The sequence below is a fragment of the Miscanthus floridulus genome, chromosome 17, assembly GCF_019320115.1.
Source record: "Miscanthus floridulus cultivar M001 chromosome 17, ASM1932011v1, whole genome shotgun sequence".
Lineage (NCBI taxonomy): Eukaryota > Viridiplantae > Streptophyta > Magnoliopsida > Poales > Poaceae > Miscanthus > Miscanthus floridulus.
Window position 1 is genome coordinate 23580817 of NC_089596.1, and position 71899 is coordinate 23652715.

General features: G+C 48.0%; 2 protein-coding genes and 1 pseudogene across 2 annotated transcripts; 1 reads left to right on the plus strand and 2 right to left on the minus strand.

The window, feature by feature from the left end:
• Positions 1–11610: 11610 nt before the first annotated feature.
• Positions 11611–29773, minus strand: LOC136515414 (serine carboxypeptidase-like 26; annotated as a pseudogene).
• Positions 29774–33150: 3377 nt separating this feature from the next.
• On the plus strand, positions 33151–38180 carry LOC136515415 (uncharacterized). Its single transcript, XM_066509007.1, has 5 exons — positions 33151–34536; positions 35157–35345; positions 35893–36809; positions 36899–37032; positions 37930–38180. Exons 1-5 carry the CDS (start codon positions 33151–33153, stop codon positions 38178–38180), a joined length of 2877 nt encoding a protein of 958 aa, XP_066365104.1.
• A 4010-nt stretch (positions 38181–42190) lies between these two features.
• On the minus strand, positions 42191–46340 carry LOC136516464 (serine carboxypeptidase-like 26). Its single transcript, XM_066509863.1, has 10 exons — positions 45982–46340; positions 45498–45605; positions 45319–45414; positions 45053–45145; positions 44060–44148; positions 43380–43652; positions 43140–43291; positions 42942–43037; positions 42667–42772; positions 42191–42558 (listed from the first exon to the last, which is right to left on the minus strand). The coding sequence occupies exons 1-10, from the start codon at positions 46250–46252 to the stop codon at positions 42412–42414; spliced, it is 1431 nt and encodes a 476-aa protein (XP_066365960.1). The 5' UTR covers positions 46253–46340; the 3' UTR covers positions 42191–42411.
• Between the last annotated feature and the right edge of the window lie 25559 nt (positions 46341–71899).

Below are 71899 nucleotides of genomic sequence, written 5' to 3' on the forward strand. Positions count from 1 at the left end.
TTGTTCCCTTGTTCTTCATCCCTGAAAGTCGATTGAGACTCGTTCTTAGCATCCTCGACGCATCTCCGTCTTCTGTCCGTCGTTCTCATCGCCGGCCGCCGCCACCTCCGGGGCTCCGGTCTCCGTTGAGGTACCAGGGGTGTGCATCCGGTCCATCTCATCATCGTTTCTGGCGCTCTGGCTCTAGAGGTAAGGGTAATCCCCTACCCTAATCCCCTACCCTAACCCTAATCCCCTACCCTAACCATCTTTTATGTTGTTGATTGATGTAGCCGTCGAGGAACCGGAGACGGCAAAGATGGCCCCAGGCGTAGGCGACGCCGATAAAGGGGAGTTTGATCACTCCCAGAACTACGAGCTGCGGATGTGCGGGTTAGCCGGGGATGATGAGGAGGACGATGTCCGCGAGGACTGCGCTGAGCTATTTGGGCAGTCTGCTGCTGATCCCCTTCCCTGTGACAAAGATGCGGTCCCAGTCCATGGGGAAGGGGCCGATCCCGATGCCGACGGTGGCGACAGTGAGGTACTTTCAGTACTTTCATTGAGGCTAATTACCCTAGACCTGCAGGTAGTCCTTTCCTATTGACTGATGATCACTGGGATATGGCAACTAAGATGTTGCAATTTCTTGAACTGTTTTATGACTCTACTGTTGCTTTATCTGGTGTGTACTATCCTACTTCTCCACTTATGATTCATCATATTGTTAAGATTGCTGTTCACCTGTATAAATATCAATATGATGAACATTTGAGATATGTTGTGCAGTCTATGATTGACAAATATAATAAGTACTGGAAGAACATACCTGATCTTCATTCCATTGCATTCATACTGGATCCAAGAGCTAAGATTAAGGGCTTTACCAAAGTGCTTAGAAAGTTGAATTCTCTTTTTAATGTTGATTACACTAACAAGTTGCTGGACACCATAGCTCTTCTTTTTAGAATGTACAACAGGTATGATGCAATGTATGGCTCTGTTAGGCTCAAAAGGGATGTTCCTGCATCCCTTTCTGGTAAAAAAAGAACAGCTTGGGCTGACATTTATGATGATGATCAGCTTGACATTGGAGCTGGTTGTTCTTCCCTCCCTCCTAATCTTGATCAGTCCAGGGGTGTTTCTGCCACTTCTTTGCTACAGGCAGCTTCTGCTTCTAACTCTAGTGAGCTTGCATCCTACCTGGACTCTGACACAGTTAGCCAGTTAGATGATGATTTTGACCTCATGCAATGGTGGCATGAGCACAAGCTTACTTATCCTGTGCTTTCTATTCTTGCAAAAGATATTTTTATTGTGCCTATGTCAACCATTTCTTCAGAATCTACCTTTAGCACTACTGGCAGGATCATCGAGGAGCGTCGCCGGAGGCTGAACCCTGAGACTGTGGAGGCACTAACCTGCATCAAGGACTGGGAGAATGCTGAATCAAGACTGCAGCACATGGTGGAGGATAAGGAGCTGGAAGAGGCCTTTGAAGCACTTTATCTTGATGTTGATTAAGTTCCCCATTTATGTAATGGTTCTGTAATAGCTATTAAGACTTGGACATGCTGGAGGCTGGATGTAATGAACTTATGAACAATCTTAGGAGCTGGTTGTACTCTTTTCCTGTTTAGGGTTTATCACGAGGGTGAGTCTTACCTAAACAGATTTTTAATGAGGCAGCCATTGCACAGCTCCTACTTTAATTAGTTTTAGTTTCAAAACTTGCCTGTGTTCTTTGCTGTTCTTTGCTCTTTGCTATTTTTTGCTGGCATTGTCTGATGTTTTTGATGAGTTAGAAGTTATCTCTGTGAACTTATGATTTGAATGAATGTTTTTGTAATTTCAGTGTCAGAGCCGGCACGGGGCACGCTGGGCTGCCGTGCCGGTACGGCACGCCAGGCACGGTCCAACAAGTTTAGTGCCGTTCCTGGGCCTGAACTCCGGCACGGTGGCACGGCACGGCACGGCACGGCACGCCTCATCAACCGAGCCTGCCGTGCCGTGCCCAAGCGGGCTAGGGCCGTGTAGTGCCGTGCCGGCACGTTTGGAAATCTTTACTTCTGGAGTTCCAGCTACTCTGTTGTTGTAGAGACCTACTCCTCAGATCCGGTAATTAAGCTAGCAGCCGCAGGCAAGGAACAAATATATACTAGTGTGCTGTGCGTGCCTAGCATGACATGCATCATGGAGAGACGGGCCACTGACTATTACTACAGTAACCGGCCGGGCGCTGGAGTAGGTGCACGACACGCCATCGATAGGAAAAGAAAATCCAAGCGCACTTTAGAACACACAACACAGAAAATGAGAACACCATAAACGACACGTTGGCATGGCTACATTGCATTGCCATTCGATTCAAGGCCTATCTGATTGAGTTACATGAGTTTTTTTTTTCTCATAATTAGACCTACTAGGAAACAGAAATTTCCCGAGAATCGTGTAGGAATTTCATAGAAATTAGTTTGGTTTTATAGAAAAACGTATGAAACAAAAAAGAAATGGAAAAAAGTTCCTTTGTTCTCAGACATACCAAAGAACTGTCAAAATCCATAATCGATATTTCAAGATTCCCCGATCGAAATCAACACGAGACGTCTTTCAAAATAGCAAAAAAGGATTAACCATAAATGACCAACTTGACTCATGACAAATATTTAACAATAATAATAAACTACCTTTATCCTTAAACTTAATTTTTTTTACTTTTAGTTGACATTATCCTACTTTTCCTCCATATGATCATAACTAACATGATTCTATCCCAGCTCTGTTCTGCAACCTGAAAGTCATGCTCAAGAGCCACCAATTTTTTAATATGGCAGGTTTGTTAGTTTTAATTCTGTTAAAATTTAGAATAGCGAGGATAGGCGCATGGTCGCTTCTCATCGTAGGGAGATGGTGGATCATCATAGTAGGGAACATCGTCCACCATTTTGCATTGCCTAAACAATGATATAATCATTCATAAGTGGGGTTAGAGTTGAAGCACACATTAGTTCAAGTGTATGCAGGGCCATTGTAGACCAAATCAATCAAACCATATTTGTTTTATGAGACAACAGAACTCAGCAATACGCTTAGCATCGGCTAGCCTATGCCCTAGATTTTCCTTATCATTCATATTCATATATTGTTCATGTCCCCATACATAGCATAACTAGAATGTGGTTTTGTACAATAAAAGACTGCATTTCCATCTAGATTTTAGCAGTTAATTGATGACAGGTCACCGAACATACATATTCTATTAGTTGTTTTTATTAGGGAACGTATCTGGTGCAAACTGTAGGGGTATTAACCTCTATACCCTTACGGCTAAGCTTGGTCCGGCCCGGACCAGGGGGTCTGGCCCACTAGAAGACGACGCGCGGCCCGGCCAATCTGTTCGGAGTACCGCGCAAGGAATCAAGGCAGGTTTGGAGATCAAGCAAGATCCTGGTCGGTTAGAATAGGAATCCTTATCCGGCCGTCTATGGCAATTATAACTGGTTAGGATTAGTTTCCAGATCTGTAACCCTGCCCCCCGGACTATATAAGGCGGGAAGGGGACCCCTCTAAAAATCATCTCTCATTGACATACAACAATACAATCAGACGCAGGACGTAGGTATTACGCCTTCACGGCGGCCGGACCTGGATAAAACCTCATATTTGTCTTGTGTCACCATCTTGTTTGTAGCTTGCGCATCTGTCTGCCGATAATCTACTACCTTGGGCATACCCCTAGGTAGACTGCCGACCATATTTCGTTGACAGTGGCGCGCCAGGTAGGGGGTGTGCGTACTGCTCTCCAGACGAACAAGATGGTCATCATCCCGGGTTCCATGGCGGTGTCGAACGGCCTCACGTTCACCATCGGCCAGACCACCTGGACCACTGGCTCCGACGACTACATCGCCATGACCACGGAGGAGGCACGGATTCAATCTGCGTCGACCACTGCTTCATCTGCATTGGCTACGGCTCCGACCATGGTGGATCTGCCTCCGGCCACGCCAGCATCATCTTCAGCTACGCCGACAACCCATCGTCCGCTTCCTCGCTACAAAGGGAGGCAGATCGACAACACCGACCTGCTCGACTCCATCGATCGGGTCGGCACCAAACTTGCTGAAACCCTAGCTCTGGTAAGTTCGATTCAAAGTCAACCTAATGAGCAGGTAACCACTACCCACAACAGATCTACCCGACCAGCTCGGGCCAGTCGTCCTGCACAACTCGGTACGGATCTCGTGGTCACATCTACTCCTGAAGGGCGCTCCGTTCATCGCCGGCCAGCCCCCGCGATAGGTCTCCGGCTCTCCGAGTACGAAGCCTCGATAGAGAACTACCAGGCCCAGCCCTATGGCCTGCGCAACTTCGTCAACATGGTCCGGATTGAGGATTATCAAGAAGGATCGGTCCACACAGTTCAAGAGGGTGGCTCAAGCTCCTCGTCCGGCATCGCATCTAATGGCTCCGTCCACACCGAGCTCCAGCATCATGACAATGAAGGCGTTGAATATGATCTGGATATCCTAGACTACGCCCCGAGGTTCCCACGATTCCCATCCTTTCCACCAAGGCGAGGAGACTTGATCAATGTTGTCAGTAATGACGAACCACCGGCAGTTGGCGAAACAGAACAAGAAAGGCTAGCACGCGAAGCACGCAATATTGACTGGTTTAATCGCCGACAAATCAAAGCCGAGGCAGAAGAGGAGGCACGACGCATATGGGTCTAGCCGCGCGACCTTAACAATGCCTTTGACAGGGTGGGGGACAAGCAGGTCTTCAGGACCCCAAGCGCCAACGTAGCTATTGCTATGGTGACAATGCAACGACTACCTAATACCCCGGAAACCCAGGCAGTTCGTGATGATATACAAGCTTACCTGACGGCTGCTATGGCCCAGACCGCAGAGATTGTAAATCAAGCCCGGGCTCCATCCGTCTCAGTCGAATCAAGCCATAGCCGCCAGTACTCAAGTCGCTCGCAGCCACCCAACCAACGTGGCTCGCGCAACAACGACCCATCAGACAACCGTCAAGGCAGAAACGGTGGCCATGATGGTGGTCGGGACGACAACCGCCACGACTACCGGAACGATAACCGCCGAGACAACCACGATAATCGCCGTGATAACCGTGGTCGCAGGGTTAACCAGGGTGGCAACCGAGATCGCCGTGATGGCAATAACGATCTCCGCCATTACCTCGGAGAACGCGATCTACGCGATCGCATTAACCAAAGAGCCAATGATCGTGCATCCCACGAAAGCTATCGCCGTATGGAATATGATACTACCCACGGCCCTCCGGGTTTGAAGCAGTTTACTCCACACCTCCACCAAGTCATATGGCCCAAGAACTTCAAGCTCGAAAAACTTCAGAAGTACGACGGCAAGGAGAACCCCGAATTATGGGTCATGCTCTACGAAATCGTGTGCAGATCAGCCATGGCTGACGAGCACGTCATGTCTAATTACTTCCCAGTCGCCATCGGCCATGCAGGCCACCAATGGCTAGTAAGCTTGCTGGCAAACTACTTTGATTCTTGGCAAGAGCTCAAGCAAGCATTCATCGACAACTTCATGGCTACTTGCGAGCAACCCGGCAACAAATATGATCTGCAGCGGATTCGAGACCGCAAAGATGAGCCACTACGCGAGTACGTCCGACGCTTTTCGGAGATGCGCATCAAGGTCCCGTCAATCTCCGACAATGAGGCAATCGAGGCTTTTATCATGGGTCTCCGCTTCCACGATGCCCTAAGGGACAAGCTCCTCCGCAAGAGACCTGAATCAGTCATAGCGCTCCTGGCCACTGCTAAAAAATATGCAGATGCCGATGATGCTAAAAAGATAATCATCGAAGAAGCAGCAAGGGTTCCACGCTCCGACCACCCCCCCACACCGCGACGACTACCGCGGCAACCGTGGTCGGAACGATAATTTTGATCACCGCAACCAACGCAACGATTCCCGCAATCACTACGACCAGCGTAATCGCCGTGACGATTACAGGGGCAAGCGTGCTCGGGAAGACAACGGCGAGGTCAACACCGTTAAAAAGGTGGCGGACGTCGCAACTACGAAGAAGACTACGCCAAAGCATTGAAAGGACCCTGCCAGCTCCATCTCAAGTCAAACCATACCATGGAGAATTGTCGTGTCCTCAAATCTATCGACACGCGCCAACAGGCTCTGGATACATCCGACAAGCCTAACGACGCAGGGGAGCAACATAACGAGGACAACGACGATGAAGACGCAGATCCCCGTCACAAGTATGTCAAGCCAACCGATCGCGTCCACACCATCATTGGAGGCAAAGTGTCCATCGAGACCAAACGAGAACGCAAGCTGCTCGCCCGTGCTTGCTTGAACGTGGCCAATGCCGACAACCTCATCGTCGATCCGTGGCTCCCTCCTTGGTCTCACCGTGAGATCTCCTTCAGCAGAAAGGACCAATAGGCTGCAATACCTGAGCTAGGACGTTTTCCTCTGGTTCTCGATCCTTGTATCAACAAGGTTCAGTTCGACAGAGTGCTGATTGACGGCGGCAGTTCCATCGATATACTGTTCAAGAACAGTTTGCTAGCCCTGAAGATAACCCAGGCTGATCTCAAGCCATACGAGGCACAGTTCTGGGGTGTTCTCCCCGGACAGAGCTCCACACCTCTCGGGCAGATCACGCTAACTGTGCAATTTGGTACCCCGGACCACTTACGCACCGACTACGTCAACTTCGTGATCGCTGACTTCGACAGCACCTATCACGCTATCCTTGGTCGACCAACGCTCACCAAATTCATGGTCATACCTCACTACAGGTATTTGGTGCTCAAGATGCCTACCGAGAAAGGGGTTCTAACTCTCAGGGGCAATGTATACGTAGCTTATACCTGCAAGGACGACAGCTTCAAAATAGCAGAGGCTCACGCCCTCTCTATTCGCATGGCCGAGACCATGCTCGACGCCAAGAAGACCCCAGCCGACCACCTGGAGATCCCAGAGCTCGAGGCCCCACGCAAGAACGTCAAGTCAAAGAGCACAAAGCGATCCAGCTGGTCGATGGTGATCTCAGCAAAACGGCCCTTATCGGGGCCAACCTGGATCCTAAATAGGAAGACGCGCTCGTCAGGTTCTTGAGGAGCAACGTGAGTGTGTTCGCATAGAAACCCGCTAACATGCCCGGTGTACCTCGGAACTTGATCGAGCACTCCTTAAATGTCGACGGCAAGGCCAAACCTATCAAGCAGAAGCTATGACGGTTCGCTCGTGACAAAAAGGAGGCTATTAGGGTAGAAGTTACATGGCTTTTGGCAGCCGGATTTATCAAAGAAGTGTATCATCCGGAGTGGTTAGCCAACCCGGTTCTTGTACGCAAAAAGAATAATGAATGGAGAATGTGCGTTGATTACACTGATCTCAACAAACACTGCCCTAAAGACCCCTTCGGCTTACCTCGCATAGACGAGGTCGTAGATTCAACTGCCAGTTGCGAGTTGCTTTCCTTTCTCGATTGCTACTCTGGTTATCACTAGATCGCTCTCAAAAAGGACGACCAGATCAAGACATCCTTCATCACGCCCTTCGGCGCTTACTGCTACACGACCATGTCGTTCGGGCTCAAAAACGCCGGGGCTACCTACCAACCACCCCGCGCAACCTTGGAAACTACGAATCAGAGCCACAAGATGCTAATCCAATGGACAGGGTTAGAGGTGGGATTATTTTGCGCTTAAGCCCCCCCACCAACCGGCCACTTTTTCAATACCCCTACCCCCTCGCGTCCGTTTCTGGTTGGAAAAGTGGCCGGCTGGTGGGGGGCTTAAGCGCAAAATAATCCCATATCTAATCATGTCCATTGGATTAGCATCTTGTGGCCCTGATTCGTAGTTTCCAAGGTTGCACGGGGTGGTTGGTTTGCACCAGATACGTTCCCTTTTATTAGATTCTTCCATTACCTGCCTTTGATTAGAGCCATGTATCTCCAACTCAGATATGCAATGCCTTTATTTCTTAAAAAGTCCCATCACCACACATGGGTATCCTTCTAGTTGATGTTCCCTCTATCCCAAAATAAGTAATGTTTTAGGTTTGTCCTAAGTCAAACAATTTTAAGTTTGATAAGTTTTTATAGAAAAAACTTCAATATTTATGACACTGAATAGGTAGAATATGAAATATATTTCATAATAAATCTAATAATAGTTATTTGGTATCATAAACATTAGTACTTTTTTATATAAATTTGATCAAACTTAAAATAGTTTGACTCGGGACAAACCTAAACATCACTTATTTTGAGACTGAGGGAGTATATATTTGTGTCCACCTTAGCCAACTTATTAGAAAATTTGCTCGACCTCTTAATTTGGGGGCACTTTTTCGTCCTTGGCCAACTTTTTATCCAGCGGTAAGCTCTCAGAACTAAAGCATAATACCACAGACTTATAGATGGGCAACGGGCCGGCCTGGCCCGGCACGGCACGGGCCTGTGCCAAGCACGGCCTGAAGGGGGTCGGGCTGGCATGGCACGCTGTATCGCCCGGGCCATGCCAAGCCGGTCGTCGTGCCTGACCGATGGCCCAGGCACGGCCTACTGGGCTGATTTTCGGGCTGGGCTGGCCCGATAAGCACAGCCTGTCAAGGAGGCTAGGCCAGCCCGAGGCTCGCTTCAGCTAGGGAAGAGAGGAGGACGGTGGTGCTCGAGTCCATGGAGGAAGCCAGGCCGCCGGCCGCGGAGGCAGTGGAGAGGTGCGGGGTCGAGGGGGCCGCTGGTCGTCGGCAGCGGTGGAGGCGCTACTCGAGCTACTGCCGCTGGAGTTGGTGCGCCCACGTCCGGAGGCAGAGGATACGTTGGAGCCGCTTGAGCCGGTGGCGCGCCGGCGTCCTGCGTTCGTAGCCAGGCGTGGAGGCGGCGGGCTGGCAGCGTCGGGAGAGAGACGGGGCATGAGCGCATCACTACGACGCTGCCTCGCGCGGCTCACAAGTAGAGAGTGCGGCGCAGGGAGGGGTGGATTGGGGAAAGAAAGTTAGGGTTAGGGGAAGGAGGCTGGTGGGCTCTTAGCAGGCCAGGGTGCTCACCGGGCCGCCACCAGGCCCTTACCAAATTGCGGGCCATGCCGAGCCAGCCCTATGTACCGGGCCATGCCAGCCTGGGCCTGCTTGTCACCGGGCCGGGCCATGCTCGTGTTGGGTCAAAAATGTGGGCTTCGTACCGGGCCATCATGCCACAGGCTGCATGCCCATATGTGCACAGACTTCCCCATAGTACAAGAACAAATAACTGAAATTTTACAGGAACTAGGTCCATCCTAACTGGAACCCGTTCACTATCTCCATTTTCACTAAAGGTACCCTGAACAAGAAAACCGAAATGGCATTATAACTGCTAAATCCATTTTCTACACTATGAAAAAAGGGAGCTCACTCAGACAAGAGACAACTTTCTACCCTGTTCTCGGTCTCGGATTTGGCAGCTCGGTCGCCGCTGCTTGGCTCACTGCCGGTGCTGACGGGCCATCACCAAAAGCTTCGTGGACGCTGGGCTGTCAAGCCAGGCCTTGTTGTGGGGAATTTTTTTTAATTTTAATATTTTTTGAAAATTAATTTTAAATTTAACACCAGCTGTTTTTTATTTTTAAATCTAACACTTTTGGTCGTGCCTATTGCCAGCGCGGGTGCGGCGGGAGGATGACGTGACGAAGACCGAGGACGCTGACCGGTGACGTAGCAGGGTCTGCCGCGCCACCGATCAGGCTGTGTCACTGTCGCGCCGAGATCAGTGGCGCGGCAGGGCCCGGTAAAATCTCGCCCGTGCCCGTGCGCCTGCCCACGGTCACAAACTGAAGGAGAGAAAGAGCAGAGAGAGAACGCGCGCTTGGCGGCGCAGGGCGCCGGCGGCGAGGTGACGAGGCTGCCGCGTAGGACGAGGGCGGCGGCGCCAGGAGCTTCGGCTCCGGCGGTGCTTGCCTCCGACGCGGGCAGCTCCCTAGGCTCCTAGGGGCAAGACAGAGGGAGGGGAGAGGAAGGGGAGGAGCAGAACAGAGCGGAGGGAGAAGCAGAGCGACGGCGGAGCTTCGGAGTTGGTGGTGCTAGGCTCCGGCGTGAGATTGGCAATCTCCAGCGGTTGCAGACTCTGTATTTGAGTCATACAGGGATCACAGAGCTACCCCGTGAGATCGGGAATCTCCAGCATTTGCAAGCTCTTTATTTGAATGATGTTAAAACAATGACGAAGCTGCCTCGGGATATCGGTAGGCTGCAGCATTTCCCGGTAACGACCTTGCTGAACTCAACAAATATGCTCAGTTATCTTCCAAGGAAGAACAAGCAACCAGCTGGAGTCAATTTAGAGGTTTCAGCAAGGAGCTGACAGCTCCCTGACACAGGACATTTTTCAGAACTTCAGTACAGATTGAAATCTGAATCCCACTTGAAAAAAAGAACATGCCATAAGTTGTTAAGAAAGCACAAGCTCAGCTATTTATTGATGCAAACAAAACAATTGACTATAGCTATAGTCATGAAACCCTGAGAAAAACTGTTAACAGTTAGCTATAGGTATCCCTGAGAACTCACTCCAAGTCACGTCCAGAGTCTTCAGTTTCTTCAGTGTCCCAATGATCTCCCAGGTCTTCTCTGTGATCCTATAAAAGGTCGTCGAGGTCGCCGATGGGGAGGCACCAAGGAAGACGAGGTCAAGCACGCGATGGAGATGCCGACGAAGCCAGAGTCGCTGCCGAGCTCGCCACGCCGGAGCCTAGCACCACCAGCTCCGAAACTCCGCCGTCGCTCTGCTTCTCCCTCTGCTCTGTTCTGCTCCTCCCCTTCCTCTGTCTTGCCCCTAGGAGCCTACGGAGCTGCCCGCGTCGGAGGCAAGCACCGCCGGAGCCGAAGCTCCTGGCGCCGCCGCTCTCGTCCTACGCGGCAGCCTCGTCACCTCGCCGCCGGCGCCCTGCGCCGCCAAGCGCTCTCTCTCTCTGCTCCGCGCGCGCGCGCTCTCTCTCTCTCTCTTTCTCTCCTTCAGTTTGTGACTGCGAGCAGGCGCGCGGGCGCGGGCGAGATTTTACTAGGCCCTGCCACGCCACCGATCTTGACGCGACAGTGACGCGCCATAATCGGTGGCGTGACATACCCTGCCACGTCATCGGTCAGCGTCCTCGGTCTTGGCCACGTCATCCTCCCGCCGCGCCACCATGCATGGCACGGCACAGGCATTTCGCCGCGCCATGGCAATAGGCGCGGCCAAAGTGTTATATTTGAAAATAAAAAACGGCTAGGGTTAGATTTAAAATTAATTTCTAAAAAGTGTTAAAATTAAAAAAAAAATCGTTGTGGGCGTGGAGACTGGAGAGAGGTTAGCCGTTTCTTGTGTGGATAACTCAGTCTCTTCCTTGCATTGATCTCTTTCCATAGCCACTCACCACTTGATTTCAAACATCAACCACATATACATATACGTGCTTATTAAATTAAAAAAAGTTGTGGTTCAATTCCAGAATACGATCACGCTCCACCCAGTTCATCTCGAATAATGTTGGGGAAACATGTGTATGCATGGTGCAATGCAGTAAGTTTTGAACCAGGCACTGATTTCAGTTGTGCACAATACATAAATAGGTTCGATCTTATGACTAGTTTCAATTTTCAAACAACCACAAATTATGACAACCCAAATTCAAACAACCATTGGATTTGCACTATCCCACCGTGGCATTGATCAACGGTGTGTTGGAAGTTGCTCGCCACGGAGGAATGTGTTGATCAGCAGCAATGCTTCAGCAGGGGGCACCATGTGGCCTGCACCCCTGACCGTCACCATGCTCATCCCATAGTACTCCACAAACCTGCCAGAAACCTGCATTCCATATTTTGCCCCTCATTTCAGCATCATTTGTTCCTGATATGTTCAGTGCAAAAGATGTCCAGATACTGCCGGTTCAGAATCAGACCTGTTTGTCAAGGTACCAGGGTTGCCACTGGGTCTTGATTGGCAGCCCGAGCGCTTCCACGCAGTATCTGGAGCCGATCACTGGGACCTTACCATCTGCATCACCACTGCGTCGACGAACAAGCGCATGCGTTACAGAGAGAGTGATTAGTGGGCGTTAAGAATTCAATTGAGCATACACTTAGCTTCTTGTGAGATTTCACAGAAGGTTCACTTGAAAAGAACCAGACCTGTAGAGCCAAACTCTCAGTCCTGCTTTGATGAGCTTAGAGTATATGGGTAGCACCGAGGATACCGTAAAATTGTAGAAGTTTAGGACGGGATCGCTACACAAGAGATGGATGAGTTCAGTTCCTTCAGTTTAGTTCTACAAGAATTCAGTGACTTGTACTTTACTATACATTCAGGTGAACAACAATGAGGCCATCCACTTGCAGATATGCCATTTTCCCACATTCGCATGAAACGCTTTCTGCACTTCCTGCTTGTTGAAGTAGTCCTCGGCATGGGATGAGTAGCACGGATCATAGCCAGAGAAAATGTGTTTCCTTCTCTTGAACCGCTCATGGTATGCTGAAGATGAGCATCATTTTGAGAGTGATCATTGGCCTAGTTAAACTATCCACATTGATTACCTGATCATTGACGAAGATTCCATGATTTGTAGAAGATGCTGAACTCTGATTTAGAAGGCATTTGGGTGCATAGATGTTGTATGCGTCGATCTCTTGGTACTGACTATCGATGAAGCCCATGGCCGCGTTGCAATCATCAGACAAATTGGAAATCTTGAAGTCACAATGCTTTTTGATGCGGCTGTATACTTCATCTGACACAACTGCATGGCTCCAGGCATACTCAGCTCGCCCTTTCAAATCATAAGAATCGTTGGTGACAGGATTGCCAACCTGCAATAAGTCCATTATGATTGTGCCTGAAAGAATTGATTTCTTATGTGCAAAACATGAATCTAACTCTTGTTTCCATTCTTTCATGGTTCATGTGTCCACTGTAAATTTTGGGGGAAAAAAAAGTAAAATCCAGATTGGAAATCTTGAAAGATCAGACCACCAGAATACATCCTATTTGCATGCTGTGTATTTATAGCCATGAAATAATTTATTTAAAAGGGAAATTCTCGCATCGTAAAATCTGTTCAAATCCTTACAATGAACCCCTTGAGGTTTATATATGCTTTGCCCTTCTTGTCCTTGTTCCTCTCATAAACAAGTTCAGCAAGTTGTGGCACATAATGACCTGCAGCATAGGGAATTTCATATTTCTTTTTTTTTATTGAATATGTAGGACAGCTGCCTATCATTGCAATAAGAAGAAGAAAGTTATGAAATAAACCACACCAAGCACCCTTGAAAGATTACTGGCCCCGTTCGCTTCACTGAAAAAACAAGCCGAAACATTGTTCCAGTTGATTTGTCGTGAGAGAAAAACACTGTTCCGGCTGAAAAAATAAGCTGAAAAGTACGGATTATAAGACAAACGAACAGGGCCATTCGTGGCATAAATACATGAGAAACAACCTACGGAAATAGCACCGAGCTCATATTTCTTCTTTAATGTATGAAGAGAAGGTTTTGCGGGCATTATTTCTCCTTACATATAGCTTTCAACTAACATACTAGTTCTTCGCCATTTTTTTAATGACATATGTTCACAGATCCAATGGAACATTAAAAAACAAAAACTAAACAACATGCACATACGCAGAAATGAAATTTTGTAGTTGGTTTCAAGAAAAAAGGCAAACTAACTCAGTAAGGGGGCCATTTGTGTTCACACGTTCAGAAATCCAAGCAAGAAAAATACATTTTAACTCAGATTTCCTTCTCTTCTCTGAAGAATTTATTGTACATCTCGAAAACAAAAGCGGAAAAATGATGCCTAGGTTCTTTCAAACTGCTGCTTTCTGATCCAACACTTTATCCTCTTTGCATTGTTAGTGTGATTTCCCTCTACTGTTGTTCCCCATCTAGCACGGGCCTTGTCCGGCACACGGCATGCGATGCCCCTGAGTGCGTCTGCCTTACATGCATGAGTCAAGCGTTTGCAATCATAAGAACTTCATTGAGCCTTGCATGTCTAGAACATGAAGCTTGACAGGGCCTACTGTTCCATCTTTCAACCTCTGAAGGCAAGGTTCATGCCCACCCCACGGTACGAATATTTTAGAATATGATTAATGCCAGCTTAATATCTTCAATAGTAGTGCATAATGTCTGCCTTATAGTTCTTTCTTAGTCCTTGGTTCTTGATTGTAACCCTTTACTCAGGATGAGCAACATTCTAAGGTTGTTTGTGGGGGTGGGGGTGGGCTTCATGGTTATAAACCAATTTTTCGGCCATCCATTTCAAAGAATGGAGAAATTTGAGCTAATTAGAATTTCTTTTTTAGTTCTACAAGTTCCATATGGGTTTTATGTTCTATTATGTTTTGCAAGTATATATACAACTTGGTGCATAAATAGTGTGAATGGTGGAGGGGCAATTCTGGCCTAATAAGGGGAGGATTCATTGGGACATCTCGATATGCATATAATGAATAAACAAGTAAGAATTTTAAATTGGTGCAAGAGTTATCAAAAATAAATATTTGAAGACCTTGTTGAGATGAGTAAAATGGACATTTGGTTCATTCAGTTCGAAGTTCAGATACAAAAGTTATGTTGTTCGAAAGATCGCAACGTTGGCTGACCGGCCAAAAACCCTTGCCAAACTCCACAGAGCTCATCACAAAGGCCAAGATACTTGCCTAAGGATCCCTATAAAATTCAAATACAAGCCTACAACAAGATCAAGGGCTGCAAGACCTCTGTGTTAGAATAAATTACTGTTTTTCTTGTGTGAATACAGCGAGGGAAAGCGGCGCTGAAAGGCCCCCTGCTGTGATACTGTAGCCGCTGCAGGTGTAGGCGTCACATGGCTCACCTACAGCACTGTAGCCATGCAGTGGCCGGCGCAGAGTCAGCCCTGTATGTTATCTAGTTACTGTTACAGCATATGGGTTGTACTAGGACTAGATGGATAGAGTTGTATAAATAGACTACTACGGTAACTCAGTAAAGAGAGTTCAGATTTGCCATCTCACAGACAGGGCTTCGGCCAACGCTGGTGTCTTGTATTGTGCGTGCATGCTCTGTTCTCCCTTCTTCCTCTAGCTCCAGCCATAGCATGTGGGGACGGACAACGCCTGTTCGTGGTCGGCATGGCTAGTGGGTGCTCGGCAACACTAGCGGGTGCTCGGCAAGACTGGTGAGTGGTTCACTCACCTAAGCCGGTGATCCTGTGGGCCAACAAGTGATATCGGAGCCGTACAAGCGTTGTCGCCAGACTAACCGCTGGCGATGATGGGCAGTTAAGAGTTGGACGACAACAGTGGCACTGCTGTGGCTGCCCAGCCACGACCGGAGGTCGTTGTTCGCACGGTGCGGGAGGTCAGCGGCACCAGTTGGCCAAAGCTGACTTGCACCAACTATGGAGAGTGGTCGGTGACCATGAAGGTCAAGCTCAGAGCCCGACGGCTCTGGAATGTTGTTGACAAGGGCACCGACAATGAGGAAGATGACATGTCAGCGTTGGAGGCTATCCTCGCTGCTGTACCGGCGGAGTACAGGGAGCCGTTGAGGACAAAGAGCTCTGCTAAGGAGGCGTGGGAGGCTATTGCGGCGATGCGCGTCGGTTCCGACCGCGCAAAGTAGGCGATGGCCCAGCTTCTGAAGCAGGAGTACGCCCTCCTCAAGTTCAAAGATGGTGAAATAGTGGAGGGCTTCTCCCTCTGCCTGCAGACGCTCATCAGTAAGCTGAAGAGCCATGGCGTCACCATCAACGAAGAGGAGGCGGTCTCCAAGTACCTCCAGTGCCGGCAAAGTACATCCAGATCGCTCTCTCCATAGAGACGATGCTGGACTTATCCACCCTCACCATTGAGGATGTGATAGGCCATCTACGGGTGGTAGACGAGCGTCTGGAGCAGGCGACAGCAACGAAGGACAGCGGCAAACTGCTGCTGATGGAAGAGGAGTGTGTTGCTCGGAGAAACTCCAGGAAGGCAGCCTCCTCCAGCCACGGTGGCGATGGCAAGGACCGCGGCAAGGTTTCTTTGGAGAAGAAGAAGCAGGTCTACCCCAACGCCTATTGGTGCTGCCGGAAGATGGGCCATTGGGCACGGGAGTGCCCAAATCGTAAGCAGGAGAAGAAAACGAGCCGTCATCTCGTGCTTGAAGCTGTTGATGTCCTCCGTGCACGCGCCGATGATGATCAAGTCGTCCACATACACACCGACGATGAGCTCCTCCTTCCCCCGTCGCCGCATGTAGAGCGCGTGCTCGGTTGCGCACCATTGAAACCCAAGCTCGCCCAGCGTGGCGTCAAGCTTGGCGTTCCAGGCTCATGGGGCCTGCCGTAGCCCGTAGAGCGCCTTGTGCAGTCGGAGCACCCTGTGCTCCTCTCCCTTGACGGCGAAACCTAGAGGTTGCCTAACGAAGACCGTCTCTGCCATCTCGCCGTTGAGGAAGGCCGATTTTACGTCCAAGTGATGGACGCGCCAGTCCTTTGCTGCTGCCAAGGCAAGTAGCAAACGGACTGACTCCATGTGTGCTACTGGCGCAAAGACCTCCTCGAAGTCTATGCCCTCGCGCTGAACAGAGTCTCGGGCGACGAGGCACGCCTTGTGCTTGACAATGGCGCCGAGCTCGTCCCTCTTGATCTTGTACACCCACTTCAGGCTGATCGGACGGCATCCTGGAGATGGATCGACGAGCTGCCATGTCTTGTTTTCCTCGATCGCCTTCATCTCCTCCAGCATCGTCTGTCGCCAGTTTCCATCCCACTCGACTAGCGCGAACATGGGTGGTTCCTCTGCACTGACAAGCAGCAGCTCTGCATCATTGAGCAGCCGACCAGCCAGTCCTGAGGGTCCTATGCCACCAACGATGTCGTCCAGCCTACGGAACCGCACCTCCTCACCTTCATGGTAGGCGTTCACGAACTCAGTGATGTCACTTGGAGGTGAGGCGAACTCAATCAGCGTTGATGGAGTTCCCTGTTCCACCCGAGTGCTCTGCACAGCACCTGGAGTGCTTAGCACCCCGGTTGCAGTGCTCGGCACTACTTCTGGACAGTTTGTCATAACTCCTACAGCGTTCGGCCACACTATAGGAGTACCCAGCGTCAGTCTTGGAGTGGTTGGCACCACTGCAAGACGTATTGGCTCCACCATGGGAATGCTCGGCACCCATCCTGGAGTGGTCGCCACCACTGCAGTACTTCCCGGCCCACTCCTAGCGTGCTCGGCATCCCTCCAGGAGTGCTCAGCACTCCTCCCTGAGTGCTCAGCATCCCTCCTGAAGTGCTCGGCACTACCCCAGGAGTGCTCGGCTCTGCCGCTGGAGTGCTCGGCTCTCCTCCCGGAGTGCTCGGCACCTCTTCCCTAGCGTCTCCACCACCGTGGATGACCAAGTGCTCGACGACGAAGGTGCTGGTGAAGCTGCCAGCTTCCCCCGTGCTCGGACTACTCTATTCCCAAGCCACCTCCTCATCGAACACGACGTCGCATGAGACAAGCACCTTGTCTCCATGTGGGTCATAGAGCCGATACGCCTTGGTACCCTCTGCGTAGCCTAGGAACACCATGGGTGTGCTCCTGTCCTCCAGCTTGGTGAGGTTTGGCTTCATCTTCCTGACGTGGCCGACGTAGCCGAATGTCCAGAGGAAGGACACGCTCGGCTTCCACCCATACCAAGCTTCAAACGGCGTCTTGCCCGTTAGGGCCTTGGTCGGAGCACGGTTGAGGATGAACACCGTTGTGATCACTGCCTCACCCCATAACCTTACCGGCATGCCTTTGGCCTTCATCATGGATTGGGCCATGCCAACCACCGTCTGGTTCTGCCTCTCCACCACGCTATTCTGTTGTGGCGAGTATGACACGGTGTGGAGTCATGTCACACCCTGATTCGTGCAGTACGCAGCGAACTCCACCGAAGTGAATTCACCGCCGTGATCAGTCCTCAGCACATGGAGCTTCTTGTCGCACTTGGCCTCCGCGTGTGTCTTGAACTTCTTGATCGCCATCGCCACTTCGTCCTTGCTCATCAGGAGTTGCAGCCACATGTAGCGACTGCAATCATCCACGAGCAGGAGGAAGTACCGCCGACCACCGTTTGTAGCTGGCGTGATCGGCCCGCAGAGGTCACCGTGGACGAGATCAAGAGCGTCCATCACGCGGTACTTGGCCACCTTTGGGAAAGGTAGCCTCCTCTGCTTCCCGGCCAGGAAGCTGTCACATAGCTCGCCTTCGTGCTTGATGTGGGGTAGCCCATAGACCATCTTCTCCAGCCGACCAAGCACGTCGAAGTTGAGATGTCCGAACCGAGCATGCCACATCCACGGTTCCTTGGAGTGCCTTGCCGCCCGGCACACCTACTGCTCTACCTTCAGGTTGAGCAGGTACAACCAGTTCAGGGACCTCTTCACCTTGGCAAGAAGTCACTGCTCCCGGTCCCTGATCCTAAGGACTCCATCCTTGATCAGTACCTCGCTACCGTGCTCATCCAGCTGACCAATGCTGATGATGTTGGAACGCAGCTGCGGGATGTAATATACATCCATTAGCGCGCGGTGCTCCTTGTTCTGGCACCTGAAGATGATGGTGCCACGCCCTTGGATAGCCACCCTTGAGCCATCACCAAACTTCACCGTACCGATAACATCATCGTCGAGCTCGGAGAAGGATTCCTTAGAGCCCGTCATGTGGTTGCTGGCACCGGAGTCCAGATACCACCGCTGCTCCTGGTCGGCGCCCACACGTCCGAGGTGGACTTGGGCACGTGGTTCGTCGAGGTTGATAGTCTTCAGGGCCTTCCCAGCTCCTTCCACCATTGTCGCCTCTTCCTTCTCCTCGGCCTCGACGTCGTGCAGTGCACAGAATGTCGCCATCAGGATAGTGGCCTCATCATCAGCTTGCGCCAGATGAGCCTCAGCCTTCTTCTCCTGCTTGCGATTTGGGCACTCCCATGTCCAATGGCCCATCTTCCCGCAGTGCCGACAGGTGTTGGGTTCGACCTGCTTCTTCTTCTTCAAAGAAGCCTTACCACTCGAATGAGCGATCTCAGTGCACTCTCCTACTACCTCGGCATTGAGGTGAGACAGGGGAAGGAGGAACTCATGCTCGGTCAGAGCGCGTATGCCTCCAAGCTGTTGGAGCGGAGCGGCATGGCTGAGTGCAAGCCATGTGTAACTCCGATGGAGGAGCAGCTGAAGCTAACGAAGGCCAGCACCGCGGCGAAGGTGGATGCAACACTCTACCGAAGTATCATCGGCGGTTTGTGCTACCTAGTCCACACGAGGCCGGATATTGCGTTCGCCATGGGCTACGTCAGTCGCTTCATGGAGGATCCCAGAGAGGATCACTGGGCTGCGGTGAAGAGGCTACTGTGCTACGTCAAGGGGACGGTGGATCACGGGATCATCTTTTCCAAGACCGGCAGAAGTAGGTTGCAGCTCACTGTGTTCAGCGATGCAGACATGGCGGGGGACATCGACGGACGATGGAGCACCTCTGGCGTGCTCATCTTCCTCGGGTCGGCCCCAATTTCATGGCTGTCGCTGAAACAGAAGGTGGTGGCACTATCTACGTGCGAGGCAGAGTATGTAGTGGCGGCCACAGCGGCATGCCAAGTTGTGTGGCTACGCCGGCTGCTGGGCGAGCTGACCGGTGTGGAAGCTCACCCACCAGCACTGATGGTGGATAGCCAGCCCGCCATCGCCCTCGCGAAGAATCCGGTTCTACACGACTGGAGCAAACACATCGATGTAAAGTTCCACTTCCTCAGGGACTGTGTCGATGGAGGGCAGATCGTCATCGAGTTCGTCGAAGTTGGTCGGCAACTAGCGGACGTCCTCACCAAGCCACTCAGATGTCTTCGACTCACGGAGCTGAAGGAGATGATCGGCATGGAGGGGGTACAAGGGATAGCAGTAGGTTTAGGGAAAGAATTGTTAGAATAAACTACTATTTTCCTTGTGTGAACACAGCAAGGGAAGGTGGTGCCGAAAGGCCCCCTGCTGTGATACTGTAGCCGCTGCAGGTGCAGGCGCCGCACAGCTCACCTGCAGCACTGTAGCCATGCAGTGGCCGGCGCAGAGTCAGCCCTGTATGTTATCTAGTTACTGTTACAATATGTGGGATGTACTAGGACTAGATGGATAGAGTTGTATAAATAGACTACCACGGCAACTCAATAAAGATAGTTCAGATTTGCCATCTCACAGACAGAACTTCGGCCAATACTGGTGTCTTGTATTGTGCGTGCATGCTCTGTTCTCCCTTCTTCCTCTAGCTCCAGTCATAGCGTGTGGGGACGGACAACGCCTGTTCGTGGTCGGCACGGCTAGTGGGTGTTCGGCAATACTAGCGGGTGCTCGGCAAGACTGGTGAGTGGTTCACTCACCTGAGCCGGTGATCCTATGGGCCAATACTATGAGGGGTCCCATAAATATATCCATCAACCTGACAAGCCAACACATGTGTTAATTAACAACCACCTTCGACAGAAGATCCCCGACATCCACAACAAGGCAGTTGATCCAACAGCTAGGAGTGAAAAACTCTATGTCAGTGGACTAGTCTAGAGTTAGACAAGCCCATAAGTACCCCCTCTGTTTGGAACTGACCTTCCCAAGCTATAGATAGTCCATTGTCGTCGCCACCATTCCAAGCACTGAGAATTCGAGTTCAAATCAGGCAAAGCCCTATCGTTCTAGTTGTAGAGCTAAGTGTAGGAAGGACATCAGGTGAGAATGCTGAGGAGCAGCTATAGTTATGAGGTCTGTTGTCATCCTTGTATTGGGTCACTTTAGTACACCCCACTAGACCTGAGCATTGTGTGGGTTGGGCCTGGCCGAAAAAATCCTGCCATTTCCATCCCACTAGATGAGTCGGCCGGATTTTTTGGGCCAGGCTCGGTTGACTACCCGCGCAATTTCTACTGAAAAAATAAGTAAAATGTATATTTTGGGTTGAGCTTAGGTCGAGAAAATTTTTCTAAGCAGTGGAACCTGTGTCCTGGCTCTGCGCATTAAGTCTTGCGGGCCGAGCCAGGCTGAATTTGCTCAGGTTTATCTCCACCTTCACATGGCCCGATATGTCTACTTGATGTAATTGATTGAGATCAATAAAACTTCCTCTGTCGAAAAAGGAATCTATTCTTGTCAATGTTAGTGTGTGAATCCAGTCCAACACCAATGCACTAAGACATAATCAATCTTCATTTAATCCACAAACATGTTGTCAGCGTATATTGGGACCTAACTACTTCACAATTCGCCGGCATCTTTGCTAAGTGTCCATTGACTACAGTCTTCACAGACTTCAAATCTAGCCTGAAAGTCTATCATTCTGACAATTAGACTATGGGTGTTAATGTGCTTTCTCTCTGCTCTTGTTCTCCATCTGACACGGGCCTTGCGGGCCTAGTGACCGTCCGGCACACAGTGTGACACCCCCTGCAGTGTACCTATCATGCATGAGTGATCATAGCCGCCCCTCTATCATCTTGATCCTATCTTTTATCTATAAATTAATGAGTGGATCCTATAGGCTTGGTTTATATATTTGTAACCTTGTTAACAATTCAATATACAAGAATTAAGCATAACAATTTCTACTATCATGCGTGAGCAATGGGTTGTCATAATCACCAACCTAGTAGAAAGCCAATCTGTCATCCCATTCTCGAAAGTAACAGGTGATTACTTCGAGTGGAAGTTCTAGCTCTAAATAAGATTGTGACAATATTTTGTCAGGCATACTTGGCATTGAGAAATACAAGCAAGAACACGAATATTTTATACTTGGCATATTGACAAAACAAAACAAACCAAAGAATAGAAGGTTGGTGAAAGTCTGAGTTGCTGCATTCCATTTGGACTGGTTGGTGGAATGTGGAAAAGGAGGCACACAAAGTTACACTCACATGCTTCGCGCCAGATTTTATATGCTTTAGATTCCTGTGATATCCAAACTTTTCATAGTTTCCAGTCAAACTATCCTGCATAGCTCTAGTTCAAAAATTGTGGCCATGTTTAAAAGTCCAAACCAAGGCTGAAAACCTTTCATGGCTTCCAGTCAAAATTACCTGCATATTGCCGTAAAAAAAATGAGTTAAATGCACCAGAGGTCCATTAACTTGTGAGGAGGTTTCGGTTAGGTCCATCAACTTCCAAAGTGGCTTTTTGGGTCCATAAATTTTGTACGTCATATCACCTAGATCCATACCTCTCCACGTTGGCTTCTCGTGCTGACGTGGCATGATGCCGTGGCCATGCAGGCTAGCCGCAGCCCCGCGGGCGCGTGAGCAGAAGCTGGTGGACGGCGCCGCGCCATCCCACTTTGGAAGCTTGTATCTCTCCAACCAGGCCGAATTAGACTTTGGCACTTTAAGCAAAGTTGGAGATCTCGCGTAGCTCTACAACATTTGTTACTACCTCTTGTGCCAAAACTAAACGGATTCGGAGTTAAGAGGGGACAAAGATTGATGTTTTCGTGTATTTTTGCGGTAGTATTGGTTACTTCCTTGGCGTCGTGGCCGACCACAGGCAGGAGAGCGACGCCGCGTGCGCCTCGGCGACCTCCGGGACCGCGTCCTCGACGTGCTCCAGATCCTCGGTGCGCGGCTCGACAGACCGGCGGTGGCCCCGGCCATCCGGGCGTGGCGTGCCGCGGCGGACGCGGAGATCTCGTTCCCCTGGAACATTGGCTTCGTTGGACGCAAGAGGGAACTGCTCGACGTGGAGGCCATGATGTGCGGCGGCGCTCCATCTCATGACATGGTCGCTGGGAAGAGGCCGATGCCTCTGGACGGTTCCATCACCGGGGCGTCGTTTCTACATGGCGTGGTCTGCATCTCTGCCGCGTCCGGCGCCGGGAAGACGGAGCTTGTGCTTGAGTTTGCACACAGGCATGCCCACGAGTACAAAAAGGTCCTCTGGGTTCACGGCGAGGCGAGGTACCTGCGCCAGAGCTACCTCAAGCTCGCAGATCACTTGGGCATCGCTGTCGGCGACAATGTATTGCAGACGACGACGACGACAGAGCGGGCCAGAAGCCTCCACGGGATCGAGGGAGTCGCTATTGAGAAGATCAACAAGGAGCTCACCCGACTAGTGGGATGGCCGGGCCATTAAGGAGCTCCTGCCCTGCGGCGGTGGGCGCACGCACGTCATCATCACGACGCGGCTCCCCAGCCTGCAGGGGGTGAGGGTCTTCGAGTTAGGAAACCTCAACGCGCCCAACTCCATGCATCTCATGACGGGCGGGAGCATGTTTAGAGATGAGGACTTGGCTGTACTTACGGACATCCAAGCGAAGGTGTGTGGCGTGCCTCTAGGCCTCGCCCTCGTCGGCTCCATACTGTCCGAGATCGTCGTTAGCCCGGCCGAGCTCCGGGAGATGATGAGGGACGACCCGCACCGGGCGCCGACGTGGTCACCCAAAGACGACGCTGTGGTGCGTGACAACCCGAGCCTCGTCCAGCTCCTGGACGCGTGCTTCACGCTGCTACGCTGGGAGACACCCGTCGGGCTCGGCAAGGTAGCCGAGAGGCCGCTTGAGGCCAGCAGCTTCTTTGTGCCGGTGCCGATCCCGACGGCGATGCTGATACACGCCGCTTGCATGTGCGTGGCCGGGAAGACGCCGTGGAAGCGCTTGACGCGCGAGCCCCGGCGATGCTGCACCTCGCCACACGCGCCACTGGAAACCGGCCGCGTCGAGCAGAACGCGCTGGCGATGCTGCTGCGCCTTGGGATCGCCCGGTGGAGCACGCGGGCCGGGTGTGTCTCCATGCACGGCGTGTTCCGGACCTTCGGCCGCAAGATCGGCTCTGGCCGAGTCGCCCGTGCCATCGTGGAGACCATCGCCGAGCAGGGTGGGGGCGCGGCGCAACATGCCGATGACCACACGTGGGCGGCGTGCCTTTCTCTGTTCAGGTTCGAGGCGCCTGACGTGTCAGTGGAGCTGCCGCCGCCGGAGCTCGCACGGTTCATCACGCGCTCTGCGTGACTAGGTACTCTGCGTATGGCGCCGCGCTCGAGCTGCTCCGGGAAGCCACCGACGTCGTCCTCCAGGCCGAGGACTTGTACATCGGCGCGCCTCGCCGGATTAACGATCGCAAGTACGTGTCGATCGACCCGAAGGTATACAGGGAGCTCGCCCAAGCGAGGGCGGAGCTCCTCGTGATGCGGGCAAGGATTATGCTGAGGGCCGGAGAGCACGCCATCGCCGAGGACCACTACCTGTCGGCGATTGGCCTCCTAGAGGTAGCCTGCGGCGACTGCCACCCTGAGACGCTGGTGGCCAGGGCTTTCTTAGAGCAGGCCGCAAGCGAGGGCAGCGCAGAGGAGCCATGCGGCGTCGCTCTCCTGCCTGTGGTCGGCCACGACGCCATTCGTTTCTCGATCCTGAAGGAAGTAACCAATACTACCGCAAAAATACACGGAAACATCAGTCTTTGTCCCCTCTTAACTCCGAATCCGTTTAGTTTTGGCACAAGAGCTACGCGAGATCTCCAACTTTGCTTAAAGTGCCAAAGTCTAATTCGGCCTGGTTGGAGAGATACAAGCTTCCAAAGTGGGGTAGCGCGGCGCCGTCCACCGGCTTCTGCTCGTGCGCCCGCGGGGCTGCGGCTGGCCTGCATGGCCACGGCATCATGCCACGTCAGCACGAGAAGCCAACGTGGAGAGGTATGGACCTAGGTGATGCAGCGTACAAAGTTTATGGACCCAAAAAGCCACTTTGGAAGTTGATGGACCTAACCGAAACCTCCTCACAAGTTAATGGACCTCTGGTGCATTTAACTCAAAAAAAATTACCTGCATAGCTCTCTCCTGAGATGTAAAACTCTCTGTCCTTGTACTCTGAAAATCGCTCTAGCCAGTGCACTAGGAAGCTATAAGCATCCTCAGCTAAAAAAAGGATAAGAGAAAAGGATTACATGAAATCCATTGTTAATCAGCAAGCTAGCACTTATTAATATTAATGACCGAAATTCAACAGCAAGCTAAGATAAAATCTAATCTATAGCAGAATTGTAGCTCTAGGCCTTTTTTTCAAATAATATAGTGTCAGGCAAAACATTGTTTCACGATCAATTTACCAACACATTCATCGTTCACCCTTTCAATATCAGAGCCTGGCACGAAGCCAGCGGTGGGGCTATGGGGGGCTCTAGCCCCCCCTACCCATCCTGCGCACGTGGAGCCCCCTTAAGCCCTCTCTTAAAATTTTATGCATATATGTATTAGGTAGGAGGGGCTAAGGTTAAGAGAAGATAAAAAAACCTCTATTCTTTTGTTTCAGCCCCTCCTAAATTTTTTTTTGCCTTCGTCAATTCAGAGGATGTGTTGGTGTAGGAGAATCCAACCCCAGCAGGAGAATCCAACCCCAGCAGGTTGGCCTCTGTCAAGAAAAAAGAAAGACTTAACATTGTGCTTCACACAAGTGTTCCAGGCAACTGAATAAGGGCCGCATGCAAGCAACTCAAACGCACCATTGTTCCAGGCATATTTATTGAACTCCAGCGCTGCTCCTTGTCCGACAACTCTGAGAGGCCCCAGCTCAAATGCAGCTCAGGTCCTAGCGTAATTAGAAGTACAAGCTTGTCGTAAACAAAAGTGCAAAGATTAGAAAGAACAGAAGACCTAACATGAGATGAAGAAAATTCAGCAAAATTATCATTACTAAATAATGCAAATTAAGGATCACAAATACCATGAATCGACACAAGACAAAGCAAGGTCAGATGTACTAGTAAAAGTATTCCCTCCGCATGAAAATGTAAGGTGTTTGTCTTATGACAAAACTGAAACACCATACATTTCGAATGTAGTATAAACAATTTGGTATGCACTATTCAACAACTAAAGAAGAGATAACAGATTGTAGCAGCTGTACACTCAGAATCTCAAGGAGTAAAACTCACTAATTATATTTCCAATGGAAGCTAAACCTTTGAAATTTTAACTGCTGAAGGTAGTATGTACAAGGAGAGCAGAAGTGACCTCCATTGAGCCACAGGAGGAGCGGCTTCTCCTCCGGCGGCGTCTGTGCCTCGAAGAACCAGTAGAAGAGCGCCCTCCCGTTGGGCTCGTTCACCGTGACGTAGCCAGAGAACTGGGACACGCTCGGGCTCTCTGGCTGGCCAGGAAGGCGTGTCACCCTGTCGGTATCCCGCTGGTCGCTGGCCAGCGACAGTGAGAAGGAAGAGAAGGTGACCAAGGCGAGAGAGGAGACGAGGCAGAGGAAGAGACGTGCTGCTGCCATCTCCACGGGTCGGTGACGGATGGTTTGGGCCCCTGGGAATGGAAATTGGCAAGTGCAGTTGAGGACTTGATGTCAGGAGCTACGCGGCTGGGCCTCTTGGTCTTCCTGTCTGCCCAGTTTGTACACCCTTCCGTTGCAAAAGGCAGGGTTTTATGGCTTGTTAAATGGCTCTTGGCTGTAGAGTTCAATTAGTATGGTGATTTGGCGGCAAATTGGGGAGCGTAAAATATATGTATGGTTCGAGCATCTCCAACTGATTACTTATCTTCCATCCCTTAAAAAAGACATATAGGTGACCTCTTACTATTAGTAATGTCTATCAAGATCTAGCACTGAAGCCAAGTACAAGGCACTTGCTAATGCCAGTGTTGAGTTGATGTGGGTTTAAAAGTTACTTGGTGAGTTAGGAATTCCACACACCCCTGCAGCTCGCTTATGGTGGAATAACACTAATCCAGTGTTTCATGCTTGCACCAAACATATTGAGATCGATTATCATCTTCTAAGAGAATAAGTTGCACAAAAGCTTCTGGGTATTCGGTTCATTCATTCAGAAGATCAGGTGGTTGATGGCTTCACAAAGGCGCTTCCCGAGCAATGGCTGATCACATTTCGAAGTAATCTCAACTTTACAGAAAGTTGTGATTAACCGAGGGTGTTAACTGTTAAGACGGGTGTTAACTGTTAAGACGGTGAGCCCTAGCATCCCCCGCCGCCCAACCCCTGTCCTCCCGTTCTCTTGGCTTGCCGTCGCCTGAGTGAGCCGCCAGAGGCCCCCGAGGATGGCGGCAGCGGGGCCCACGCAGCTATAGGCGGCCGCTAGCGGTTAGGCGCTCAGCCATTTCCCGTGCTGTTCATCGGTGTTGAAACATCGGTTTCTAACAAGAGTGAGAAGTGGGCGGAGGCCTTCGTCTTAGGTTGGGGTCTCCGCCTAAGATGGGCGGAGGCCAGCCTCCGCCTAAGACGGGCGGAGGTCCCTGAACGCGGCGCACTCCTGTCGGACAAGATCATCCGTCAGAGGCTCCGGGTAGAAGGTCACTAAACGAGGGATTCAGTAGGCTTTGGCAAAGTGGGAGTAGGAAAGGGGCGGAGGCCTTCGACTTTGGCCGAGGCTCCGGATTCTAACTTCGGCAGAGGCACTGCCTGAAAGAGAGAATGAGGATCAAATACAGACTCACAAGAACTAGGGTTTCATTAATTCATTCACCAGCCCCCCCTGTACAGTTACAAGTGTTCCCTATTTATAGGGCTCAACTACCACTCTACAGAGTTCACAACAGTGCCCCTCAACTGCTACGGTACATTCCAGGAATATTCCAGCCCTAGTGTCTAACCTCAGGGGTGTTCTCATCGCACCGTCTCACAATGTCTTCACCTTGGGCCTAAGCCGACGCCCGTTGGAGGCCCATCAACCGTCCTCACGTATGCCTTGCTGACTTGATCGTTCCGCACCTTGATGAGACCTCCGCCGTCTTGGGGAGAGCCTCCGCCATCTCGGGGAGAACCACCGCCATTGTTCTTGTGCTAGGCCTCCGCTGTCTTGGGGAGAGCCTCCGCCATCTCGGGGAGAACCACCGCCATTGTTCTTGTGCTAGGCCTCCACCGTCTTGGGAAGAGCCTCCACCATCTCGGGGAGAACCACCGCCATTGTTCTTGTGCTAGGCCTCAGCCGTCTTGGGGAGAGCCTCCGCCATCTCGGGGAGAACCACCACCATTGTTCTTGTGCTAGGCCTCCGCCGTCTTGGGGAGAGCCTCCGCCATCTCGGGGAGGACCACCGCCATTGTTCTTGTGCTAGGCCTCCGCCGTCTTGGGGAGAGCCTCCGCCGTTTTAGGGACAGCCTCCGCCATTATTCCTTCAATAGGCCTCTTCGAGGGGGAGTTGGCCCATACTCCGTATGGGCTCCCCCAACAGTAGCCCCTCAGCTACTAGGTTATGGACGGTACTACATGACCTAGTAGATGTTCATACAAGAAGAGGCACTGTACAGCCCAGATCTTGGTTGCGAGGATTGCCCTCCGCAACCCGTTCATGCACGCCTCGCTAAAAACTCCATCCCAAAAACCCTGTGGGAAAAAAGGGCATGGAGAAAAGAGCACGCGCATGACTCTAACCTATACATGCACTAAATCCTTAGGCTTTTAGCTCTGGGTGCCTTCATCTTCCAGATTTCTTCATCTATGGCCTTCGGCTCCTTCTGCTGCTTCCATAGCATGGTTCATCGGCTTCGCTCAGTGCTCTGGTCTTCATTTCTGGGACCTTCACGATGCGTGGGTCTGTATCCTTGAGGCCTTTGCTTCTGATGTCTTTTTGGCGCACAAGTGTGTCTCCAAGGCCCGATTGTATGAGCCTTCGTCTGTGTCTCTTCTCGGTGCAGAGGTCTTCACCTTTGGGTCTTCCGCCATTGGTGTCATCTCGGCGTGCGGGTCTCCGCCTCCGAGGCCTCCCCAGGTCTTCATCTCTAGGGTCTTCGCCTCCGAGGCCTCCCCAGGTCTTCATCTCTGGGGTCTTCGCCTCTAGTGCCTTCATGGTGCGCAGGCCTTTGCTTCCAAAGCCTTCGCAGGTGTTCATCTCCAAGGTCTTTATCTCTGAGTCCGGTATCGTCTTGGCGTGCTGGCCTCCGTAGGCCTTTGACTTTTCTTCAGACGGAGGTCTTCATCTCCGATCCTTCTTTGGGCGGAGGTCTTCGACTTTTCTTCGGGTGGAGGTCTTCATCTCCGATCCTTCTTTGGGTGGAGGTCTTCGTCTTTTCTTCAGGCGGAGGTCTTCGTCTCCGATCCTTCTTTGGGTGGAGGTCTTCAAATAAATCTTCGTTCACGAGCGCCAGACAAAAGGCCTCACGCTCCTGAGTGGTTGGTCCTCTGGTGCACTCCCCTGTAGCCCCTCTTGGCTGGCGTTTGTGGCCGAGTTTTTAGCCACGATTGGTGTAGTCGTAGTAGTCGAGGTAGAAGGTTGTTGTGAGGCCTTCAAACCATTGCTCACGAGCACCAGGCAAAAAGACTTGATGCCCCGGAGAAGCTGGTCCGCGTGCTTCCCTAGCCCCTCTTGGCTAGTGCTCGTGACCAGGTCCTTAGTGACGCTTGGTGTAGGCGACGCAGTTGTAGTAGTGGAAGTAGGTGTTCAGAACCAAGTTTGCCGATGTAGACGTCGACGAAGGTGTTGTAGAACTTGGTGTCGAAGGTGTCGACGGAGGTTCTTGAGCCATATTGCAAAAGTTGTTTGACAGAGGCGATGTTGTTGTACACTATGAAGGTGTCGATGAAGCCCCTCATGCCGTCGCGTTGGCGGAGGCTAGTTATCATGGTTTTGCCGAAGGTCCTTCTACAAAGCTGCTTGGCGAAGGCCAAAAGGTGTTTTTGGCGGAGGCGATGTTGGTGAACTTACCGAAGATGGTTGCGGAGCCCCTCATGCCATAGAGCTTGGCGAAGGCGATGCCTACGTAGACGCCGACGCCGCGTGTCGAAGGCTGGAGAAGTCGTAAAAATGCAACTGAGTTGATCTCCTGCATTTTTAGGGACTTAGGTTGGGCATTATAGCTTCGTCGAATATCGACTTGCTTTGCAAGTCTTTCGACACCCGGAAAGGCACTGGCTTTCCCACTAGCTACAAAAGATGGTTAGTCATTTATATGATACGTGAAGGTAGCATGAGAGCCTTAGCTCCGTGACCTGGTGCCTGTGTTGGTTCAGGACTTCTTCCAGGATTTGATGTCTCAGCACGACAGCCTTAGCTTCGTGACCTGGTGCCCGTGTTGTTTTAGGACTTCTTCCAGGATTTTGATATCTCAGCACGACAGCCTTAGCTTCATGACCTAGTGCCCATGTTGTTTCAGGACTTCTTCCAGGATTTTGATGCATAGAGTCATGGCGCCCGTGTATTCTCGGGACTTCTTCCGGGTGGCCCGGGCCATGCATTGCAATGTACTTACGCAATATATGTATGCGATGATGAGAATGATAGCATTTGCGCAAAAATATTTAAAAGGTGTAAAGTTATTATGCATCCTGCAAAAATGATGGTAAAGTTTGAATAAAAGATAGGCTCTGCATTATATGAGAGGGTTATAGTTCAGATAGCTTGCGAAGGCTGCCATTTGAGGACCTGCACGGGTATGGACGTAACTATTATTGAATATATATAAGTAATCAGTTCCTTACGAAGGTTAGACAAAATAACATTGGGTTGATGCATATTAATATGTTATAAATACTTTAAGGAAGAGATTGAACAACGCCACCTGCAAAAATGAGGGAAAGTGTTAGCGTTAGAGGGCTCAAAGGTTTAGTCACTGCCGAAGGTGTAATGCTGATGGAAACCAACTAACTGACGAAGGTCACTGACTGATAGAGTTTGCTCACTGTCGAATGCCTATGACTGATGTAGGCTGCCTAAAACCAATAATATATGAAGTCCACTGATTGATGAACGAAGACCATGACTGACGGGGGCTCAAAAAAAAGACAAAGGCCAAAGACTGACGAAGGTTATTGACTGGTGAAGGCCAATACGTGTCAAAGGCACTGACTGGCAAAGACCGTTGACAGATGAATAATCGGTGAAGGTCCTTACTGACACATGCCCTGCTGAAAGTTGTAGAGAACCTTGATTGATGAAAGCCACTGACTGATGACGGAGGCTGTTGATTTGACGAAGGCTGCCCACTGACTGATGATGGAGGCTGCACTGATCAAAGGCTGAGTTTTATGGGGACTACTAACTAATGTACCCTAATGTATTCTGAGATGGTGGAAACGTTCATACAACAAGACAAATGTGCTCTATGTGAGGGGTTAAGTTGGGATGGTAAGAGATACTTACAGTGCTGGTGACCTGCATGTTAGTGAGAAAGAGATTCGACAAAAGTTAAAAATTGTTTTAAGTTTAGCCGGATCAGGGCCGAGCATGTATAGCCGGGTCAGGTCCATGCTTTTGATGTGGCGAAGGCCATGACAACTTTCTTAGTCACATTGGTGACAAGTTGTACGCGAAGGTTTTTGCCTTGAGAGGCAAGGTTAGATCAAGAACATGTTAAAATAAATCGCAAGGGCGAAATTTGTTATGCATTATAAGCTGGTGAAAAGCATTCTCTTATGCTAGTTTGATACCTTTGGTGTGGTAGATCAAGAATTGAAAACTGCAAAAGGTCAAGCAACCTAAACCATGGTCGGAGGTTAGCTTATAAATAGATGAAATATTCACTTTGGACGAAGGTGGAGCATTTGAAAAACTCTGTGGCCTTCGCCACGAGGTTATAACAAATATAAAAAATGGAATGATCATTTAATTTAAATTTGCATGCATGCTGGATTATAGTTGTATATATGTACTTCCATTGTAAGAGGTACAGAAAGCTTTGTTACCTGGGCTTCTTAGTGCGTTTGTTAATAACACGTGGTTATAGCCTTCGCCTGGGCAAAACACCGGAGGGAGCAGTAGGAGAATAAGTTAGCTGCATAGCTTTGCTTGCGAAGATAGACATTTCACTGCTGCCCAAGGTTCAGAAATCCAAAAACCCAAATTGAATCCAAATATCTAAGTCCGAAGCTCTAGCCTTCGAAAGATGTGAGAAACTAAAGATATGATAGTGCCTTTTCCAGGATTAATTTATGACCTGCACACATTACGTACAAGAAACTACATGGTCTTCTTGGTTAGCATGCAGTGTGTAAAGAAGGTGCTCTCAGCGGAGGTTCTAGGCTCAAGTGTGAAATTATTTAACTTGTAGAATTCTGTGAGTCAAACTTAGTGGCTTTAGCTTTCTCAACTAATTAACATGCCACACAAAAGAAATGAAGCTAAATGGTTTTTTGAATCTGAGCAGATAAAAGCTTTGCTAAAAAAAAATAGCATGATGCTATATGGATTACTTATCTTGGGCCTTCTTTTTTTTTTTTGTTGTTGTGTAGGCCTCCGCAGCCTGGGTGGTCCAGGTGCAGAGTGGCTTCATGGGCGGAGGCTTTTTCCTTCGTTTCAAGTGGACTTTCACACTTGTGCCTGGCTGTTGCGGTCGCTGGCAGCTTGCGCTTTTATGTAGTGCGGCCTTCACGTGTATGAGGCCGGCAGAGCTCTGCGCGTTGGGCCTTCGGCTGACCATCGCTGGAGCTCTAGACGTGACGAGTCGAAGACGTTCTTCCATGGCTTGCTTGCAGGGAGTGCAGGTCGTGCGTCTTAGCCTTCGCTGCTTGGTGGCTCCTGGCAGCTGGTGCCGGCGGAGCGAGGATCAGATCGTGGCCAGAGTTGTTCCGGAGTCGCGGCGAAGGGCGCAGCCTCCGCGCGGGCGGCAGGACGATCGCGAGGACCGTCGGCAGTCGATGCCGGTGGAGTGAGCATGGCTGGAGTTGACTTGCTCTGGAATTGCAGCAAAGGATGCAGCCTCCGCATTGGCACTGTTAGACTAAGCAATGTGTGGTTGCATGTATTAGACTAGGCACCGTGCGGTTGCATGTGTGTGTCGCGTGTGTGGCTGGATGTGTGCAGAGGTTGTATAAATATGTAACCGATGCGATCAATAGATCTATCCCCTTACATTCTTTCATGGTATCATAGGGGGTTACGATCCCCGCTTCCGCAACCCTAGACGCCGCCGGTCCTCACGACCGACGCGGCCTCGCCGTCGCTGGGCCTCGCGCTCGCCGGCCGCACGCGCGCCCCTGCGCCGTGCCTTCCCTCCGTCGCTGGGCCAAGGCTCGCCGGAGTACCACACGTGCGCCGCCACGACGCCGTGCGTTCTGATCGCGCCGCCGACCGATCCATCCGCGCCGGCCGCCGATCCCGTCGCCACGTCGCGCGCCGCCATGACCGATCCGTCCACGCCGCCACGGTCCGTCCGCGCCGCCACGACACGATCCGTCCGCCCGCCGCCGGTTTCCTGCCTCTACCCCAACCATGGCGGAGACCGCAGCCGAGCGCGCCGCCCGGGAGGCCCAGGAGCAGCGCGACCGGGAGGTGGCCGCCGCTGCCCGCGCCAAGGCCCTCGACGAGTACGAGGCCAAGTACGCCGACGTCCACGCCGCCGCCATCGCTGTCCTCAACATCAAGGTGCTCGTGCCCGTCGTCCTGGATCGCGTCGCCAACAACTACACCCGGTGGCGCGCCCTCTTCCTCGTCGTCTTGGGCAAATATGCCCTCACCGATCACGTCCTCACCGATGTGGTCAACGATGATCGCCCGGCGTGGCTGCAGATGAACTGCACCGTCCTCGCGTGGATCTACGGCACCATCAACCCCGACCTGCAGCAGTCCACGATGTTGAAAGAGCCCAACGCGCGGGTCGCATGGGTACATCTGGAGGACGAGTTCCTCGGGCAGCGCGAGTCGCGCGCCCTCTTGCTGTCCGCCGAGTTCCGCACCGTCAAGCAAGGCTCATCCTCCATCACGGACTTCTGCCGACGCCTCGAGACGATGGCCGCCTCTCTTCGCGAGTTTGGCGACCCCGTTGGCGACCGCACCCTCGTCCTCACCCTGCTGCGCGGCCTCAGCGAGAAGTTCCGCCCCATGGTGACGAACATCAAGCTGCGACAGCCGTTCCCCAGCTTCTCGGAGGCGAGAACACTGCTGCTCCTCGAGGAAATCGACCTCAACGACTTCGCCGGTGACACCGGCACGTCCTCCAGCAGCACCACGCCGGCCGCGGGCGCACCGGCGCTCCTTGCGGCCACGGGCTCCACCAACACCGCATGGCGCCCCCCTGCCGGCGGCCCTGCTCCTCCTGGCCGCAACCAGGGCGGCGCGCCCACCGGCCAAGGCAACGGCAACCAGGGCGGCCGCTCCGGACGCCATCGCGGACGCAACAAGCAGCAGCAGCCGCACGGGCAACACCAGCGCCCGCCGGCGCAGTACCAGCCCTGGGCGTACTGGCCACCGCCCGCTCCGGGGCCGATGTACAGACCGCCTGCTGCAGGGTACATGGCCGTGCAGCAGCAGCAGCAGGCGCCGCACGGCTACCAGGCCGCTCCACCTGGCTTCGGCCTGCCACAAGGCTTCGGCGCACCATCCGGCTACGGCTACGGGGCGCCTGGCTACCACGTCGCCCCGCCGCCACCACAGCAGCAGCAGCCGTGGACGCCCATGCATGGAGGCAGCTTCGACACGTCCTCGCTCGCCAGCAACTTCAGCACCATGACGCTCTCCCCTCCCGGCACGGGCGAATGGTATGCTGACTCGGGCGCTGGCTCCCACATGGTCAACAACGCTGGTATACTCACCACCTCTCACCCTCCCTCGTCATCGCATCCTTCATCTATCATTGTTGGTGATGGGAACTTACTTCCCGTTACTTCCGTTGGATCACACTCTTTTTCGAACACTGGGCGTCCTCTAGTTCTTTCTAATGTTTTAGTTTCTCCAAACATTATTAAGAATCTGATTTCAGTTCGCCGTTTTACTACTGATAATAATTGTTCCATTGAGTTTGATCCCTTCGGCCTTTCTGTGAAGATCTTCAGACACGGAGCGTGATCGCCAGGTGCAATAGCACGGGCGATCTTTACCCGTTCTTCACGCCATCCAGCACCACTGCCCTCACTGCTGCTGCATCTTCCACCACTCTATGGCATCGTCGTCTCGGTCATATCGGTTATGAGGCTTTGTCCACGCTCATTAGTTCCAATGCTATTCCATGTAATAAGCGCCATGATACTCATATTTGCCACGCTTGTCAGCTTGGTCGCCATGTGCGCCTTCCTTTTAGCATGTCAAACTCTCGTGCCTCGCACGCCTTTGATTTAATACATTGTGATCTTTGGACATCCCCAGTTGTTAGTGTGTCTGGCTACAAATATTATCTTGTTATTTTAGATGACTGCACACACTACACTTGGACGTTTCCTTTACGCCTCAAATCCGACACGTTTGGTGCCATTACTCACTTTTTTTCCTATGTGCGTACGCAGTTCGGCTCCTCCATCAAGGCAGTCCAGTGCGACAACGGCCGTGAATTCGACCATTCTTCGGCCCGCACGTTCTTCCTCACTCATGGAGTCGTTCTTCGCATGTCCTGCCCTTACACTTCACAGCAAAATGGGCGGGCCGAGCGCATTCTTCGCACTATAAATAATATTGTGCGCTCCATTCTTTTTCAGGCTAGTCTTCCTCCCGTTTATTGGGCTGACTCCTTGCACACTGCAACATATCTTCTCAATCGTCACCCCACTAAAACCCTCGACGGCCTCACTCCTTTCTTTTCCCTATATGGCACGCAGCCTACGTATGATCACTTACGCGTTTTTGGCTGTGCTTGCTATCCCAACCTATCATCCACAGCTCCACATAAACTTTCACCTCGATCCACTCTGTGTGTGTTCCTGGGATACTCCACTGATCATAAGGGTTATCGGTGTCTTGATCTTCACACAAACCGTATCATCATCTCTCGCCATGTCACCTTATGACACATGGACCCTGGTGCCTCGACCGTCCGGTGTCAACCTTGTTACTGGGAAATGGGTGTTTCGTCACAAGTTCAAGTCTGATGGCTCTCTGGACCGTTACAAAGCTCGTTGGGTACTCCGCGGCTTCACACAGCGTCCAGGTATCGACTATGATGAGACTTTCAGCCCAGTGGTCAAACCAGCAACCATCCGCACAGTTCTTACTCTGGCACTCTCTCATTCATGGCCTATTCATCAGCTTGATGTGAAGAATGCATTTCTCCATGGCAACCTGAATGAGACAGTATATTGTGTTCAGCCTGCCGGTTTTGTTGACACCTCCCGCCCAGATTATGTGTGCCGGTTGAACAAGTCACTCTACGGTTTGAAGCAAGCACCCCGAGCCTGGCATCATCGCTTCGCAAGTCATATCACTTCTCTCGGATTTGTTGAGGCGAAGACTGACAGTTCTCTGTTCATATACAGCCGGGGTACTGATGTGGCATTCTTGCTTCTCTATGTTGATGACATTGTTCTTACAGCCTCCTCTATGAGTTTTCTGCAGCGGATCATCCATGCTCTCCGCCAAGAATTCTCTATGACAGATATGGGGGCTCTTCACCACTTCCTCGGCGTCAGTGTGCAGCATCAGAGTGACAGCTTGTTCCTCTCACAGCGTCAGTATATTCTGGACATTCTTGACCGTGCTGGTATGCTTAGCTGCAAGCCTTGCAGCACACCTGTGGATACTCATTCCAAGCTTTCTGCCGATGGAGCTGCCGTCACCGACCCCTCCTCCTACCGCAGTATTGCTGGTGCTCTTCAGTATCTCACTTTTACTCGTCCAGATATTGCTTATGCTGTCCAGCAGGTGTGCCTCTACATGCATGACCCCCGGGAGCCTCATCTGTGCGCTATGAAGCGCATTCTTCGCTACCTTCAGGGTACCTTGGATCTTGGTCTTCATCTTCACCGGACCTCACCAGTAGATCTGACTGTCTACACAGATGCAGATTGGGCGGGCTGTCCTGACACGCGCAAGTCCACTTCTGGCTATGCGGTGTTTCTCGGGGACAATCTCATCTCGTGGTCATCTAAACGTCAGCCTACAGTGTCCAGGTCCAGTGCTGAGGCGGAGTATCGAGCTGTGGCAAACGGCGTTGCTGAAGCCTGCTGGTTACGACAACTACTGCAAGAGCTTCATCATCCTCTTCGCCGTGCTACCGTGGTCTATTGTGATAACATAGTGCTGTTTACCTCTCCAGCAATCATGTCCAGCATCAGCGGACCAAGCATATTGAGATTGATTTGCACTTCGTGAGAGAGCGAGTCGCCCTCGGTGAAGCACGCGTCCTGCACGTTCCCACTACGTCTCAGTACGCCGACATCTTCACCAAAGGTCTGCCGACATCAGTCTTCACGGAGTTTAGGTTCAGTCTTAATGTTCGCGGTGCTCCCAGTTAAAACTGTGGGGGAGTGTTAGACTAAGCAATGTGTGGTTGCATGTATTAGACTAGGCACCGTGCGGTTGCATGTGTGTGTCGCGTGTGTGGCTGGATGTGTGCAGAGGTTGTATAAATATGTAACCGATGCGATCAATAGATCTATCCCCTTACATTCTTTCAGGCACGGTGAGCGCTAGGCCGGAGGACGGCCGCCATCTCTTGTTCGCAAGTCGCGGTGAAGGATGAACTATCCGCGCGTGCACAGTTTGTGTGGAGTCTAGGAGCAGAGGTTCGTGGCGGAGGCTTTCCTTTCTGCGTTTGTCCAGCCTTCGACCAATGCAGTGTCACGGACCTGGCCTCCGCATATTTTTCGAAAGATCACGGTACCTGCGCACGCATAGATCAAAAAATCTTGCAAGGTTCTTGTTAGCATGTGGGTATACCACCCCGGCGGCCGATGAAGTGAGCGACAGATCAGGGCCGGAGTTGTCCGGGGGTCGCGGCGAAGGACGTAGAGCCTCCGCGTGGGCACGGTCGGCGCAGGGCCGCGCCGAAGGATGACCGCCACCATCCCAGCATCAGCCGGTGTGGGTGGAGTGAGCGGCGGGTCGTGGCTGGATCGTAGTCGCCGTGAAGGATGCAGCCTCCGCATGGGCACGGTCGGCGCAGGGCCGCGCCGAAGGATGACCGTCACCATCCCAGCATCAGCCGGTGCGGGTGGAGTGAGCGGCGGGTCGTGGCTGGATCGTAGTCGCCGTGAAGGATGCAGCCTCCGCATGGGCACGGGCACGGTCGGCGCTAGGCTGAAGGATAGTGCTGGGCCTTTGGGTTGGTGAAGATTGCTGGTACAGAGATTGCTGCAGGCTTTGGCACCTTGCAGCTTGCCCGCTCCATGCATGAGCTGGACCCTTGGACGGCTAGCAGCTACACAGTGGTGCCAGGCCTTCGTACACTGGTCCCTGCGTTGCCTGCACGTTGGGCCGGAGGTGTTGTGGATGACAGTCCTGAAGCGGTGTCCGTCGTGCGGTGCTATTTTGTTGTGCAGACGACTTTGACATCAGATGACGCGGCGCTAGCCTCTATATATGTGCTTGCGTTCTAGCCGGTTAGCTTAGCACAGAGAAGTAATCTCTCATGCGGAGATCGAGACTAGTACATGTTTGTTAAGAAAACCGTCGAAGGCTTAAAATTTAACAGCAAAGAAAACTCATAGATGTGCGCGTGTGTCCAGTTGCTGTTAGCGCACGAAGGAGGTGTTGTGAACTCACCTTGGTGCAATTTTGTGAAAAAGAAAAAGAAAAAAAAAAGAACCGATAACTTATCTCGGCCTTCGTGCGAAGCTTAGTTAGATGGCGGTGGTAACTTGCAACAGGCAGAGCCTTCGCGGGCGCCAGGTGGTCGCGGTACACATTGTGCATCTGAATGGGCACCCAGTCACGGGAGTTCTGCATGGCTTGCTGGCCTTTGTGTTCGACGTCGGAGGTCGGAGGCCTTGCATTTGCTCAACCAAAAGACTTGTGCACCTGACGGTTACCGTAGCTCCGGAGCTGACGCCAGAGCAATACTTGAGCTTTGGACGTTGCTTGTTGGAGCTTTTCCTAGGAAGCTTGCCTACAACAATTCTGCTGCTTTGCTATCATAGACAAAGGTTAGTGAATCATTGCATATTTTAATGCATCTAGGTGCAACATAACTGTAAGCAGAGTAGGTGTGTGCAGAGTAACGGCGAAACAATAATTACTTGGATGGCCAGATCGGGGTATGTATTCGTGACTTATCTGAACTGTAGTAGGCTGAAGCCTTTGTGCGAGGGCTGTACACCACGAGGCTGTCGAAGGCTATCAGATGGAGGCCGAAGGCTTGGTGCGAAGGCTCAACATCCGGAGGTCTTTCGGGGATTTTTTAAGTTGGCGACCGAACAAAGTTCCAACTCTCAACTCAGAGAAAAGTTTTCGATGGTTCCAACTCGTAACTCTCGAAATATTTCGTGCCGAGCACGGTGGGCGCCACTGTTGAAACATCGGTTTCTAACAAGAGTGAGAAGTGGGCGGAGGCCTTCGTCTTAGGTTGGGGTCTCCGCCTAAGATGGGCGGAGGCCAGCCTCCGCCTAAGACGGGCGGAGGTCCCTGAACGCGGCGCACTCCTGTCGGACAAGATCATCCGTCAGAGGCTCCGGGTAGAAGGTCACTAAACGAGGGATTCAGTAGGCTTTGGCAAAGTGGGAGTAGGAAAGGGGCGGAGGCCTTCGACTTTGGCCGAGGCTCCGGATTCTAACTTCGGCAGAGGCACTGCCTGAAAGAGAGAATGAGGATCAAATACAGACTCACAAGAACTAGGGTTTCATTAATTCATTCACCAGCCCCCCCTGTACAGTTACAAGTGTTCCCTATTTATAGGGCTCAACTACCACTCTACAGAGTTCACAACAGTGCCCCTCAACTGCTACGGTACATTCCAGGAATATTCCAGCCCTAGTGTCTAACCTCAGGGGTGTTCTCATCGCACCGTCTCACAATGTCTTCACCTTGGGCCTAAGCCGACGCCCGTTGGAGGCCCATCAACCGTCCTCACGTATGCCTTGCTGACTTGATCGTTCCGCACCTTGATGAGACATCCGCCGTCTTGGGGAGAGCCTCCGCCATCTCGGGGAGAACCACCGCCATTGTTCTTGTGCTAGGCCTCCACTGTCTTGGGGAGAGCCTCCGCCATCTCGGGGAGAACCACCGCCATTGTTCTTGTGCTAGGCCTCCACCGTCTTGGGAAGAGCCTCCACCATCTCGGGGAGAACCACCGCCATTGTTCTTGTGCTAGGCCTCAGCCGTCTTGGGGAGAGCCTCCGCCATCTCGGGGAGAACCACCACCATTGTTCTTGTGCTAGGCCTCCGCCGTCTTGGGGAGAGCCTCCGCCATCTCGGGGAGGACCACCGCCATTGTTCTTGTGCTAGGCCTCCGCCGTCTTGGGGAGAGCCTCCGCCGTTTTAGGGACAGCCTCCGCCATTATTCCTTCAATAGGCCTCTTCGAGGGGGAGTTGGCCCATACTCCGTATGGGCTCCCCCAACAGTAGCCCCTCAGCTACTAGGTTATGGACGGTACTACATGACCTAGTAGATGTTCATACAAGAAGAGGCACTGTACAACCCAGATCTTGGTTGCGAGGATTGCCCTCCGCAACCCGTTCATGCACGCCTCGCTAAAAACTCCATCCCAAAAACCCTGTGGGAAAAAAGGGCATGGAGAAAAGAGCACGCGCATGACTCTAACCTATACATGCACTAAATCCTTAGGCTTTTAGCTCTGGGTGCCTTCATCTTCCAGATTTCTTCATCTATGGCCTTCGGCTCCTTCTGCTGCTTCCATAGCATGGTTCATCGGCTTCGCTCAGTGCTCTGGTCTTCATTTCTGGGACCTTCACGATGCGTGGGTCTGTATCCTTGAGGCCTTTGCTTCTGATGTCTTTTTGGCGCACAAGTGTGTCTCCAAGGCCCGATTGTATGAGCCTTCGTCTGTGTCTCTTCTCGGTGCAGAGGTCTTCACCTTCGGGTCTTCCGCCATTGGTGTCATCTCGGCGTGCGGGTCTCCGCCTCCGAGGCCTCCCCAGGTCTTCATCTCTAGGGTCTTCGCCTCCGAGGCCTCCCTAGGTCTTCATCTCTGGGGTCTTCGCCTCTAGTGCCTCCGCCGTCTTGGGGAGAGCCTCCGCCATCTCGGGGAGAACCACCGCCATTATTCTTGTGCTAGGCCTCCGCCGTCTTAGGGAGAGCCTCCGCCATCTCGGGGAGGACCTCCGCCATTGTTCTTGTGCTAGGCCTCCGCCGTCTTGGGGAGAGCCTCCGCCATTCCGGAAAGAGCCTCCGCCGTTTTAGGGACAGCCTCCGCCATTATTCCTTCAACAGGCCTCTTCGAGGGGGAGTTGGCCCATACTCCGTATGGGCTCCCCCAACAATCGGCGTCCCAGATCGCCAGTGCTCGGGAAGGGCAGCACGATGGCTTAGATCCACATCGGGGGAAGACGAATCCGGTGATGGGACGCAGCAGAGGTAGGGCTCCGCGTACAAGGCGACGGCCATGCCGATTTGGACGACTTCCCAAATTGGTGGAAGGCGACGCTTCAGCAGGCTTGTGTCTGACGGTGGCGCTCGGAGACAGGTCCCCCCCCCCCCACATCCAACGCCCTTCCCCCCACTAGCCCTAGCGCCGCCGCCGCCGAAGATTGCATCCGGCGAGACCCTATGGCGACGGCAGCGGAGGTGGTCGAGAGGGCGGCGGGTAGCGGTGAGGTGTCGGTGGCGCCATCCCTTTGGGCAGTGGCGGGTTTGGCGGGGGATGGTGGCGGCCTAAGCGTTGATGGCCAGTCCTCGCCAGGGAGAAGGCGGATCCAGCGGAGGTGGTTCCGTAGGCAGTCCTAGCGGTGGCGGCGACCTGGGAGTCCGAAAACCTCCTCGATGGCGGTGGCAACCCTAGGGGCACCGACGGCCTGAGTGCCGGTGAAGATCTCGGCGAGGAAGAGGTAGATCCCGTTTGCAGTGGCGGCCCTAGGGGAGGCGAAGACGATATCCTCGACAGTAGGACAAAGGACTCTAGCAGAGGCGACACTATGATCCGAGTGACTATGGCTGCCCTATGGGCGGCAGAGACCTTGAAATCTGGCGAAGCGGAAGCGGATCCTGTCGGCTTACGTCTAATCGTCTAGTTCTGACGATAGATTAAGGTGGGCTAACCGGCTGCACTTGACATCACCTCACTTGAAGCGGATGAAGTTGGCCCCAGCGGAGGTTCGCAGCGATGGCGCACTAGGGGGTGGCGGCGACTTGACAACTTTCACTCGCCGAATCTGGCCATTTTAGGAGAGGATGGCAGGAAGCAAGGATGTGACGAGGTCGTAGTTTTTTCCTTTTTTTGGTTGTGTGTTCTTCTCTTTGTTGAGGTGTGAGTCTAAGTGCTCTTGTATTCTTTTGGCGTGGATATAAAGGCCAGATTAATGAATCCATTATCTAAAAAAACAGAGGGTGTTATGATATCAGTGATTGGCGTGACTGCTTGTTCCCTTGTATGCGTGATTGATTGTTTTTTTTTTTTTTTTGTGGCAGTGCGTGATTGATTGTTGTATCTCTAGATTAGGAACGCTAGCACGAATTGCTTTATTTCCTTTCTCTGTAATCTTGTAATGCAAGCTACACTTATACAAGGCACGTGCAGGGGCTGTTCCTGGATATTTAACACGGAACCGTGATCCCTAACGGGCATCACGGTAACTCCAATTTCACAATCATCACAGTTTATCCTATGTCATCTTCTCTGAAATCTTGCTCTATTCCACCGCACCATCCATCAACGTTCAACGGTGTGTGGGAAGCTGCTCACCACGGAGGAATGTGTTGATCAGTGTCAGCCCTTCAGCAGGCTTGTTAAGGGGCACCAGGTGACCTGCACCCCTGACCGTCACCATGCTCATCCCATAGTACTCCACAAACCTCCCAGCAACCTGCATGCCACGTTGTGCCCCTCATTTTTATTTATTTTTATTAGCATCACTGGCTACTGGTATGTTCAACGCACAAGATGTTCAGATAAGCTGTTAGTTCAGACCTACCTGTTTGTCAAGGTACCAGGGTTGCCACTGGGTCTTCATAGGCAGCTTGAGTGCTTCCACACAGTACCGGGAGCCGATCACTGGGACCCTACCATCTGCGTCACCGCTTCATTGACAAATAAATGGATGCATTATAGAGAGAGTGATTGATGGGTGTGAAGAATTCACTTGAGCATGCACTTGTTGTGAGACTTCAGAGAAGGTACACATGAAAAGGAAGTTATGCCTAACATGCATAGATGTAGGACATTCTCAGTGTGCTCAAAGAACCAGACCTGTAGAGCCAAACTCTCAGTCCTGCTTTGATGAGCTTAGAGTATATGGGTAGGACCGAGAATACCGAGAAATTGTAGGAATTCAGGATGGGATCACTGCACAAGAGATGAATGAGTTCATGTTCTTTTTGTTCCAGAAGAAATCCAGTAACTGGTACTTAAGTATATCCACAAGAGAACAGCTTTGAGGCGATCCACCTGCAGACATGCCATTTCACTGGAAGCGATCCACTGACGACATTAGCATGAAACACCTTCTGCACTTCCTTCTTGTTGAAGTAGTCCTCAGCATAGGATGAGTAGCACGGATCATAGCCAGAGAACATCCGTATCCTTCTCCTGAACTTCTCCTGGCATTTCGAAGATAAGCATCATTAATTTTAGGAAGGATCTTTGACCTGCTGGAACTTTCTGCATTCATATGCAAGGATACTATACCTGATCATTCATGAAGAATGCATGATTTTCAGAAGACGCTGAACTCTGGTTTAGAAGGCACTTGGGTGCATAGATGTTGTATATGTCGATCTCGTCGTACTGATTATAGACGATATCCATGACAGCATTGCAGTTATCAGACCAATTAAAGTTCTTGAAGTCGCAATACTTTTTGATGCGGTCGTATATTTCATCAGACACAACTGAGTGGCTCCAGGCATACTCAGCTAGCCCTTTTGAATCATAGTAATAATTAGTAATAGGATTCCCAACCTACAATAAGTCCATTCTGAATGTATTATGTTCCAGCAGGAATTGATTTCTCATGTGCATAGCTTGAACATAACTCTCGTTTCCATTCTTTTTTTGGTTCATATACCCAATGTAAATTTTTTTAAAAAATTATCCACATAGAAAGTTTAGAAACCTTATGCACTATCCCAAAAAAGGTGGAAAATGTTTTCTTCTGGTTTTCTGAATGTTCAATTCACGGGATATTTCATTTGTTGTAGAGATTGTGAAGACTTCTAATCAGACTTGCATTTGTTCAAAAAATATATTATGCAATATAACATTCAGAAAACCAGCAGATATACTATCAGGTGCTGTATCTTTTACGTGTGAAACAATTTATTTAAAAAGGAAAATTCTTGCAGCATAAATCTAATTCAAATCCTCACAATGAACCCCTTGAGGTTGATATACGTTTTGCCCTTCTTGTCCTTGTTCCTATCATAAACAAGTTCAGCCAGCTGTGGCACATAATGACCTGCAGCATAAGAAGTTCAGATTTCTTCTTCAGTGACGTACAGGAGACACGGTTCCGAAGGCATTTCTCCATAGATGTTGCTATCAACTAAGACCGATGTAATTCGTGAACCTACCACACTAGTTATTTGATCATTCTTTTAGTAGACATATGTTTGGAGATCCAATGAACCACTAAAAATATTTAACTATATGCACATACGCAGAAATGAATTTTAGTACTTGGTTTGAACCAAGTTAGGTATTCAGTATGGGTACTATTTGCATTCTCAAATTAAGACAAAAAAAAAATCATTTTAACTCAGGCTTTCTTTTTTGCTCTGGATAATTGGATGACAGTCAACACATTGTGTGTCATGAAAGCGAAGGCTGAAAATGATGCCTACATAATTTTCAAAGTGTTGCTTTCTGATCTAACAATTTCTCCAGTTTGTATGATCTATTATTCGCTTAGGAGACCATGAACAATGGGTTGTTGTAATGGCCAACCCAGTAGAAAGGCAAGCTGTCAACCTCAACCCTTTCTAGAAAGCAACCGATTTTTATGAGTGGAAATTCCAGTTCCAGATAAGATGGTGGCGCTATTTTGTCAAGCACACTTGTTATATTGATAAAACAAAGCAAAAACAGGAATACTTCGCATATTGAGAAATCCAAGCAAGAATAGAAGGTTGGTGAAAGTCTGAATTGCTGCCTTCCATTTGGACTGCATAGTGGTAGTGGAATATTGAAAAGGAGTCATATAAAGCTACACTCGCATGCTTCACACCAGATTTTGTGTGTTGTAGATTCCTTCTAGCACATTGTCTACGTTTCTCAACAGAAGTCCAGAATACTAAACCATGCCCCCCAAAAAAAATATAAACCAAGGTTTAAAAGATTTCATGATTTATAGCCAAAATTACCTGCATAGCTCTCTCCTGCGATGTAGAACTCTCTGTCCCTGTACCCCGGAAACCGCTCTAGCCAATTCACTAGGAAGCTATACGCATCTTCCGCTAGAAAGCGAAAAGGGTTAATTACACAGAATCCCATTTTGTTAATCAATAAACCACATAATGACCGGAGTTGAACAGCAAAGCAAAGTTTAATCTTTCGAAGAATTGGAGCCTTTATTTAGTGGGGCGCATTCTTTTATGATCAATTTAACGTTGTTTCATGATGAATTTACCTACAAAGTCATCATTGAGTTTGTCAAGGTCAGAGGATGTGTTGGTGTAGGAGAAGCCAACTCCAACAGGAGACTCCAAGAACAGCAGGTTAGCCTCTGGCAAGCACAGAAAAGACTTTCAAACAGATGCAACTAACCTTGAGAATGAAAAAGAACAAAAAATTCAGAAAGCAGAGCACCTTTGTTCCAGGCATATTCGTTGAACTCCAGCGCTGCTCCTCGTCCGACAACTCTGAGAGGCCCTAGCTCAGATGCAGCTCCATAGCCAATCGAGGAGCAACCAGGTCCTAAATCGGTAATCACAAGTTAAACCTTCCAGTAGAAACTAAAACAAATGCGCAGAAAGTAGCAAGAACTGAATGAAGTTCTATAATGTGACCAAAAAGGTAATTCAGAAAAATTATCATCAATGCATACAAATGATCACAAATACCAAGAACATGAATCGGCACAGAGAAGAACAAACTACAAAAAGCAAGAACAGATGTACTACTAAGTAGTAACCAATATGACAGACAGGTCATCGCTGCTCAACAACTAAAGAAGCAGACCAAATGGTAGGAGCTGTACACTAAGAATCGAGTAAAGGTCACTAATTTCCAATGGAAACTAATCCTTTGAGATTTTGTAATAACTGCTAAGGTACGGTAGAGCAGAAGCGACCTCCGTTGAGCCAGAGGAGGAGCGGCTTCTCCTCCGGCGTGGTCTGCGCCTCGAAGAACCAGTAGAAGAGCGCCCTCCCGTTGCGCTCGTTCACCGTGACGTAGCCGGAGAACTGCGACATGCTCGGGCTCTCCGGCTGCCCGGGGAGGCGCGCCACTCTGTCGGCGTCCCGCTGGTCGCTGGTGGCGCTGGCCAGCGACTGCGAGGAGGAAGAGAAGGTGGGCAAGGCAAGAGCGGAGACGAGGCAGAGGAAGAGACCTGTTGCCGCCATCGCCACGGGTACGGGTCGGTGGGAGATGGTTTGGGCGCCTGGGACTGGGAATGAATGTTTGGTAAGAATAACCTGGCTATAGAGTTTTTCGTGATTTGTTGGCAAGAATGTTTGATGTTTGGTAATAAAGGTTTTTTGCTGGGTCAAAGTCGGACGTTTTTTTGTACTTCCTCACACCATCGCTCATGTGCTCATGTGTGCGTGTAGGATGGCTAATCATATTTATCTTTTTTTATATAATGGATTTATTAATTCGGCCTCAATATCTACGAAGGATATACGCAGCAAAAAAGATACAAGAGCACTTAGACTCACACCTCAATAAAAAGAAGAACACACATCCAAAAGAGGAAAAAAAACTATGACCTCAGCAATTCCTGCATCCCGACATCCTCTCCAGAAACGGCCAGATTCGACGGGTGAAAGTCGTCAAGTCGCTACCGCCCCTAGTACGCCATCGCTGCAAACCTCCTATGGTGCCATCTTCTTCATCTGCTTCAAGTGAGGTGATGCCACGCGTCACCGGTTAACCCACCTTCATCCATCATCGTCCAATTAGAATTAGCCGATTAGACGCGGTCCGACAAGATCCTCTTCCACTTCGCCAGATTCCAAGGCCTCCATTGCCCATAGGGTAGCCACCATCATAGGGATAATGGCAGTCGCCTCTGTTGGAGTCCTCTGTTATTGCCACCGAGGATATCCTCTTCCACCCAGACTCCTAGGCCTCCACCCCTTCTACTCTTCTAGGGTCTCACCGTTGTCGCCCCTAGGATGGGTAATCATGTTTATCTTTTACATATCTACCAATATATTATACTCTCTCTATTCAACTATAAGTTTTTTCTAAATAGACAACAAAAGCTTTGCCATAATTTTTATGAGACGGAGAAAATAAAAGGTAAATTGTTGGCCCAAATTTTTACTAGAAACCAGGTCCAAAAGTCACGCAACTTGGAGAGTGGTTCACTCATCCTGCACAACTTCGAACCGAACAACGGGAAACTTCACTCCCCTACTTGCCCAATGTCGATGCGGGACCCACGGGATACCCCTCAAGGAAGAGAGAAGATCTAGTCTAACTAGGATTCTTTCTATGTAATCTTAGTAGTAGTAGTATTCTGTAATCCTACTAGAAACTCTCATTGTAAACTGACTAGAACTCTGGCCTCCTGACTATATAAAGGAGGGCGGGGTTCCTAGAGAGTTAGAGACAACACTTTACAATCAATCCAACGCAAAGGCTAACGCCGACTGGATGTAGGACTATTACTCGATCACGGTCGAGGGCCTGAACCAGGATAAATCGACTGTCTCTTGCGTTTATCGTCGAGTTCTACATACGCCGAAGCCCGAACAAACTGCCCCGGGTACCCCCGTGGTAGGCTATCGGTGGTGAAACAAGCCAGCGCCAAGCAAATTCGAGCCATTACAGAGATGGGCCCTCCTCGAAGTGTCAAAGATGTGCAGAAACTAACAGGCTGCATGGCGGCCCTCAATCGTTTCATATCAAGACTCGGCGAAAAAGGGTTACCTTTCTTTAAACTACTAAAGAAGACAGACAAGTTTGAGTGGACAGAAGAAGCCAACGAAGCTTTCAAAAGACTTAAGGCATACCTCACCTCCTCGCCCGTTCTCACACCTCCAAAGAAATACGAAGACAAGATGATGTACATTGCGGCAACTTCTACTATGATCAGCACAGCGATAGTCGTAGAAAGAGAAGAAGAAGGGCGCGTATATAAAGTACAACGTCCAGTATACTACATCAGCGAAGTACTGTCAGAATCAAAAATCCGGTACCCGCATGTGCAAAAACTACTCTACGCTCTCCTGATCATTTCACGCAAACTTCGCCACTATTTTGAAAGCCATAAGATTACCGTGGTGACAGATTTCCCACTCGGAGACATCCTACACAATAGAGACACAACAGGGCGCATATCTAAGTGGACAGTTGAACTTGGTGCTCTCAATGTCGATTTCACCCCACGAAAAGCAATTAAATCTCAAGCCCTTGCCGATTTTGTTGCCGAGTGGACAGAAATTCAACAACCTATATCAAATACCATCCTTGACCATTGGAAGATGTACTTTGATGAATCACTCAAGCTAGGCGGAGCTGGTGTAGGCGTTCTCTTCATCTCTCCAGACGGAAAACAACTCAAGTATGTCCTTCAAATATTATGACAAGCTACAAACAATGAAGCAGAATACGAAGCCCTCATCCACAGGCTCTGAGTGGCAATTACCCTTGGAATCAAGCGATTACTCGTATATGGCAATTCGGCAGTAGTCATCAACCAAGTCAACAAAGATTGGGACTGTACCAAAGAAAACATGGGCGCTTACTGTGCTGAAATACGAAAACTCGAAAAACATTTTCAAAGATTAGAAATTCTACATGTCCTGCGCGATTCTAATATTGCAGCAGACGTCCTCGCCAAGCTCGGATCGGACAGGGCAAAGGTCCCACCCGGCGTATTCATAGAGGAGTTATCAGCTCCCTCTATCAAACAACCCGATGAGATAACCCCTGAACTCCCAGCTAAAGGCACCTAGATTTTGGTAATCACCATCTCATGGATCCAGGTTTTTATCGATTATATCAAAGAGAACAAGTTGCCAGCAGATAAAGCGGAGGCTACCCGAGTTGTTCACAGAAGCAAGAACTACGTCCTAGTAGGGGACAAGTTGTACAAAAGAGCCGCATCATCAGAAGTACTCCTAAAATGTGTCTCATTTGAAAAAGGCAAAGAGATCTTAGATGAAATACACTCAGGTTGCTATAGAAATCATGCCGCTTCAAGAACACTAGTTGGCAAAGCATTCCGCACTGGATTCTACTGGCCAACCGCTTTGAAAGATGTAGAAGAACTCGTCAGAAAATGTAAAGGTTGTCAAATGTTCGCAAGACAAGCTTATGTACCAGCTCACAATCTCATCTGCATCCCTCCCGCTTGGCCTTTCTCCTGCTGGGGGCTGGATCAAGTAGGACCTCTCAAGAAAGCAAAGGGCGGTTTCGAGTACATCTTTGTAGCAATTGACAAGTTTACCAAATGGATTGAATACAAACCACTAGCAAAATACAGCGCGGCCAAAGCAGTCGAGTTCATCCAAGACATTATGCACCGCTTCGGCATGCCCAATCAAATCATCATAGATTTGGGTTCTCCCTTCACAGCTACAGAATTCCAAAGTTGGGCACAGGATTGTGGCTTCGGCATAGATTACGCATCAGTCGTACATCCAGAAGCCAATGGACAGGTAGAAAGGGCTAACAGACTCATACTAGCAGGATTAAAACCAAGATTGTTTGAAGAACTAGTGAACTATGGATCCAAATAGATTGAAGAATTACCCAAAGTAGTATGGGGGCTACGAACTCAAATAAGCAGAGCCACCGGATACTCACCTTTCTTCCTAGTTTACGGATCAGAAGCTGTACTACCTGTCGACTTGATCTGGACGTCACCAAGGATAGAACAATATGACGAAGGAGAAGCAGAACACACCCGAAGATTAGAACTCGACAGTACAGAAGAAGTCAGAGTAAACGCTACCCTTCAATCAGCTAGATACCTCCAAGGTTTAAGACACCACTACAACAAGAATACCCAGCCTCGATCACTCCAAATCGGAGACCTAGTACTAAGAAGAATACAAAAAACTGGCGGACACCATAAACTACTCAGTCCATGGAAAGGTCCTTTTATTGTCACAAAAGTCACCGGACCAGGCACGTACAAGTTGATAACTGAAGATGGAAAAGAAGTCAACAATACATGGCACATCAGCCAACTAAGAAGATTCTATGCATGAAAACAACTCAAGGAAGAACATATATACAAGTCACAAGAGATCAACGTTCATGATCAATAAAGATGGTGTTTCCTCGACAACATATGTCTTATTATGGCTTTCCCCCAGTTGTTTTCATTGAGCATACCGGCCGAGAACAAAAGAGGTAAAAAGATGCTTGAGCCCGCCGATGAGGGTAGCTAATAAACTAACACCCGAACCAAAAAGCAAAATGGCTGAAATTATGCCTGAGCATACTGGCCGAGAGCAAAAGAGCTGAAAAGATGCTTGAGCCCGCCGATGAGGGTAGCTAATAAGCTAATACCCGAATCAAAAAGCAAAATGGCTGAAATTATGCCTGAGCATACCGGCCAAGAGCAAAAGAGTTGAAAAGATGCTTGAGCCCGCCGATGAGGGTAGCTAATAAGCTAACACCCGAACCAAAAAGTAAAATGGCTGAAATTATGCCTGAGCATACCGGCCGAGAGCAAAAGAGCTGAAAAGATGATTGAGCCCACCGATGAGGGTAGCTAATAAGCTAACACCCGAACCAAAAAGCAAAATGGCTAAAATTATGCCTGAGCATACCGGTTGAGAGCAAAAAAGTTAAAAAGATGCTTGAGCCCACCGATGAGGGTAGCTAATAAGCTAACACCCGAACCAAAAAGCAAAATGGCTAAAATTATGCTGCTTGAGCCTGTCGATGAGGGTAGCTGATAAGCCAACACCTAAACTGATCCTAAGATGTTTTTACAACCAGGGAAAGAGTCAGATGCTGGCCACATCTCGAGTTAAGCAAAAAAGCTAAAAAGAAGAAGCTAAAGATACTTGAGATCGCTGGTCCTAAGTCTCTTCAGTACTAACAAGAACAAAAAGGTTGTCAGGACAAAGATCTACTTAACCCGAGTTGTTTACACGGCAGCCGGACTAGCACTCGACAAATCAAGAAAGTTTGTCAAGACAACGATCTACATATACCAAGTTGTTTACATGGCGCAGACGAAAGCCTAACAAGCACTTGACAAAATCAAGAAGATTTGATAAGACAACGATTTGCATATACCAAGTTGATTACACGGCGCAGATAAAAGCCATACAAACGTTCGACCTATCAAGGAGCGATCCTACAACGGATGAAACAACACGACCACCATAAACTATGGATGCACACCACGACCAACAAACGACTACTCGAAAAAAATTCTGATCACTTGGACAACTCATTTAAAGAATAAACAAGGCGAAGACATCCAGGCAAAGAAGACATCAACAAAAAATAAAGAATCTTTATTCAAAAAGAAGTATAATATCCTATTACAGAGGCTGGAGTACAAATACATCAAGCATCGTCATCAGGAGAAGAAATATCAATATTAAGATTATCCACGATCCTCTTGGCTAAATCTTCGACCTCAGGCTCCACCTTTTTAACGGCATCCAGATATTCTTGACTCTTGGCTTCCTCTGCAATCTTGGACAAAGGCACCTCCGGAGCAAGAATCCAGACCTGGGCAAGAACATTTCTGGTACATAGTTGGGCGCACCTCTTCACGAACTCCTGGAAACGGGTCGGAACTTGAGGAATAAACTAAGCCCAAGATTGACCATCATCTGTTGGAGTCCGGAGAAGATCGGCTACTGACCGAAATGATTTCCACAAAGCATTCTAGTTCTTAGTAGCCGTCGCCAACTTGCCAGTCAAGACTTCAATAGTTTTTTGGACTTACACAAGATCCCTGTCAGCTCCACGCCTAATCAACTTGGCAAGCGCGAATTCTTCTTCAACACGAGTAGTTACCTCCTCAGCCCTATTGTGACTATTGCGAACAAGTATCTTCATTTCCTCAATACCCTCCGAGAGCTTTTGCTTTTCAACTCAGAGAGCTAGACCAGGCACCAAAAAACAAGTCAGCAGAAAGGGAAATTTGAATACAAAAGGAAACAAAAAGAACCCGCAATACCATTGCACTCATTCTTCATGGCCTCCACATTCTTCAAGGCCTCCTGGACAGCAGCATCCCTCCTCTTTTCTGCCTCAACCACCCGGGCACGAAGAGCCTGTTCCTCCCTTTGGTGCATTTGACGCTCGGTCTCCATCTCTGCCCGACAGAGGTCAAGCTCTATTTTTAGGGCACTAACCTCAGAAGACAACTTTTTCTCGGTTTCAGACAAGAAAAAGAAGCCGGTATGATCCTGAGAAAAAGACTGAACAAAGAGAGAGAGAGAGAGAGAAAAACAAGACATAAGAACAGAAGAAAGACGAACATCCAAAGAAAGAACTTCAGAAAAACTTACCTAGAGTTTTTCCCCAAAAGAAGTCGCAAAGGTTCCCCAGGCAGCGGCCAGCTCTAACAACTAATGAGTGGCATTGAATTGTTGCACCACATCATCATCCAAACGCTGACCACCAGTAGCAAGAGGAGCAGAGGGAGAAGCCGACTGATGCGAAGAAGGCAAGACTAGGACTGTATCCTTGGAAGCCCCGGCTACCCCCTCAGATGGACCCACCGCCATGGCCAGGGTCACCCCCAGAGTCAGCAAATCCGCAGCAGCGTGATCACCAGAGAACCCTGTCTCCCTCACAGCCACCTCGCTGACCGTACATTCTGAGTCCTGAGACTCAGCACATAGGGGTGCACTAGAGGACTGACAAGAGGTCGACTGAGGGTTAAGGGAAGGCGAGGGTCTGCAAGATGATAAGGAAACTCGACGATAAGAATATGAATCAAAAAAAGAAGAAGAGGAAAACAGAAGCAAAGAAACATAACCAGGATTCACTCACTTAGCTATCTTCTTCTTCATAAAACCCCCAAGACCAACAGAAGACCTTAGAGGGGGAACTATAGCAGCAAAAATATCACCACCACTCTGCGACAGGAGTGGTGTGGTCGGTACCGGAGCCCTAGAAGAACTCGAGCTCGACGATCACTTACTACAAGAGAACAAGGCCAGAGTTAGAACAAAAAGAGGTGTTCAACAACAGAAAAACAAGAAAACAACTCACCGACGCATGACAAGGGCCACATCATCATCCTCATCTACCTCACTCTCAAACAAGCCAACCACAGCGCCATCTGAAAAAGGAGAAAAGTACTTGGTTAAAGGCACAAACAAACAACAAAAAGACAAAACGTATTAATATGCTCACCTAGGAGCACGCTACCTATAACTTAAGTACCTAGACAAGTACTCGACTGGCGAGACTTCTTGGTAGCAGACAAACCAGAAGAAGAACAATCCACTCGCCCCCTTTTTTCGACACTACGAGGAGCTCGAGGAACTAGACGAGGAACATACTCTACATATGCATCAAGAACTGCGGAAGAAACACCAGGAAACATCGTGGTGGTTTGAAACTTACTGGTTAAAGATGCCCCAGCAAGACTCTCCCTAGTCTCCACCATGGCAGGGCGGTCATCAAGGGGGATCGGATCAATGAAGTTACGCCCCAATTCCTATAAAAGAGTAAAACAACCAGACGAGAAAGATTAAGCAAAAAGTGGAGACAGCAAAGGAAATACAAAAAGTACCCGCATAAGAAAAAACAACTCACAGCAGGAGGCGGGTTATTACCACAATACTCAGGGACAGCATATGGGACGACGCTTACTCCTTTCAACATCTTCTGAAGGCGCTTGAGCACCTCCTCATTAGTCAACTCAAGGGCAGGGACCATACGAGAAGGGTCCTCCGCCCCAGAGTACTCAAAACCATAATTCTCTCGCTCCTTCAGAGGTTGAAAACGGCGGCGAAGAAAACTGGAAACGATCTCGAAGCCGGTCAAGCCTTGCTGTTTCAGAGTATATATCCTCTCAAGAAATGGCTTGATCGTCTGGAGCTCATCCATCGTCAGGAGATTTTTATCCCATCGGTCGTTAACCATGGGACCAGAACCAGAATGAATAGCAAGAGGAGGAATCATATTGGTGGCATAAAACCAGTCGGCACGCCAATCCCTCACAGAATCAACCAAGTCATAATCAAAGAATTTACTCTTACGACCCTGACAAAACTGAATCCCGCAGCCACCAAGAATATGGGTGTCATCGCTGTGGGGTTGGGGCTTCAGACGAAAGAAGTAACGAAAGAGAGAAAGAGAAGGAGGAATTCCAAGAAAAGTTTCACAAAGATGAATAAAAACATAAAGATGAAGGACAACATTGGGAGCAAGATGGTTCAAGCTAATCCCAAAATAACTGAGAAATCGATGAAGAAAAGCATAAGCAAGAAGGTAGAGTCCAGCACGGATAAAGGAGACAAAAAGAACAATCTCACCAGGGCCTGGAGTTGGGACCCGATGATGGCCTAGAGCTTTCCAATCAGCAAACTCCTTGCCCTAGATCAGACCATCACTGACAAGCTCGCGCAACTGATCCTCAGTCGTAGTCGGAGCCGGCCAGATCTTCTGAGCAGCCCTCATAGCCATGAATTCTTGATTTAAAATCATAGAAAGCGATGCCTTCTCGTCTATAAAGGTTGCCTGGGACTTGCTCACTGATTTCTTCCTACCCATATACTAGCAAAAGTAATAAAGCACTAAGAAACGATGATGCTCAGACAGCGGCGCTCAGATGACGGCGACAATGGTGACGGCGGAGTTTTGAAGACTAGGGTTTCAAGGCAAAAGCAGGGCAGCAAAGAAAAAGAAGAAAAAATGCCTTTAAATAGATTTTTACAGCAATAAAAACGCGGCCCACCAGGCCTCTTTAAACACGGCATGAGAACGCAACGATCCATTTCTCAACACAACTGACACAGCTGAAATGACGGACGACACACTTCTACACAAAGGTACAGTTCAACGGGAAGATTTCAGACTTATCCATCCAGCACCACGGCAGAGTTATCATATTGCTACAAAAAGAACTCATCAACCATGAAGCAACGAAGGGTTACCTCACAAGGAACACAAGAACTCGGTTCCTATAGAAAGAACTCGGGAATCTCATAAACAACTCATGAACAAACAACATTTACACTCAACCACCACCATACAACTACATCTGACAACAGTAGACTACCAGAGAATATGCCAAGATCCAGTTCTTTTTGAATAAAAGAACCCAGATATATGCTCAGGGGCTGCAACAGGAGAGGTTTTCAGTTCTTGGAACAACTCAGATTCAAGACCCTCCAACTCTTTGTTCCAAATAGCAAGAGGCTCGGGGGCTACACTCAGTGAGTGCACTTTTTCTTCAAAAAAGCGCACATCACTCAGAAGAATTCTTTAAGACAGGAGTTTTCAAAAAACAAAAGATTTAATACCCTCCAACTTTTTGTTCCAAATAGCAAGAGGCTTGGGGGCTACACTCAGTGAGTGCATTTTTTTCTTCGAAAAAGCGCACGTCACCAAGAAGACTTCTTCAAGACAGACCACTTCAAGGCCTCAAGACAAAAAGAACCCGGACCGAGCTATATTCGAGTTCTTTTTTATAAAGAACCCAAGTATATGCTCGGGAGCCCTTCGATGAAGAATCGGAGCAATTTCAAGACAAGACCCTCCAGCTCCTTGTTCCAAATAGCAAGAGGCTCGGGGGCTACACCCAGATGGGAGTACTTTTTCTTCAAAAAAAGGTACACACCACCCGAAGATCTCACGAAGCGCTACACGGTTTCGCTCAAGAAAGCACTCGGACGATGCTTGTTCCTACTCGGCAAGACCTGAAGGAACAAGACGAGGCTTCCAGAGCTCAACCATGAAGTGCTCGGGGGCTTGTCGATGCGGGACCCACGGGATACTCCTCAAGGAAGAGAGAAGATCTAGTCTAACTAGGATTCTTTCCATGTAATCTTAGTAGTAGTATTATTTTGTAATCAAACTAGGAACTCTCATTGTAAACCGACTAGGACTCTGGCCTCCTGACTATATAAAGGAGGGCGGGGTTCCTAGAGAGTTAGAGACAACACTTTACAATCAATCCAACGCAAAGGCTAACGCCGACTGGACATAGGGCTATTACTCGATCACGGTCAATGGCCCGAACCAGGATAAATCGACTGTCTCTTGCGTTTACCGTCGAGTTCTGCATACGCTGAAGCCCGAACAAACTGCCCCGGGTACCCCCGTGGCAGGCTATCGGTGGTGAAACATCGACACCCAACTCTAAGCCAACTTGGTCAAAACGACTCACCTAGCAACTCAACTACTCTAACATCTAGCTAACAACCAAAATAACTCAGAACACCTCCACTCAAGAATGTAAACTATTCTATATTCAAGTTGGAGGATGATTTTAAAAATCTAGGGATAGCTTTAGGAGGGTAAATCTGACATTACTCAAACAAAATGTTTTTTTAACGAACGTAGTATTTACTTATATAAACATCCTCCAATTATTTATGGCCATATAACAGCACTTTGTGACGGTTGAAATCAAATAAAAATGAAAATATAATAAGAAAAATAAAGAAAGAGTCAATGTAAAGGAACGAAGATAGACCGGACTCACTAAGACGCTGTTGGCCCATTTAGTTGTTTATTTATTTATTTAGGAAATGATATGATGGTCTTGGAGCGTGCCGTTGCCCAGTATTGTTGCGAGGCCCAAATCATTAGCCCATTGTGCGCTGCTAAGGCCCATATTTAGCCGGCCACATCCACTCTCCTGTCACGCTGGAGGCATGGGCTCAGAAACAAGACCTTCAACATTAATTTGGTGTTCCAACTTGACGATCAAAGCGCTTTAAATAAAAGTAAATAGGCTCGTGGTAGGGTTGTATGTTATCCACTAGAGTTTAAATTCTAGTGTTGCATCTTTTTTCTCGAAGCTTTTTTCTCGAAAGGCTAGAGAGCCTCTTAATCTCTTCTTTGAGTGTGCACGGACGCGCACGCGTGTGGTGTGTGTGGAGTGTCTTTTCTCTAGAATTTTTTTTTTCAAAAAATTAGGGTACTATGCATTTTCACGCACTGGAGGCTAGAGAGTCTCTCAATCTCTTCTTTGCGTGTGTACGAACGCGCACGCATATGTGTGCGTGTGGTGTGAGTGTGGGGTGTGTACGTTGTGTGTGTCTAAGTTGTACCCGATAAAAAAAAGTGCATTGTGGCCTTTTGCAACTACTTTTTGTTTTTTACCAACAAATTCTCGACTTAACATGGGTGCTCGCATTTTCCTAGATTGATTCCAGGATTTAACTGGTTTATTCTTTCAGTGGTAGGCGACATGCCCATCGACGGCGAGGCGCCTGTGGTGACTCCATCGATCTCGAGATTTACCGGTTCAACTCAGTTCTTCGGAGGTGCTCATAGGGATAGGGTGTGTACGCGTGCGTTCATAGACGTGGGTGTGCGCTCGTGTATGTGAGCTTCTGCGTCTGTAGCTGTGTCTCGAAAAAACAAGCAGGGAATGAGCCGTAGCTCGGATGGCATTGGCTCCCGTGGAGGAGCAGTTGATCGTGAGTTCGAGCCTTGCTCGACTCATGTTCCCCATCGGGGGATCACATCTCTCAGTCGTGTTCTTTAAGACCTAGATATAGGTTGTAGGTCTAGTACGTGCGTGTGGTGTGAGTTGGGGTGAGAGTTTGGTCTAGTGCGTGCGTGTGGTATGAGTTCAGATACTACAATTTGAAGGTTAAGACAATAAAAAAGATTTTTTTTCAAACCGTTTGCAACTACTTATTCTTTTTTACCAAGAGGCTACGTGTGGTGTGAGTTGAGACCAGATACTAAACTTATATTCAAAGGTTAAGGCAATAAAAAAGGTCTATTCAAGCCGTTTGCAACTACTTATTCTTTTTTACAAGGAGGCCTTGACATATGAGCAAGGGACCTTTAATAAAATGTGACCCAGAAAGGACGAACCAATCAATCGGAGATATGATTAAAAAATGATTAAAAATGAGGAGAAACAACAAGTACCCAGACTCAAACCAAGAGAAACTCATGTCTTCCTGAGGCGCCCTGGATTCGGATCCCCTCCTCCAGCACCATAGCCGTGCTACACCTATACGTCGGGTACCCATGAAGATGCTTTTTATTAGTTGATAGAATGTAAGAAGATATTGGTAACAGAGACTGGACCTTTACTCTTTTATTAGCATCAGTTATTATTCGTGTACCATATATATACAATTATATAATGAAATTCGAAAACATTTCAGTTTTTGTAAGTATTTTTCAATATAAGGAGCAGGGTCACATTTTGTATTTCGGGTTTGGCCCCAGTTTGAAGCCGGCAATGCCATCCTGGCCCACCGCCCATGACCAGGGCACCATTCTTGGGCTTGGGTATGCCCATGAGGTAGATTTGGGCTTCGGCTCTTCATGACCTGGGCTACATTGGGACATGGTCCCTTCATCTACTGGGTAGATTTGGTCCAAGAAGTATACAAACAAACAACATAGTGCAGAACTACGTCACAAGAACTGAACATAAATCAGTTCGTTTGCTTTCTTAGGTGGAATCTGCACCTCCGGGTTCAAGTGCTTGACTTGGCATAGGTGTTCGCATTTTCATGGATTTATTTCAGGATTTAACAGCTATAAGTTCTTGCCTGTGTAATTCTAAAAAAACAAAAATGAGAATAAAAAAAGGTGAAACACAGCTACACAAATCTTAAAGAGATATAGACCATTATAAGCGAGTAAAAGCCAACAAGAAAAACAGTCAGCTATTATTTATTAGCAAACCTGAAAATGAATGTTTAGAACGACATATAAGACTTCTTTTTGTTAGAACATACTCCCTTTGTTCCCAAAATTGTAATTTTTGCCTTCCGTAGAAGTAAAACAATTTTAAGCTTTATCAAATCATACAAAAAATACTAACCTTTATTGTATTGAAAAATATCATTAAATTAGTTATGGAATACCTTTTCGTAGTAAATCTAATTGAAGACATAAATATTAATGTTTTTTTAATGAACTTGGTCAAACTTAGAAAAAATTGACTCGTCTCAAATTTAGAATTGTAATATTTTAGGGACGGAAAGAGTAGGAAGTATCTATAAAATAGTTGTAATATTCAAATGGCAATCACAAACCGACCATGAAAATGACATGTTGCCGGCGTCGTGCGTGCATTTCTCCCCATCTGAATTCTGAGGATCGGCCACATTATTATGTTATAATATGGCTCGACATGCACACGTAGGTTCATCCAATCCAACGTGTTTGCTGCCTAATGCATGCATGCAAAGCGAATCATCGACCTACTTTGTCTTAATCTAATCTTTGTTCGCCTAATTACTTAATTATTAGACGGCGCTGCGATTGACGGCGTCGCTCACGTTCTCCTTGTCAGTTGCTCAGTGTGTTTCCTTCGCTTTCTAGGCGGGATTTTTTTTTGAAAAAAAAAGAAAGGCGTTTTCTACGTAGTATAAACGTATTTGGTGGCCATGTTCCAAAAAGGCGAGGAAGCAGTTGGTACACCTATGCATGTTATGTGTTTTGTTTTCTCTATATAAGCAAACTAATCAGCGCAAAGCCTGGCCGGTGTATGCGTCCTCATTTTGATTTCTCTCTGTGTGTGAACTCTCCTGTCAGAGAATGTATTATTTCGACGAGGGAAAAAAGTACAAGATAAACAAAATACATTAAATAACACCGACCTTTTCAGTCACCATGTTTATTGCCTTTATTTGATTGGCATCTACACACATCAGCACTTTAAGCAAAGTGTCAAACTTAGATTGTTAATTAATTGAATGCTGCCTTCATCGTGGTCCTTAATTCTATTTTGATGTCAAGAGGAATAGACAAAAAGAGACTCCATATGTATGTACCACTATATATATGTTTGTAAAAAAACAACATTTCCACATATACTGAGCAACAATTATTTGAACTTGTCATGTTAATATAACTTCATCAAAATTGTTTCGTTGTCACAAGCACTGCTTTACTAATTTATCCCACAAATACTCAACCATCAAATCTTCAAATAAAACTATGCATGTTGGTATTCTTCAAATCAACCTACAATGGATGGATGTAGTAAGTGGCACATTTAGTGATCATGCGTCACTTAGATAAACACCAAAATTAGTGAGCTTAAGTGCACAAGTCATGAAGGGCGGGCCTGGTGCAAGCGGTAGAGTCTTACCGCCTGTGACCGGAAGGTCCTGGGTTCGAGTTGCGGTCTCCTCGCATTGCACAGGTGAGGGTAAGGCTTGCCACTGACATATTTTCCTAGACCCCGCACAGAGCGGGAGCTCTCTGCACTGGGTACGCCCTTTTAAGTGCACAAGTCATAAGGCTATAGTAGCTACATATGTACCTAGATAGCTCTCTAACTTGTAGTGTGCACCCCAATTATCCACAAACGATATATAGTAGATTAGATGCATAGATATGTCGCCGTGGCAACCAGAAACCAAGACCACAGTAACCACAGGAACACACTAAGAAAAGGCTACGTGTATGCCTAGGGTTTTATTTTACTTTGCCCATATTTGCATTGGTATATATAGTTATTATTTACAAAGATTGGAAGCTAGGATATACTCCCTCCGTCCTAAGAAGAATGTAATTTTAGTTTTGAGATAAGTTAATTTATAAGTTTAATAAAGTTTATAAAAAAATAGTAACAACATTTATGTCTCTAAATAGGTCTACTGTGAAAATATATTGCAGAAGTAATCCAATGATGTCTCTATTTTGGTATCATAAATTTGAAATTGTTTGTCATCTGGAGAAGTGAGAATTGCATTCTTTTTTGGACGGACGAAGTAGCAAGCAACATACAGTACCACAGATTTTTGTAAAGACCGGTAAAGTCGGTGCCCTCTGACCTTAATCAAACTAAACTAGCTTTCGCCACACCTCCTCCATGCATGCATGCGTGCGTGTGCAAGTGAAACTAAAATTAAACCTAAAAGCGTCATCGCCCTGCCGGCCGGGATAGATGTTCTTCGCCTGTTCGTTTGGCTTATAAATCGTACTTTTTCAGTCAACGAACATTATTTTTCTCTCATAACAAAGCAGCAGCCATGGCTTATCATCTGATGACATTTGTTCCTAGAATCTGAGGCATAAATTATGTGTCCTGCTAGCTACCTTCGAAACTAACACTTGACCTTACGTGCATGCCCTAATAGCTTTATCAAACTAGCAAACACTACTAATTAATCCGTGACATGATTGAACTGCAGCCGAACGGAACTGGGTCCTGTCTGCCAATAATTAGGTACTAGCTACTCTCCTGTTACGAACTGATGAACTGAATTTCATTTATTTGACTATACTACTGTACTTGTAGTTTATATATAAAGATCAGGTGAGAAAGTGATGAATGAAGTAGTACGTAGTATATATATGTTGTTGAAAACATTGCATCTATCATATGTCATCCAACTCGTTTGAGAGGATAAGTACAGGTAGTTTAGTTTAATACTGTTATGATACATGATTAAGCAAAAGCTAGCTCCGTGAAACTATACACCAATAATGATTCATGCATGCACGTAGGTACAACCACACACTGTGAAGCAAGTATGCATGCATGCATTATTGATGGTTCATGCATGCATGGAGGAGCATTGCACCTGAACAATGTCTTCGACGACGCCCCAATTATGTATCTGATTGAGTTTGTTTTGTTAGTTAGGCCATTAGGCAGTAGCTGATGATGGAGGATGATAGATTAATTATGTGGCTAGGTAGTGATGTGCCTGTTGCATGCGTTAGACTTTTTTTTTCTTTTGAAGTTTGCATTAGACTAAATTGATCAAGCTGAAGACGACCACTGTTTGGGAATCTGTTTGGTGCATGTGTGCTTCTCTATATATCTATCGAACAGACTATAACAAGTAGGGTTAGATGCCGTGTTGTAGCTCTCTATACAACCAAAAGGCGGATGCTTGTGGCCTTCTTGTCTGATCTAATTTTAATTCCTTAATTCTAGGAAATGGGTGCATCTGCTTTCATTAGTTTTCTCAGTTTGATGCTCGATCGGTTAAGGCCGACCACTCGAGAGGCAGTTAAGTTGGCACTATATGCGAATCAATTCTTACACAAAGCATGTTTATGTATGTGATGATCTCATTTCGCAACTATACACGCATATGTAACGAGGATGGCAGAGCATCACTTCAGGGCCTATTTGGATGCTCTTGTGTATCTATCTCAATCTATTTTGTGTTGGAATGGATTAGGGTCTCCAACATACATCGATTAAGGTGGATATAAGTGCATCCAAACCAGGCTCATGCAATCTCTACAGTACACAAAAAGGACCGTTTGGCCATCCATTTAGTTGTATCGATAGATATGAGCTATTACTAGCTTATAGTAGGTAATGGATGAAAGATTTATCTGTATAGGAGCGTTGTTTAATTCTAGAACTCATCTCGATAAACATAATTCATTGGAAATATCAAATATGTGAGAAAATTCAAGCAAAATACTGGTAAAGACTACTTTGTTTTAAGGTAAATACTTGTTACAGGCCGGCCATTTTTTTGCAGCCCACCACACACCCACCTCCCCCATCTCCCTCCCCACGTGCACTCTCCTCCTCTGGCACTATTCTTCTTCCCCAGCGCACCACATGCTCTCTCTTCTCCTCTGGCAGCTATCGACATCGTCTTCCCCAACTCCGACAGCCACGCGCCCACCCCACCCCCTTCTTCCCCAACTCCGGTGGGCTAAGAAGAGAAGAGGGCTCGGGGGAGGCAGGGCGGGCAGGCGGTGGGGACAGCAGGAGGGTGGCTTTAGGGTCCTGGAGGCGGTGGAGGCGTCTAGGGCTAGGTCAGGGAGGGGGCGCCCAGGCCATGGCAGCTAGGCGGGAGGGGGGATGGGAAGAAGGTGGCCGCTGCGGGCGCGCCAGGGTTTCATCGGAGCTCCGCGGCCACGGAGCTCCAACGAAACCGTAGCACGCCCACGGCGGGGCAGTGAGCAGTAGCGGGGGTGAGAGGCTTCGGAGAGGGAGAAGACGACGGAAGATGCCACAAGGAGAAGGAGGAGGGCAGGGTCGAGGGCGGAGCCGCTGGCCGGGGGCGGGGAGGAAGAGCCGCTCGCTCACACGCCGGAGAGAAAGAAGGGCGCAGGTCGTGCGGCTAACACAATGCACGGCTGGCCATGCATTAGAAGTATCCTTGTTTTTACTCCCGTGGTGAAACCTAAATATGAGGTTTATCGCTATTATTTTCTCACCCAAAACGTTTAGATATAGTGTCATCGTGATCTTCTTCATCAGTTGTATGTTTTGCACGTGACTATACATCAGCTCTTTCTTGGTCATCTTCCTCGGCAATCACCCAGCCCTGCACTAGTACTCCTTCTGTAGCGAACATGGCCCCTAAATTAAACCATGATTCATGGTGGTATATTTCCTTTTACCGTACGGCATTGAAATGACATACTCCATACTGAACACTGTGAGTATTTTTTTTCTTTACCATAGGGTAGTACATACTCCCTCCATCCAAAATATATATATATAATTCTAAGTTTCAAGCAAGTCAAACTTTTCTAAATTTGACAAAATCTATACCTAAAAAAGTAATAATACACGATTTACTTGCCAAGCCATCCGTCCCAAAATAAGTGTCATTCTCGCTTCCTGAGGAGTCAAACGATTTTATCTTTGGCTAAATATATACGAAAAATATTAATATTTATAGTATAGAAATTAGTATCATTAGATAGATCATTGAATCTATTTTCATAATAAACTTATTTGGAGATACAAATGTTGCTAATATTTTCTACAAATCTAGTCAAACTTAAGAAAGTTTGACCAACACAAATATCATAGCAACACTTATTTTGGAGCGGATGGAGTAATACCTTAAACAAATCTAGATCGTTATTTTTATAATTCTATGAATTAATTAATTAATTAACCTAGGAAAGGAAAAAAACAAGTATATATTCCTAGATCCCCTCCTCACGGAGAAACAGAAGCGGTACTGCGGATCTTCCATGTTCATGTGGGTGCGGCTGTCCTGGTTCGTGCATCCTAGGTGCGGACCAAGGTTCAATTTAATTAATTTTAATATATCTTTTTTTAGGATAATTAATTTTAATATAGCTAATCATATTATGCCGTGTTATATCATGTCCAAGTTATGTTAATCAAATTAGCTATCATGTAAGTTATATGCTAATCAAATTATGTCATATCTAAAATTGCAAAATAAAAAGATTTACCATATGTAATAATAGATCACACATGTATCAATCAGATCTAGAAGAATATATTTTTATACCTAAAAATCCTTATTTATTCTATTTTACAAAAATAAAAATAAAATAAATATATATATCACTTATTACCTCGTAACCGATTTAATTAAATGAACGAATCACAGTTATTTGAGAGTATCACAAGCAAAGCTTGTAAACATATCATCATTTAAGTCTCCAATTATATTAGTATAAAAATATATTGCATAATTAATCTAATGATACTTATTCAATATCATAAATGATATTATTTTTTTATATTTAGTTAAACTTGAAATTGCTTAACTCCTTGGAAGTAAGAATTGCATTCTTTTGGGATAGAGGGAGTATATGGCAATCTCTATCGATTCATAAACTAGCTTCACTGCTGCTGATTTCACACTGGACAGTGATACTACTTTCAAAAAAAGAAAAAATATCCCACCCCGCATAGTTGCCGCACTGGACGACGTGAGCACCACGTAGAGAGAAGGGGTGATCAAGGGCCTGTTTGGATCATAGCTAAATTATTATAACTTAGATTATGCATAGGATTATTATAATAAGGATTATAGATTATAATAATCATAGTGTTTGGGGCTAGTTAAAGTGAGAAAATCCTATATTACCCTTTAGTATGGCACAAGTAGGACAATCGATGAGGGGCAAGTTAGACTTTCAGCATCCATAATTCCCTAAAACCTGGTCTCACCTGGATTATGAGATTATGGTAATCAGGGGTTGTGACCCCCTCTCTCTGGTTACATATATAATCAATCATGTTTGATCAAATTTGATTGTATAATCTGATTATTATAATCACACGGTATATTCAAACAGGACCAAAATACATCACACATCGATTCATCCACATCATAGAGAGAGAGAGGGAGATAAACACATCACATGTCAATTCATCCACATCCACATCACACAGAGAGGGAGAGATTGAACAATCATAGATCAATTTATCACATCATAGAGAGAGGGGATCATAGATCGCCGCTTCCATGTTGGGGACATGCGCCAAGGATGTTGCCTACTCCTCTCACGCTAGATCCATCAGCTGCTCCCCACGCACAAGGGCTGCCACCATCGCTCTAGGGTGCGCTCATCGGGGAGCTCCACCTGCATGCTGGGGCCGGGGTGAGGCGAGGAGATCGGGATATCCACCGATATGAGGAGTGTGAGAGAAAGACATGACAGAGGAAGAGGATAAGGGAGAGAAAAACATGAGGGAGATTGGGGGTGGATATGAAATCTTGAGCTTAAACACATTGAAACAAAGTTTTGGGTCTAGGTACCAGGAATTAATCACTATTGATTGGAAATACAATCCATAGGTAACGGTTCCCATCAGCCAAGTTATACTACCAACCGGCAATGATTGTAACTATCATCGTCGGTTGGTTTTAAAATCCAATAGTGATAGGCTTTTTTGCTTATGAACCAGCAGTGATACATCTATCATTGCCGGTCTTAAATTGTCCGACAATCATGGACCGGCAGTGATTGTCTCTCCTATAGTAGTGGGTGTACGGTTTATTATACCAACTAGCTTGGTTCATTTTTGGATCCAGTGTGCTAATAGATACTTAGCATCTACAAATTAGCAACCCATGATCCAAACACGCAAGTGCTAAAAGCTATGTTAACTACTAGCAAAATTAGCAAGATAAAGGTTGCTAACTAGTGCTAAGAGTTAGCATTCTAATTTGAGCATGATCCAACAGGGCCTAGTATGAATAACATAATAAAAAGTAAGTAATACTCCATACTTACTTGTTTTATGTGCACGTCATCTATCAACATTGATATTATGAATTGACAGTTGGCTATGGACAAAATAAAGAACACAGAATTCTCGTCAAGGCATGACCTGTTGGTGTCATAGGTTGCTCTATCATTCTATTGTGGATTGGCAGGTGAACGGTGATGACTGCTATCCGAACGACCTGCGGGGTTAGACATTGACAGTGGGGAATTATATAGTTGGATATTTTAATTTTTAAATGGTCATCTTATGAGTGGGGGAATAGATTGTTGAGTATGACATCCATCGAAATGATTTAGAGTCAACAGCCTTATTAATGTGTTGATGAAATCTGGTTCATCCATTCTCCGATCCGTCCTATTGATTATTGATGAGCAAGTGTTTTTTTGCCTTTGTACCTAGCGCTTGTTCTAACATGTTTTTGCTGTTGTGTATTTTCCTAAAGCTAGTATATATTTCTCAGTTCCTTTAGTTACCTACTGGTCCATCCGTTCAAAAAAAATGTAAATCTCACTGAAGAGTTAGATTATCCTAAGTTTAACAAGGTTTAAAGAAAATACTATCAATATTTGTATTTTAAATAGTTTATTATTATGAAAATATATTCAATAATTAATCTAGTGATGCTTATTATGTATCATTTGATCAAATTGAAGATTGTCGGACTTCTCCGGAAATGTGATTTCTATTCTTTTTAGGGTAAAGGGATTATTAATCAGTGTACAACTTTCCACACTCTTTAAGTAGCCAGAGAAGGGAGGCAACGTAGGGTACACACAGGAAGATAATCCCTCCATCCCATAAAATATGTAATTCTCACTTTCCAAGAAATTAAACATTTTTAACTTTAACCAAATATATAAAATTGTTAATTATTAATATTTATAGTACATAATTAGTATCATTAGATAAATTATTGAATTTTCATAATAATTTATTTGGAGATACAAATGTTGCTAATATTTTCTATAAATCCAGTTAAATTAACTTAGAGAAGTTTGACCTAGTACGAACCCTATAGCAACACTTTTTTTTAGGATGGAGGGAGTATAGTACTTTCTTCAGTCTATTTCTAATAAGTTTGTGATCCAAGGCACAAACCCATGGGTGTGACTGTATTAGAATAAAAAGATGTACATATGATAAAATAAAAATTATATTCATACGGCCTCAGGACATCTAAATATGACGCTTGAAACTAAATTTTTTAAGTAGCTATAAGCATGTATGCAGTTGTTTTGAGCTATCTTGAGCCATCGTCTTTAAGTAACTGGAGGGAGTAGTATGTGCAACTTACTCCCTCTATTCTAAATTATAAGACGTCTTCGTATTTCTAAATACATAGGTTTTACTATATGTGTGTCTATATATATATATATATATATATATATATATATATATATATATATATATATATATATATATATATATACACACACTTGAGTTTAGATATATAGTAAAATCAATTGATCTAAAAAAAAGTCAAATCGTCTTATAATTTGCAACAGAGGGGGTAGATATAAGTATGTTTTTAAGGACAGGGAGGGCAAATCCCCTACTGGAGAATTAAAAAAACACAAACTAAAAAATGTACAATATCTAGAAGAAAGAAGCAGGAAGAGGTAAAAGAGGAGGAGACTAGCTCAAGAAATAAAGAATCAGTACATAGAGTTTTTTATCCATGAAACTAAGGAAGGTTCTACTCTTCTTTGGACCCTATGCAACAAAAGGATTAACTCCTAAATAAGATTTGATTTACACTTTGTAGCACTTAGTTGGATTCCTTTGAAGATGAGATCGTTTCTTTTCGTCCAAATACACCAACAGAGAAGCATGAAGGGGTCGATGAAAAATGGTAGGTTAATTTGTGCCTTGAGCAATTCCATAAACTTGAAATCTTGAACAATCATGTGGTAGTTAGAAAGCAATGATGTTCGATAAGCTAATGGCCAAAGGGCATTGTAAAAAGAGGTGTTTCAAGGTTTCTTCATAGGACCATATGCAGAGAACGTCAAACGATCCATGATTTCCTCAAAGGGAAATCCACATATTACATCATAATGTGATAGTCTAGGAAGACCAAGTTACCACATTATCATTATTCAGTTGATACCACAGTACATACATCACGGAATTACAAGTTTACAAGGTATTACAACACTTAGTAACACGCCTAAGTACATGGTTACTCTAGCAGAAACACACATAGATCTTCATCAGGGTCGACGTAGTGGATCATCGGGTGAAGGCTCCTCCTTCATGGGCAATCATCAGAGTCGGTGTAGAATGTCAGCGGGCATAGACTTCATCTCCTCAATCAAACTTGAGCGCAGGAACGAGACCACCTAATCCTTCTATTCCCCATTGTCATTGTCGTAGAAGACACCCGAACCTGCCAAATATCTTTTAGTATGATTTGTGCTGGCCACAGGCTCCCACCTTATGCTTTGCGTTTGCTTTGTGGTAAGTGGAATACAAGGGTAGAGCAAAAGGCCTATTTATGGCTGTAGTTTTCCTATGCAAGTTCATCAACATTTTACAATAGTTCATCAAGTCTTAAACCCATCTCATCCACACACGTTCACCCATCCCATCACACACATCTCACCACACTCTCACTCTCTAGGCAGTAAGGACGACCCCCTCTCATGCCTTGCCTCAACGGCCAAAGCCAGAAACCAACACCAAACCCAGGGGGAGAAGAAGAAAGGACACCTCTCACTAATTAAGGGAAGCGTAGGTCATAGGAATGTCTATATCTGAGGACTCGGCTATACGTATAGATCGATCAACTTCACAGAGCGTGTACACCTAGAACCACAAGATCACCATCATCGGCAGTACCTCGCCTAGGCTGATACTGACTGCCTCCCAACCGGTATGGTGCCACCCTACCACTCAGCCCTGAGCCACCCCGGAGTCCACCGAAATGCTGAGACTGTGAGACGTAGTACCAAGCCCTAGAGGTCACTATGCTGTCTTAGGAGGGTGTGGGCCATACGCCCGTACCTCCCTACACTATCCGCTTCCAACCTAGCAGTAGTGGCACCGTCCTAGTTGGTCGAGTAACCGTCCCTCGCCCATTCAGGAGCGAGTGGTGTGTAAGTAGGGTCCTATGATCCGGTTCTCTTGACATACCAGTCCTTAGGGGGCCAGACAGGATATCTTCACATGAGGATAATCAACACCGCATGCCTCGATGGCACCTCCATTCCGAAGAGTCACCTCCCCAGGATATACTCCTCACACACGTACCCGCCACAGGTACCTCTCTTAGGGAATGCCCAGGTCGCATCCCCCTAGCAAGACTTGTCCAAAGACTCATCATAGAATCCTATCTGGTCAACTCAACCCTCACCACACACCCAAACATGCACGCCAACATCTCCCCAGTTATCACCAGTTTTAGCGGCACCATGTGCCTTAGCCACTCACAAACAATCCTTCACCAAGCATCACGTCACAGATATAATGCATAGTAGAAGTAGTAGTAAGTAATAAGTGAGCGTCTAGCCTATCAGCGGGTGTGCAGGAGTAAAGGTTGTGCCAAGGTAAAGGCTTTAAAACAATTCTACCATGCAACCTATCATAGTTTAATTGCATAAAATAAAGCACTAGTAGCTATATTATTGCTGCCTAATAGGATTCTACAAGGTTGGGTGGGACGTGGCACCTGTTGATTGGTCGACTATGTGACCCTCAGTGTACTCATAGTTGTTCTCTTCTAAGTCCTGCTGTCGTCCATGTGTCCATCCTCCAACGGGGTTCTAGGTCCGATCAACGTTATCCCTGATGCAACTACCTCCCTCATACGACAAACAAAGCAAAGGAGCAATCAACCGACTAATCAAGGAGACCACAATTAAAGAGGCAACAGCATAGGAAGATCGAACAACACCAAAAGAACACCGAGGAAAAGAGGTAGCCCTAGCGGAGGATTTCCGATCCTTGGGCCTAAAGAACAGGAGTGGTTGTTTGTTAAGCAAAAGTTCAAGTCAAAGCCTAGCCTAGTACTTCCTAGGCTGATCGTGTTGACCTATATGGCTTTAGGTAAAATGGCCTAGACCCTAGCTTAGCTTAAGTAATCACCATGAGAAAACAAGGCTAGCCCTCATGAAGCGAGTCTATTTTCCTTGTGCTAAATAGGGGTGAAGGGAGAAAGTCAGCTAGGCACATCCATGTCCCATCCTTAGTAGAGATGGCACTCTAATAGTCGATCGGGTTGACTCTGTTGGGTTCTGAGAACATGACATAGATGTTAGCTTCGCTAACTAGCAGTGGTAGTCTGACTTTTGATCCGATCGTCATTGTTAAGGATGGGATCGAATAGAGTGGGCTAAGGGGAAAAAGAAGTAGTTCATGTCTCTCTCAATCCATACGCCATTATAATTGATGAGAACCAAGAGAGGGTGGCGCGGGGGAGAGAAGAGGAGAGAGGTGGTCTACTTCTTCCAATCCACATGCCATGGCAAGTGATAGGGCATCAAAAGGAGCGGCACACAAGAGAACATGAGTGCCCAAACTACTTGTAGGGTACCACGACCTAGGTGCACTAAATGCACTAAGACATCCCTAGGGTTCTTAGCGGTGCGGTTGTCACCGCAAGGACCAAGGAAATGCTATGGTCTAAATAGGTACAAGCATACAAGGGCTTAAGCACGCTAGAACCAAAAGAGGGGGACACTGGAATTCAACTTCCTTTGATCCACTCACCATAGCAAACGACCAGGAATCGAAGGAATAGAATCAAGAGAGCAATAAACACCAAACAAGCGAAGGGCTCAATCTACATCTTACTGGATCGACGAGGATTGAGAACAAGAGAGGAGAGAAAAATGGAATCCGCACTCTTTCGACCAACTTGTCATGGAACGGACGATGATTGGAAGAAAGGAGACACGATCCCACAATCCAAGCCCACTTGTAGGGCACCACGACCAGTGCAACTAAATCGACACAAGGCTATTCCTAAGGTTTGTAGCGATGCGATTGTCACCGCTAGATCTAGAAGGAACGCTATGGTCAATGTGGTACAAGCATACGAGGTGGTTAGGATAAATAAGCTGAACAAAGAGGTAAAGTCGGATGGTCATGGCGAGGCAACTCACGGCCATGAGCTCCACCTACAAGGGCTGAATTGGTTCACTAACGATCATCTTGCGATGATGACAACCAAAACACTGAGAGAAGGGACTATGCTCGGCGATGCGGCCATGGCAAGATAGGCTCACAATCGCAACGTTCAAACACGCCGCTCTCTCAACTGGCTCAAAGTCTTGGTCCACAGACAAACAACAGACAATACCCAATCGACAACACAACAATACAAGAACAAGAGCTAAATCGACACGAAGACAACTAGATGGAGTGGCACATATCCATAGCATCACGAGATAGACCGGCAGTGAAGGCATGGCACATGCATAGATATAGATGACAAATAGAGGAAGATAGACTAGCATGAAGGCACAGCACAAGCATAGGTATAGATAGATAATCATATATAGGAGCAAATAAGAAATGAAAAGAAATGAAAAGCAAGAGCTTTGTCGATGTTGAGGTTGGCGTCAACAGGGTTCACAAGTTCGACCTTGACTGGTGAAGGGCCGCTTGTGGCGCGTCTAGGGCAAGCTATGTGGCTAGCTGCAGCTACCCTTGGGCGGTGGTGGCCTACTACTGGCCAGATGGGGCTGGAGGCGACTAGGAGTGGCGATGGAGCTCTGGCAGTGGCATAGCAGGGCTGCTAGCTCCCCTGTGACGGTGAAGACAGTTGCACGAAGACCTGGGCTCAGCAAGAATAGCGATGAGATTGATTGGAAAGGAGGAAAAGGCGGAGCTTTGGGAGGGTCCAGTGCTCACCCAAGCTGCAGGAGGGTAGGATTATGGGGAGGCGATGCCGCTGTCCTGTGGCAAGGCGGTCAGCACGGTCAGTGGCTTTGGCTCCCGATGTGGATGGCACGGCCTCCCT

Bases quoted from the DNA above. Each gene is read 5' to 3' on its own strand.
- LOC136515415 (XM_066509007.1), top strand. From the start codon at position 33,151: ATGGCGGAGACCGCAGCCGAGCGCGCCGCCCGGGAGGCCCAGGAGCAG. The intron at 35,346-35,892 runs GCTAGTCTTCCT...CCTATTCATCAG, and splicing joins TGCGCTCCATTCTTTTTCAG to CTTGATGTGAAGAATGCATT. The intron at 36,810-36,898 runs GTTACGACAACT...TTACCTCTCCAG, and splicing joins GGCGTTGCTGAAGCCTGCTG to CAATCATGTCCAGCATCAGC.
- LOC136516464 (XM_066509863.1), bottom strand. From the start codon at position 46,252: ATGGCGGCAACAGGTCTCTTCCTCTGCCTCGTCTCCGCTCTTGCCTTG. The intron at 44,149-45,052 runs GTAATTTTGGCT...CTTATGCTGCAG, and splicing joins CGCAGGAGAGAGCTATGCAG to GTCATTATGTGCCACAGCTG. The intron at 42,773-42,941 runs GTCTGGTTCTTT...TTGTCAATGAAG, and splicing joins CTGAGAGTTTGGCTCTACAG to CGGTGACGCAGATGGTAGGG.